This window comes from Arachis hypogaea, chromosome 11, assembly GCF_003086295.3.
Source record: "Arachis hypogaea cultivar Tifrunner chromosome 11, arahy.Tifrunner.gnm2.J5K5, whole genome shotgun sequence".
Taxonomy (NCBI): domain Eukaryota; kingdom Viridiplantae; phylum Streptophyta; class Magnoliopsida; order Fabales; family Fabaceae; genus Arachis; species Arachis hypogaea.
In genome coordinates, this window is record NC_092046.1 from 141,943,318 (window position 1) to 142,013,764 (window position 70,447).

The window sequence follows — 70,447 nt, forward strand, 5'->3', positions numbered from 1 at the left end:
AAGATGACAGTTGCGACGGCAGGGTGGCACGGCGGTGGCTGGACGGAGCAAGTGACAAAGTCATGGAAGGCCTCGAAGGCCAGATGTTGCTGTGGGTAGTGTGAGTGAGTGAGTGCTCAAGGCGGGAGAAGAGGATTAGGTTTTGGTGGAAATCTGAAAACCGGCCGGGTCCCGATTCTGTTCAATTGGCCGGTTCCCGACCGATTCGGCGGTTTGATAACGGTTTTTAAAAAGGGCAGTTATGACTTCTGTCCGAATCAAAAACTTCATCGGTTCACGGTTCGACCGGTCGGTTCGAACCAATTTTTAGAACCTTGAATTTTGATGATAAATTGATAAGATTTGTTGGTTAGAAAGTTAAGGTGAACTCTGTGAAATATTAGTAACTGAAAAGTTTGAAAATTGATTAAAAATTAAACAGAAAACTTGAAAAAAAATTAAAGAGATGTTTGATTTTGTTGGTAGAGGTGTGATCACCAACACAAAGTTTATTTCTAAGGATAAAATTGTAATTTGATAAAAGATCGAGGTTAAAAATTGTAATTATGTAAGTTTAGGGGTATTTTAGGTAATAAGTAGAAGTTTAAGGGTAAAATTGGTGTTTTATAAAAGTTCAAGGATATTTTTAAAAATATTAAAATATGTAGGATTATTTTAGTAATTTATAAAAATGTTAGGTTAAAAGTAAAAATATTTAAATATTTAAGGTTAAAATATAATTCTTAAAATCTAATTCTTAAAATCTAAGCATAAGACTTTAGTTAACAAGTTTTAAATAATAGTAAAACAATAATGATATTATTCTTTTATTATTAATATTAGTTTTCTTATATTAATATAATATATTAGTATTCTAATTAAAAATATTATTTTATATATTTATAATATTACAAGAGGATAAAACAGCTATACTCCTTAAAAGTTTTAGAAAGATAAAGTTAAGTTAAGAATCTTTGATTCTCTTTTTATAAGATACTTAGAAAAATGCAAGGAAATAGTGCAAAGATAATTTATATTGCGGAAATATAAGAAAATAAAAGAGAATGATAAGAAAGAAAAGAAAAGAAAAGAAAGAAAAGAAAAAGATTAAAAGGATCTCTGCCACAGCAAAGTAAAGAACAAAGACTAAAAGAATCTAAAGAATTTATGTCATAGAAGAGTAAGAAACAGAAAAAAATATATATTAATCAAAGGGATGTCTGCCACACGAGAGAAGATCTCTGCTATAGGAGAATAGAGGCTAAAGATAAAAAGACTCTAAAAGACTGTTTGTCACATGAGAGCAAATGAAGCATGAGTATTGTTTGGGGATTAATGTCAAATGTATAGTGGGGATGCCCACATATTGTGAACTGTTTTCCAGATGTAAGCATATTACAACACATTTAGAAGTCACATTGTATGCGGCCTGGCTGTAAGATTATATGCATACTGTATGCATTTGAAAAGCCATATCTGGGACTTGTGTCCGGGTAATGTCTGGAGCGGGTAGGCAACCGACACATGAGCTCATGGCCTGTGTAGGGCTAGACATGCATCATACTTGTTTGCACATATTTCTATATTATGTGTTTTCTGTGTATATGTGTGAGTGTTTTATATGTACTTTATGATTGTTTGACTTCTGTGTTCCTTATTTGTTAAGTTGAATGTATTATATTGCTTGTTGCTGTTGGCTAATAATAGTAAAATGAAAATAACTTCTAATTTCGATCCCACTAAGAACTTCCCAGTTCTTTCTCCATCTTTCTAACCCTTTCAACTACAGGTGTGAAGGCTTATATTAAAACTGTGGAAGCATAGAAGAGTTTGTTTGCGAGTTAAATTATTCCTAGAATTTATTTTTCCCTCGTCTTATTAGTTGAAGCTTTTATTTCAGAGAGGTAGGCTTGTATATGTTGATCATTGATTAACTATAATGTATTACTTGTAATTATGTGACTATTATTGTTTGGAAGTCTCTGTTGAACGGTTATTAATAAATAAAAACAAAATTTATTAGCTTTCTTCCGATAAAACTGAGAATGTGTTAATGTCGTAAAGACTTAATATTAAATAGATAACAAAGGAAAACAGGTTAGTAACACTTTACTTTTAGTACGATCATAATGTACTAGAAGTTGGGTAATTACATCTCATACGTGTTGAGCCTGCCCCACCTACAAAATTCATCTATCTATAATTACACTAGATAATTTCATTTCCAACAAAAGCATCTATATTTTTTCTATATAGAAAAAAAATCAGCCTCATAAACATGATATAGAAAATGAAATCACTTTAGACCCTCTCAAATGGCAAAAAAAAAAAATTAAAGATCCAATTTCAACTTTTTTTTTTTTACAAAAGGTGAGGACCAACCGTTGGAGATCTTTGGAGGAGAGTCTTTACACATGGATCGAGAAGAGAAAGTTCCTGTTTAGACCAGGGACTTGGAGTAACTAATAACAACTTGATACATGGCAAGTTATTTAAATAGATAATTAATTATATTAACTCATAATTAATTAAATTTATCCGCATAAAAAGATAAATTTAATTTTTACACATTATAAAATAATTTTTGACTAAGTTGTTTATTTTTACATGTAAAATTTAAACTACTAACAAATTTAACTATGAATGAATAAAATTAGTTTCATATTTATTTAAAAAAATATTTGTGTGTGTGATAAGCATATTCAAATATTAATTTTAATAATATTATTGTAAAAAAAATTAATTTAATAACTATTCATATCCGGGTCCATTACTTAGCCAAGTCCAAAATAAACAAGGCCCAATCAACAAACATTAGCTGGACTGACACCTACTTGACATCATAGAGGTCGGGCACGACGATGTTATACAAGCCCTACTTGTCCGAATTAGTAACTAATTTCTACAATCTCTCCTACTCATCTAGAAATGAGATCTCAACAACTTTTCTAACAAAAGAGAACGGTTATCTACCCTTAAAGTTGGAACTACTCTAAAGGTGGTTATTAACTCTACATCTACCACTATAAATACACTAACACCCCAGGGTATACTTGGAATACAATCTACTAAAAACTTGTCTAAAATCCTTACTAACTTAAGCATCGGAGTCCCTTGTAGGTACCACTCCCACCTCCTCACGAGAAACTCATATGGCGGCTACCAGTAGACGTCGAACGCTACCCCCAAAAGGAATTTGGACCTCACATTCAGGCCCAAAGCAACCCAGTTTCAGGTAACTCTTGGAACATTGGCGCCGTTGTCGGGGACCAGCAAGTCTACACCCAATCATGGCGGATGATCATCCAGAAGACGGACATACAGCATCTGAATCCGAGGTAGAATATCACAATGACGATTGTGCACTTGTACTACCCCCCACGACAAAATAGAGCGGATGACCACAATGGGGAGGAGACTTCATAAAACCCCCAACCCAGAAGAATACATTCAGAAATCCTTCCACCTAAGAACATGGTAAACCAAAACCAAGTAGAGCTTATGGGTCTAGTGCATGGACACCAGGGACGACTGGAGCAGCTTAAGCAGGAGCTAGAGCGACAACGAGAATCAGAAAGAGACCTCAGAAGAAAAGTACGACGATGAAGGAAATTAGAAGAAAACCTTTTAAAACTGGAAGTCGACCTAAAGGTCAAAGCAACCATGTAGATCGGGAAGACACCCCCTTTAGAGGAGAAGATCCATTCATCAAAGAGATCATGCGGGCTAGAGTTTCCAAAAACTTTAAAAGTCCCGACATGGACCTCTATGATGGATGGAATGACCGACCGACCCGAGACATCATCTAAGCAACTTTAAAAGCTGAATGTACTTGGCCGACGCGTCGGATGCAACTCATTGCAAAGCTTTTCTGACAAGTTAACCAAGGCGACAATAAAATAGTTTGATAGTTGATAAACCATAATTTTATGGTAAATTTTGGATTGAATTGAGTGGATTTTATCTACTTATCTCACATTTATTCATTAAAAGAGCAAGGTTTTGTGAATTTCTCCTAATTGTGCTTAATGATTAAAAATATACTTTTTAGACCTTTAATTTGCTAAATTTAATTTACTTTAATTCCATTCGATACATTGATGTGTTTGTTGAGTGATTTCAGGCTTAGAAGGCAAAGATTGGATTGAATAAGTGAAGAAAAAGCATGAAAAGTGAAGAATTCATGAAGAAATGAGGATTTGGAGTAATTCACGGTCACGCGTAGGCGCGCTTTGGGGATTTCACCATGTCACGCGTACGCATGCCTCATGCGTACGCGCGACATGAAGCACGTGACTCACTTAAGAAAAATGTGGCTGGCGATTTCCGGACCTTCTTGATAAACCCCAATTTTGTGGTTTATTTTGTGTTGAATTTAGGGGATTTTATCAACTTATCTCACATTTATTCAATGAAATAGCATGGTTTTGTGAATTTCTCCTAATTTGTACTTAAAAGTGAAAACATGCTTTTTAGGCCTTAAAATGGATAATTTTAATTCACTTTAATTTCATTCGATGCCTTGATATGTTTGTTAAGTGATTTCAGATTTAGAAGGCAAAGTTTGGGTTGAAGGAATGAAGAAAAAAGCAGGCAAAAATGGAGAATTCATGAAGAAATGAGGATTTGCTGAACTGAAGGACACGCGCACGCGTCACCCACGCGCACGCGTGAGAAGAAGATTTGCCAACGACGCGTATGCGTCACCCCACGCATATGCGTGACCAGAAAAATCGCCAGCGACGCGTACGCGTGACCCATGGGTACGCGTGACAAGCAGCACGCGACCAACTTAAAGGCAATACGCTGGGGGCAATTTCTGAGCTCAAGGAGGCCCAAATCCAACTCATTTCTGATGCTTTTGAATCAAGGATTGCAAGGGAATGGGGGGACAAGTCATAGTGTAGTTTTCACCATGTTGTAGGGTAGAATTCTAGAGAGAGAAACTCTCCCTTCTCTCTAGAATTTATGGTAGTTTAGGTTAAAATTTCTTAGATCTAACTTTTAATTCTTATTTTGATTTAGTTTTCCCTTTTAATTTCCGGTTATTACATCTTTGATCTTCTAGCTTTATTTGTCATTTCTCTTATTTTGCTTTCTTTTATGTTTATGAACCCTTGTTGGAATTCTATTTTATTTCAATGCAATTTTATGTTTCCATGTCTTTTTATGTTTATCTTAGTTGCTATTGTTGATTTCTTGCTTTTGTTAATTATGGGTTTCGTTAATTCTTGCATTTTGTGATGTTTACTTTTATTGCACTCTAGGTATTTGATAAAATGTTTTTACTAGTTTTTGAGTAGTTTCCTTTGCTCTTGGCCTAGGCTAAGGGAATTGAGTGACCATGAGTCATTGGGTCTCATTGATTTGGTGATTTGAGAACCCTTAGTGGTCAATTTGATAACCATTGACGCTAGCCTACTACTAAGTCAATTAGTAGGTAGATTAGGACTTATGGATTGATGTTGATCAAGCCTATTTGACGTACTTCAAGCTTAGGAGTAGACATTGTACGTACTTAAAGCTTAGAAGTAGACTTAATAGGTTGGTCCCTCATAATTGTCAATATATGGTTTGTAGACAAGGATGGTGATCTCAATTCCTAAGTCTTAGCCAAGAGTTCTTTTTCTTTATTTTATTAGTTAATTGTCATTTACTTTCTTGTTATTTACCTTTCTTGTCAATCATCAAATCAAACCCCTTATTTCTTCATAGCCAATAATTGACCACTTCATTGCAATTCCTTGTGAGACGACCTGAAGTTTGAATACTTCAGTTACTTTTCATTGGGGTTCGTACCTGTGACAACCAATCTTTTAAAATTTGATTTGAGGATTATTTGTTGGTTGGAAACTATACTATCAACGGGAATTATTTTGTGTGAAACTTCTAACCGACAAAAATCCTTGTATCACTTCTCAAGCCCAAATCCAACTCATTTCTGAAGTATTTGAAGCCAAATTTGAGAAGGAACAAGGGGGGAGAGCAATTAGGTTTAGCTTAGAAATATATTTTAGGATAGAATTCTAGAGAGAGAACCTCTCTCTTCTCTCTAGAATTTAGGATTCTTAGTTTAATTTCTTCTTAGATTTAGGTTTCAATACTTGTTTTGATTTAGTTTTCTTTACTATTTCTTGTTCTAGCATCTTTGTTCTCTTAGTTTTACATGTTATTTCTTTTATTTGGTCACTTTTATACTTATGAACCCTTGTTGGATTTTCATCCTTTAATGCAATTGATGCATTTTTATGTTTCTTGTTTAATTGAGTTGTTATTGTTACTTTCTTGTGATTGGTAGTTATAGATTTTACTAATTCATGTAATTTAATATGCCTTCCTTTTATCCATTCTAGGTGTTTGATAAAATGTCTCACCTAGTTTTAGCTTAGATTTTTAGCACTCTTGGCTTGAGTTCGAGGAATTAGGTTCCTTAATGTCATTGATATCCAGTGTGATTGGTAATTTAGTGTTGTTAGTTAATTTTAGGATCGACTATATCCACTTGATTTTTTCCTCCGATGTTAGAGGACGACAAAGTGCAATTAACTCTTTGTAATTACCATGTTGTGGTCAATGATCTATGATATGAAACCTTGACTCTTAATCCTTGCCAGGAGTGTCTTTTAGCATTTATATTATCCTTAGTTGTTAGCTTTACTTTCTTACAATTTACATTTCCCATTCAGCATTCCATAACCCCAAAAATATCTCATAAACAATAATATGCACACTTCCCTGTAATTTCTTTGAGAGATGAATCGAGATCTAATACTCTCGGTATTTTTATTGGATTGACTTAAGTGACAAATAAATTAAACTTTGATTGAGGGTTATTTGTCGGTTTAGAACTATACTATAAATGGAATTTTATTGAGAAATTCCAAACTGACGATTTTCCTCCATCAATAGCCTACAACCCCGGTCTATAACTTGTTTCAACGATCTTGCAAGGAATTTCTTTACCCGATTCTCCATCCAGAAAGACAAAGTCAAACACGCTCCAAGTTTTCTCGGGATCAAGCAAGAAATCGGAGAAACTCTTGAAGCTTACATGGAAATATTCAACAAAGCCTGCCTAAAAATCCAAAACTTACCTACAGAAGCGGTCATAATGGGGTTAGTTAATAGCCTCAAAAAAGGACCATTCTCCAGTCCATATAAAAAAGGCACCCGACTTCCTTGTACAAGGTACAAGAACGAGCGAAAAAATACATCAACATCGAAAAAATTCCCAACTAAGAGAACCTATCCCGAGGTAAAACTCTCACTACCAGGATCGAGATAAGGAGAAAGAAACAAAGAAAAAAGACGAATATAACTCGGACAAGCCTCGAAGATATCACAACTACACCCCCACTATGAGTTTTTCTTGTTGATATCTACAGGGAGATCCTCGGCCCATAAAAAACAAAAAAGGTGAAAGTCGGATAGAATATTATGAATACCACAAGATATACGGATATTCCACTAATAATTGTTATGACTTGAAATTGTGATAGAAAAACTGGCTAAGAAAGGTCGGTTGGAGAGATACTTGGCAGAAAGATCAGATGATCAAGAAAAAAGGAAAAGAGATGAAGAAGGCAAGAGTCAATGAGATCAGCTACCCCAAACTCCAGATAGACACGTTTACATGATAGCCGGAGGATTTGCAGGCGGTGGCATAATCAAATCCTCCCAAAAGAGACATTTAAATAAAGTATACCAAGTCGCGAAAGAAGCTCCAATTCCCGACTTGCCTACCATTGTCTTCACAAAAGAATATGCGCAAGGGATAACACCTAGACACGATGATCCTATCGTAATTACGATGATACTCACAAATGCAAACCTCCACAAAAATACTGGTGGACCAAGGAAGCTCGGCCGACATCCTATTTAAATCTGCTTTCAACAAATTGGGGGTTGGAAGAAAAGAAACTTAGGGCATACCCCGACACTCTTTTCGAGTTGGGAGATATGCCAATCTGACCTCTTGGCTTCATTCTATTATACACTACTTTTGGTAAAGGTACAAAGTCGAGAACCATGAGTATAGACTATATAGTGTTTGACATAACATCAGCCTACAATTCCCTGATAGGTCAGACAATGTTAAACTGAATTGCTACATTTGTCTCTACTCCTCATCTTTGTATGAAGTTTTCAACCTCTGAAGGAATAGCCACCGTAAGAGGAGATCAGAAATCGGCAAGAAGATGCTATAATGAAAGTCTAAACCTACGCAGATGCGCAAAAAGGAAATAGGTCACCACATCAAACTCGGCGGTGTCCGAACACGAGAGGAACTGAGGCCACAACCTGATGGAAAGACTGAAGAGGTTGAAATTGGAGATCAAGTCAAAAAAAGAACAAGTGTAGGGGCTAACCTGAAGAAACAGTTAAAAGCATATCTCGTCAAGCTTCTACGAGAAAATTTTGACCTCTTTGCGTGGAAGGCCTCTGATATACCCAGAATACACCCTGACCTCATGAGTTACAAGCTTGCCATCTACCCAGGCTCACGACACGTCCAACAAATACGACGAAAGCTCAACCCTGAAAGAGCACAAGTCGTTGAAAAATAGGTCCAAGCCTTGTTAGAAGCCAGGTTCAAAAGGGAAGTAAAGTACCCCTTGTGGCTGGCCAATGTAGTGCTCGTGAGGAAACAAAATGGGAAGTGGAGAATGTATGTCGACTACACTAAACTCAATAAAGCTTGTCTCGCGGATCCTTAACCTCTCCCCAGCATAGACGCTCTGGTAGATTCAGCTTCAGGCTACAAATACTTATCCATTATGGAAGCATATTCGAGATACAAACAAATTCCGATGTACAAGCTAGATCAAGAAAAAACTTCTTTTATCACTCCTAGAGCAAATTATCGTTACGTGATAATGCCTTTCGGATTAAAGAATGTTGGGACCACGTATCAACGATTAATGAACAAGGTGTTTTCACCACACCTCGGGAAGTTGATGGAGATCTATGTGGATGACATGCTCATCAAGACCAAAGAAGAAGCCAGTCTCTTAGCAGAAGTGTTTAACACAATAAGGAAGCACAGGATGAGACTAAATCCCTCAAAGTGAACCTTTACAGTGGAAGCCAGAAAGTTCCTAGGATTTATACTTACCCAAAGGGGCATTGAATCCAACTTGGACAAATACAAAGCAATACTTGAGATGAAAAGCCCAACTTGCCTGAAGGAAGTCCATCAACTAAACGGAAGGCAAACAGCCTTATCCAGATTCTTTGCAGGGTCGACTCTAAAATCTTTACCCCTATTCTCAATACTTAAGAAGGGATGTCAATTCGAGTGGACTCAGGAATGTGAACAAACTTCTTAAGATTTCAAAAATTTATTGAGTCAGCTATTGATCCTTACCCAACCTGAAGAAAGAGAGGAGCTCATATTATACTTGGCAATAGCAAGGAGGGCCATAGCTTCTGCTCTCGTCCAAGAAGACAAAAATGGACAACAACTTGTCTACTTTACAGCAAGGCTCTAAAGGGGCAGAAATAAACTATCAAAAAATAGAGAAGTTTGCATATGCCCTCGTCCTTGCCTCCAGAAGACTTCGACCTTATTTTCAAGCCTATACAATAAAAATCCAAACTAACCAACCCATGAAGCACATCCTCCAAAAGACAAACATAGCAGGTCAAATGTTTTAATAAGTCGTGGAGTTGTTTGAGTTGGGTCTAAAATACAAAACTCGTACAGCGATGAAATCACAATACCTAGCTGACTTATTGGCCGAGTATATAGGAGCCCAAAGAGATCTTACAGTCTGGTATTTGTATGTAGATAGATCATCAAACAAAGTCGGAAGTGAAGCAGGAATCATTCTTGAGAATGAAGAAGGAACTCAAATAGAGCTTTCACTAAAATTCGAGTATCCAGCCTCCAACAACCAAGTGGAATATGAGACCATGTTTGCTGGCTTGAGGCTAGCCAAAGAAGTCGAAGCAGTAAAGTTAATAGTGTTTAGTGACTCTCAAGAAACACTAAAAGTACATAAAAGAAACACTAGAACAATTAGCTCAATTCTAGGAAGCAGAAGTCAACCACATAACTCGGGAGTTAAACAACCAAACTAATGCCCTCTCCAAATTGGCTAGCACCAAGCCAGGGGGCAACAATAAAAGCCCAATTCAGAAAAATTTCCACACCCCATCAGTGATCAAATAAGTCAACAAGTCGGACGCACTGACAGTCACGAACCTAAATTTGGGTTGGATGACTCCTATCATCGAATACCTCAAATTTGATATCCCTCAAAGAAAAAAAAAGAGGCAAGGAGACTCATAAGGGACGCATAGAACTATACTTTAGTTCACAATGTACTCTATAGAAGAGGAATCTCCACACCCTTACTAAAGTGTGTCCCAACATCATCGATAGAAGAAGTCTTAGAAAAATTCGATAGTGGCATTTGTGGAAATCACTTGGGGGCTAGATTGTTAGCTAAGAAAGTCTTGCAAGCAAGATTCTACTGGCCGACCTTACAAAAGGAGGCAGCCAATTTTGTTAGAAGATGCCAGCTCTGCCAAAAACATGCTAATTTCCATGTGGCACCACCAGAAGAGCTTATCAGCATCACCTTACCCTGGTCATTCACAAAATGGGGACTGTATCTACTCGGACTATTTCCTCAAGCACCTAGACAGGCAAAATACCTCATATTCAGAATTGATTATTTTATTAAATGGATTGAGGTAGAACCTCTGGCGACTATTACGGCCCAAAGAAGTCGGAAATTCCTCTACAAGAATATTATTATCCGGTTTGGAGTCCCATACTCTATTACCACAGAGAATGGTACCCAGTTTACTGACTCAACATTCAGAAGTTTGGTGGCTGGCCTCAAGATTAAGCATCAGTTTACGTTAGTAAAACACCCTCAGGCCAATGGATAATCAGAAGCTACAAACAAAATCATACTAGCCGGACCATCAAGCGACGACTACAAGATGCAAAGGGTGCATGGGTTGAGGAGCTTTCCCAAGTCTTATGGACATATCGGATAACTCTCTATTCAACAACTAGGGAATCCCATTCCATCTTACATACATCATAGAAGCCATGATTCCCATAGAGGTCAACGAAGAAAGTCCAAGGGTTAGATTCTACAATCAAGTGAAAAACGACCGAGCTCAAATGGAAGAACTCGATCTCCTTCTAGAAGAGGGAAGGTCTTCATTCATCCGAGTCGGGAAGCTCTAAGATGTTTCTTCAGTTCGGATGCTCAACGTCTTTGGGTCTCCAAAAGGACTGTCATCATCCATGGGGTCGGTGATCTTCCCATTGACTACGACCTTATCAGGGTCGATAGGAGAGAGGTCCATGGTGCGGTATTTGTAACCCACTAACTTACTGGCAAGTGCACCGGGTCGTACCAAGTAATACCTTACGTGAGTAAGGGTCGATCCCACGAGGATTGATGGATTAAGTAACAATAGTGTTTGATAGGATTAGTTAGACAAACAGAAAATAGTGTTTGGAAGTTCAAAAGCATTAAAAAATAAAGAAGAGTTTGAAGACAGGCAGGTGAATAGGTGAGGAATAAAATATGAAGAAATAGTTAAGGTTTCAAAGTTATCTATTTTCCGGATTGACTTTTCTTATTATTTTATTTTAATCATATAAGATCTAATTTATGGCAACTATATGTGACTAGACCCTAATTCCTTAGACCTTTCTAGTCTCCTCTAAAATTCATCAACAGCCAATTCCTTAGTCAATTAATTCCAATTAGGGGGTGAAGTTCAATTCTAGTTATATGCCACAGAAATCCTAATTACCCAAACATAAAAGGATTATATGTCACGTATCCTATTAAATCCAGATAAATTAGAAATTTAGGAGAATATGTTTTCAAGCTGTTGTTCAAGTAAAGAGCTTTTCCAAGTTATACAAGAACGCATTTAGAAAGAGGGTCGTACTTCCGTTCCACCCAAATTCATAAAATAAAGAACGAAAACAATTCTTAAATATAAATCCATACATAAATTAAAATAAAAAAATAATAAAATCAATCCATACAAATAGAAAGAGCTCCTAACCTTAATAATGGAGGTTTAGTTGCTCATGGTAAAGAGAAAATAAGTATTCAGGTAAAATGTACTCCCTTCCTATCTAATGGATCTGAATCCCCTTTTTATAACTAATCCTAATGAATTTAAAATCTAATTTCTAAAATTAAAATTAAAATAATATCTTTTTCTGTTTAAAAATCAAATTTGAATTTAAATTCGAATTAATTAACAAGTCTTCAGCTGATGGGTGGGGACCACTTGATTTGTCCATTCTGCAGCTTCTAATCTGTGTTTTTTGGGCTAGAAACTGGGTCAAAACAGCCCAGAAATCGCCCCCAGCGTCTTTCTGCGTTTTTTTTCACGTTGTGCATGTCACGCGTACGCATCGGTCACGCGCACACGTCGATGGTCTTTTTCGCGAGTCATGCGAATGCATCGCTTTGCAAATCTTTAAATCACGCGTACGCGTCAGTCACGCGTACGCGTTGCTCCTCGCTGCCATCTCCTTTGATTCTTGTGCTGCAGAAACTCCATCAAATCCAGTCGAATGCTACCTAAAATAAACAGTATTGCACAAAACTCAAAATAGCATCCATAGTGGCTAAAATATAATTAATTCTTTATTAAATTCAACAATTTAGATGCAAATTCACTAGGAAAAGATAGGAAAGATGCTCATGCATCACAACACCAAACTTGAACTGTTGCTTGTCCTCAAGCAACCAAAACTAATATAAGCTTAGGATGTGAATTTGCATGAGAATGAGAGTTCGGTTATGCCCATGTCTCTTCTTATAGTGGGATTTACAACTGCAATCCTGAACAGTTTTGGCATCTCACTTTATCCTTTGAAGTTCAAAATGATTGGCATCCATAGGAACTCAGAATTCAGATAGTGTTATTGATTTTCCTAGTTCAGTATGTTGATTCCTGAACACAGCTAATTTATGAGTCTTGGCCGTGACCCTAAGCATTTTGTTTTCCAGTATTACCACCGGATACATAAATGCCACAGACACATAACTGGGTGAACCTTTTCAGATTGTGACTCAGCTTTGCTAGAGTCCCCAGTTAGAGGTGCCCAAAGTTCTTAAGCACACTCTTTTTTGCTTTGGATCACGATTTTAACCGTTCAGTCTCAAGCTTTTCACTTGACACCTTCACGCCACAAGCACATGGTTAGGGACAGCTTGATTTAGCCGCTTAGGCCAGGATTTTATTCCTTTGGGCCCTCCTATCCATTAATGCTCAAAGCCTTGGATCCTTTTTACCCTTTGCATTTTAGTTTAAAGGGTTATTGGCTTTTTCTGCTTGCTTTTTCTTTTTTTTTCTCTTTTTTTTCGCAAGCTTTGCGTTTTTCACTGCTTTTTCTTGCTTCAAGAATCAATTTTATGATTTTTCAGATTATCAATAACATTTCTCTTTTTTTCATCATTCTTTCAGGAGCCAACAATTTTAACATTCATAAACTTCACTATCAAAAATATGCACTGTTCATGTCATGCATTCAAAATCACAGAAAATACCATCACATTTAAGTAAATAAGACTATTCTTCAATATAGACCCACTTTCTCATGCAATATATCACTCCTGGATTTCTGCGTTTTTTTTGCACGTTGCACATGTCACGCGTACGCATCGGTCACGCGCACGCGTCGATGGTCTTTTTCGCAAGTCACGCGAACGCGTCGCTTTGCAAATCTTCAAATCACGCGTACGCGTCAGTCACACGTACGCGTCGCTCCTCGCTGTCATCTCCTTTGATTCTTGTGCTGCAGAAACTCCATCAAATCCAGCCGAATGCTACCTAAAATAAACAGTATTGCACAAAACTCAAAATAGCATCCATAGTGGCTAAAATATAATTAATTCTTTATTAAATTCAACAATTTAGATGCAAATTCACTAGGAAAAGATAGGAAAGATGCTCACGCATCAGTCCACTTCAGGAGCCAGAACACGGAACTGCGCTTTTAGGTTGTCAGTAATTTTATTCATACCTCAGGCGGCTGACTCTTCAAGATTTACATACTCCTCCTTTAATCTTTTGACCTCATCCTTTAAATCTAGCTTCTCCCCGAAGACACAAGTATAACTTTTCTCAGCCTTTTCCTTCAGATCCTCCGCCATGACACATGCAGCTTCATCGTGCTTTGCCTTATCCCGAAACTTTTAAAGGTCGGAAACAAAAGTCTCCTTTTCCTTCTCCCATTCCTGCTTGGTCTCCCGTAAAGATACCATTTCAACTTTCAGGTTAGTCAAAGTTTACTGGGTGGCACTAAGGAGAGTCTCCTCAAGCTATTTTAGTAAAGTAGAATAAACCCCAGCCATTCTGATACCACCTCGGGCTAACACTTGGAGGTAATTTTTTATAGAAACGTTATCCATACTTATAAAGCTATGAGGGAGAATGTGTTTTTCGCAAAAGGCCATAGCATTAAAACCTTGGTCATACACACTGTCGGACTCAGAAGTTTTACGCTTTTTTTGAAGTCAGCTCGTGAAAAGGGAAAACAGGAGGAGTAGTTTGAACACCAGACCCAGCAGGGAAAGTAAGAGAAGGAGGAGAAGGACCAAAAAGAGTCTTAACTGATTGAGAAGGACTCGAGCCCGACTTGGAGGAGGAGGAGGAGGAGAGGTCACCCGAGTTGTCAGCCTCTTTCAATTGGATAGCTCGGACAGCGACGTTCTTTTTGGCCTGACACAAACCCTTCAAAGTGTGCGACCCGCTAGTCATCCTTGCTACAAAACCAAACATAACATCATGTTATACAAGTATAATAAACACCAACAAGAAGATATATACAAATTGCAAAGAAGTACTACCTAACTCGGTACGGACATAGCTCGGATTTCCTAGTAAGAATTTCTTTGTGTCAAGGTTAGGACCTCTGTCCCAACACTCTTGGAATATGACTACTACACACTTCTCTACCTTGTCTAAATCTTCAAGATTGCATTTAATAATAGTGGGGAACTCCTCCCAGTATAGACTAAAAACATGATCATCTTTTTCGTCAAGAAAGAAAGGTCGGGCACCCTCCAAAGATCGGATTTTGAAAAAATAATTTTTGAAATCATGAAAAGAGTCATTAAAAATGGAGAAAACTTTCCTTCCCTGAATAGCTCAGAAAAAAATTCAACCTTTTTTTGGAGCTAAAAGGCTTGGTAAGTTGAAAAAGATAAAAGAAGACTTTTGAGGATAATGAAAGATCAAGCTCTCGGCTTATTAATTGATAAATTTTCATAAAACCCCAAGAATTGGGGTGGAGTTGAGATAGGACAACTTTGCAGAGATGAAGAATTTCATATTCAAAATCAGAAAAAGGAAGACCCACTCCCAACTTAGTAAAAAAGCACTTATACACATACATGAAATGAGGCTTCAACTTATCAAGTCGGGAAAAACAAATTCTCTCCTCTCGATCAGCAACCACAATCTCATACTTATGTTCATCCCCGATCTTTACATAGCCTATGTTGTTTACGAAAATTTTTGACATACTCATTATCGATTACGGGGACAGTAGAAAGAACGGTAATATCTACCTAATCTAAGTCGAATGAGACCTTAAACGACATGTTGAGTATTATTGAGCGAGTCAGAGAAAGCTATACCTACAAAATAACAAAAAAAAATCATCACTACAAGTCAGACTAGGCAATATACACATTTAGACAAGTCTGCAAGAGATCGAGTAATCTTCAACAAAAGAAATTCATAGTTCTAAAACCCTCTTGCAAACACAACAATCAAACCACATTACTAAAGCAAGAAATGGCACCATTTTCAAAAGTAACAATGGCACCATTTGGGACACAAAGTAAAGTCTCACATTCAACATACAAATCCATAGCAGATGAATAATTTTCAAAGAAAGAAAAGAACACAGAAGATGCATTTTCAATGGAACATTGATAACTACCACTAAGAAACTATTTTTTTCACACAAACATCAACAACGATAACATCAAAAACACATTATCCAGCAAAAAAAAACAGGAGTCCAAAAATCAAAATAAGAAAGGCGAGACCAACCTTGATGAAGGCAAAAATGAAGGAATGCACGTAACGGCAAAATACGAACGTTCCGGAAGCCTTCGAGCAAACACAAACGAAAATTCAAAGTAGAAATATAAAATAGAAAAAATCTTGAATAGAAACTGGGAATGGGGTTACATTGAAATGAAAAGCTTTGAGAAAGAATGAAGAAAGAAGTTTCGTAAGAAGAAGCAAAAAGAAGAAAGAGAAAATGGGTTGAGTATTTATAAGACTTTAGAGGCAGAATGGTAAATTTATCCATCCCCATTGATGATGTTCACGGTTACCAAAGTAATCGTAAAACACATGCGAAGGATTATGAAAAGACGCAATGTTTTAGATTCGCGAACACGTCGAGAACCCGACCTAATTCCTCGAAAGACGGTTTACCCGACATGATAACCGACACCGCAATAAGGCAACCCGACTTGGTAATGCTTGAGTCCGATCTAATGGAGTTTGGTCTCAAGCAGGGGCACTATTCATACCCGGACTTACTACTTCGCCAAGCCCAAAATAAACAAAGCTCAATCAACAGGCATCAGCTGGATCAACACCTACCCGACCTCATAGAAGTTGAACGCGATGATGTTATACAAGCCCTACTTGCCCGAATCGTTAACTAACTCCTACAATCTCTCCTACTCATCTAGAATGGAGATCTCAACAACTTTCCTAACAAAAGAGAATGGTTATCCACCATTAAAGGTGGAGCTACTCTAAAAAGTGGTTATCAACTCTATATCTATCACTATAAATACACTGACACCCACAGGTATACTTGGAATCCAATCTACTAAAAACCTGCTTAAAACTTTTGCTAACTTAAGCATCGAAATTCTTTATAAGTATCACCCCCACCTCCTCACGAGGACCTCAAATGGCGACACATCGATACCAGTAGACGTCAGACGCTGTCTCAAGAAATTTGTACCTCACGTTCAGGCCCAAAATAATCCAATTTTAGATAACTCTTAAAACAATAACTATATTAATTTATTTTTATTTTATTTAATTAAATCGGTAAAATTACGATAGAAATTAAAGTGAATTCTTTTTATTGAAAAAAAATCTTTATTTATTATTTATAACATAGAAATTAATGTAAAATTATTTTTTATAAGAAGCAAACCATAAACAATAGAGTTCTCTACTAGAATTGCTCTTATTATAATGAGTCCTGATCCATGTGAATACACCAATCAGTCAGCAACCTGTCACTCTGTCAGCTTGTAACAAAGCACCATGCTTTGGCGATCTATCATCATGTCATAGGATATACTTATTATTAATTTACATCTGTATCGATTTTATCCATTTGTCAAATAATCCAATTCCAAACGTCTCTCTTTTCTCCAAAAGCAATTTAATCAACAACCAAACAAGGCACACGTCATTTACACGTAAGACCCTCTTTTGACGATGCTCACCCGGATATCTCACAGGAAGCTTTGGACCTCCGCCCGCCGGGTTCTCCGCCCATCTCTCTGCCGGACCTCCTCTGCTCGGCTGCCCTCACCTCTCTCTCACTCTCACACCTTCTCTTCTTCTGCATTTGCTCTTCGTTCTACAACTTATGCTTATTTTGATGTGAGTTCCACCATTCTATTTATCAATGAGCTTCATCACTTGACCTTGGGCTTATTTAAATCGTCATGCCAACTTGTTTTATTTCATAAAGTTCTCTGCTTTCGTAGATGCTCACTTGCTTCAACTTTTATTTGATCAAGAATCACATTAATTTTTGTTAATTCTTACTGCCATTACTTTTACTAGCTAGGTTGATCAGTTGTTTCCCCTTCTATTTCGCACTTTATAGTCACACCGATTTCATTCTTAGACTTTGATACAGTTAATTTATGAGGTGCTGTTGTGATGTTTCCCATTACTTATAGTTATAATTGGTGGCTGCATAATGATTAAAAGTAATGACAAGTTTGATATATTTTTGGAAGCCTTTCTATGTGGATCGGAGTGAGTTTGAGTGTTTATTTCACCATATTCATTGAATTTCCATGTTGTAGTTCAATTTTCTGCATTGGAAGAGGCATTGCTTTTCTACTCAACCTGCACTAGAACTTCCTGCCGGCAAGATCGTGGATGTGCCGTTGGCACAAACTGGTGAAGGTATTGCAGAATGTGAACTTCTCAAATGGCATGTCCAAGAGGTGAGTGAATTCCTAGCATTGCTCTATTGTCAATTGAAAACTGGCTCTATGGTCCATAAATCTGATAAACATTCAAAGTTTTGCTTTGCCAAATGTAATTTTTTGTTCAAAATTTGGTTGTGGGTTGCCATTCTGTGTTAAATTTGACATAACCATTATTTTCAAATAGAATTTTTAAACAATTCATTATGTCATCTTTGCAGGGGGACTATATTGAAGACTTTCAACCACTTTGTGAAGTTCAAAGTGATAAAGCTACTATAGAAATCACAAGTCGTTACAAAGGAAAAGTTGCACATGTTCTCCATGTTCCTGGAGATATTGTAAAGGTGAGATTTGAAATCTCAAAAATCTTATATTATTTTGTTTTGTTAGAACTAATTACAACTATATTTAAGCTTTTGTTGGGTACAATTGTAGGTTGGAGAAACTCTTTTGAAGATATTAGTTGATGAGACTGCATTCCCTTCCGCGACTGTCGGTGATTCAGAAATTACAAAGTCACTTCATTCTGATCAAGTATTAGTCAATGAGTCTGCATCTGCTATAGCGGCTCTTGGTAATTCAAATAATGCAGAATTACTAGATTCTGATCTTGAAAAAAGGAAACGTGCTGCAGTATTATCAACACCTGCTGTAAGGAGTCTGGCAAAGCAACATGGTATAGACATAAATGAAGTATGTGGAACTGGAAAAGATGGAAGGGTACTGAAAGAAGATGTGCTCAATTTTGCTGCTAAGAAGGGAATCATTGTAAGTGTATCTGCTGTTTTGGATGCTGATAATGTAGAGAAGCCTCGAGGAGCAGAAGGATATACTGTGACACCTGAGTATAAATCACCATCAGAGGATAGGATACTTCCCCTAAGGTAAAAGCATCCATAACCCCTTTTCTCCTGTGTCTTTTTTATGAGACAATGATGTATGTCAACCTGGAAAGAAAACTGTGACGAACTTGAATGTTGCAATAGTCTGGAAGTTAATTATTTTCTTCTCTATTCTCTTTTAGGGGATACCAAAGAGCAATGGTAAAATCAATGTCTCTGGCTGCCAAGGTCCCACATTTCCATTATGTAGACGAGATAAACTGCAATGCTCTAGTGGAGCTTAAAACAGCGTTTCAGAAAAACAATCCTTATCCAGATGTCAAGCACACTTTTCTGCCAATATTAGTCAAATCACTGTCAATGGCCCTCACCAAGTACCCCGCTTTGAATAGTTGCTTCAAAGAGGATTCAATGGAGGTCATACTCAAAGGTCTGTCTCTTAAACATTACAGGCTGAACTCTCGATATGTCTTGCTAGCCTTATTTGAAGGTTGAATGTGTTTGAATTTCGGTAGATTGAATGCTTTTCTGGTTAGAGTTGGTTAATATGTGGTGTCTGTTAATTCAATGGTTTATTTGAGGCATTAGCCATCGATTTGGATCTGACAAGATAGGTTTACTTGCTATAGGTTCACACAACATTGGAGTTGCCATGGCTACTCCAAATGGTCTAGTTGTACCAAACATAAAGAATGTTCAGTCTCTTTCAATATTGGAGGTCAGTTTTCAATATTATGATTGTTTTATGCACACATTGTTATTTTTTATCAAAGTGCATATCCGTTACTACTGATCAGTTAGAGAGGTCTGGAAGATAAATATGTGTCATAATTTGAACTGCTTGAACATCATATACTTCAGTTCTTGACTTAACTTTTTTTGCTTTTTCTTGGTCAAATGTAACTGCCTGACATGAGGCTATAATGTGGTTGGGTTCAGTTGCCATCAAGTATAGTGCAAACCTTTGCGTGCCTATTAGACATTCTTGTGCCTTCTCATGCTAATCTTATTTTCTTTATTTACTAAGATAACCAAAGAACTGGCAAGGCTGCAACAATTGGCTTCAGAGAACAAGTTAACTTCTGAGGATATATCTGGTGGGACGATTACTTTAAGCAACATTGGAGCAATTGGTGGAAAGTTTGGTTCCCCTCTTCTCAACCTGCCTGAAGTCTCCATTATTGCCATTGGTCGAATTCAGAAAATTCCACAGTTTGATGGCAATGGAAATGTGTATCCAGTATCACTCATGACGGTAAGTCTTCCATATCTAAGGTGGCAAATTATATGGACGTTTTCGGAATAAAAACAAAAAAAAAGTAGATACATGGTTAGAAAGGAAAGGAAAGATTGTGATTAATGAATCCCTTAATTTTGTAGTTAGTGCTTTGGAGTTTTCTAGTTTCATGGTTAGTTGTTAGAAATATGTCCTTTTATAGAGAACTTGGTCCTTTATTCCATCCCTTGGAAGATAGTTCTTCGATTTAGAGAATATATTTTATGGTCCAGCAATAGCTAGACTTGGATAACTTAGATGTAATAACCAACAATAATATTTACTTCTTCTTTTTGTTGTTTTGGCTTTAAAATATAAGCACAATTGAACTATGACTACAATATTTCTCAACTATCCTATATTTTCAATCAAATGTTGTTACTCTTTATGCACTCTGATGTGTTTTTTTGCTTCCAGGTTAATGTTGGTGCAGATCATAGAGTCTTGGATGGAGCAACCGTTTCAAGATTTTGCAATGAGTGGAAACAATTAATTGAAAATCCAGAGCTCCTAATGTTGCATTTGAAATGAAATATTTTTTTACTTTAGAGGAACAAAAGCTGGAATTGTTGTATACAATGTTGATCTTTATATTAATCATAATAATAAGGTGGATACTACAATGAAGATGGCAAAAATATCTTCTCATGAAGATGCTCTTGTTAAAAGTGTGGTTTATTTATTTAGCCACACTTTAAACAAAAACAACACTTTTATAAATATCAAAATCTAACCATACAATCCATCATCCAAGGATCAAAAAGAAATATATTTACATGAAGACAATTATAAAATCTTCATGGTAGTATCCACCAGTAATAATAAATACATGAATGAGAACATTTAAAATTTGAGTATAGAGGTTATGGAAATGCTCCATTGAGTAACTTTTCCATATATCGAAAATACAAATGAGGAATGCATTGAGCTTTATATATTTAGAAAAAGCAAATAATTCGCACTCTACTTAGGATGTAATATTTGCATGTTCTTTTTCTTTGGGGATATGGAGGCTTCTGATATTTTCTTAAAAATTTAAGTGGTGCGGTTAAATAAAAATATACGAATTATTTCAGAGAAATAATATATTTATTATTTAGTTTTGATATTAAAAATAATTGATAAAAAATAAAAATAACATATCTGTCTTTTTTTTTCATCATAAAAAGATACAAAAGAAATATATATATATATATATATATATATATATATATATATATATATATATTCTTTATTTTAGATTAATATATTAATAGGTATTAACATGTTTATTAATTTGTTTCTTATAAATTAAATATTTATAATAATATCAAATATAAGTTAGTCAAAATAATAAATATCTAGTATTCTAACGAAGAGATTTATTATTATATATAATATTATTATATATAATAAAGTATAGTTCTAAAGAAAAAGTAATACACTAAAATTGTCTTATATTCTTCTGTCAATTAAATTATATATATATATTAAAATACAAAAATACATATTAAAAATAAATTAACTAAAATATACATTATACATAAATATATAATAATAAATTTAGTCGTTAAGTTTTAGCATTTTTTTTATAACACTTTGTTTGGATGCAAAATGGAAAATGTGAGGAAAGAAAATAGAAAGAAAAAAATGAGAGGAAAAAAATAAAAAGAAAAGTTGATTTTTTTTTATATTGTTTAGATGAAAAGAAAATGGATGGAAAGAAAGTAAGAAGAAATTTTTTTTTTTTTTTTGTCTAAATAGAAAGAAAAGTAGGAAGAAAGAAAATTATAACCAAGTAAAATTACATTAATATCCTTATTTATATTATATATAAATTATAATATATTAATTATTTAAATTATTTTTTAATAAAAAAAGTGTTCTTAATTGTATTTTAGAATTTTAATGTATTATCATTATAAACAATAATATTTTTTTAAATTTATTCTTTTTTATTTTCTATTAAATATTATAAATTTTGCTTAATTTCAATAATGGACATATTAGTAATTTTATCTTTATTTTGGAACTTTTAGCAGTTTTAACCCAAGTTTGGAGACTAAAACCTCAAAGTGGTCCTTGAGATTGGGCGAGTTACCCATAATCGTCCTTGACTTTCAAAATTCCCTAAAAGTATCCCTCACATTCAGCTCTGAGACCTATAGTTGCCCTTCGACCCTTTCCAACGCACAGTCAGCAAACGGAGTAATGATCTGGCACCTCCCATGCCATGCTGGAGCCAGCAACGGCTAGCTGACGTGGCAAATCTTAATTTTCTACCCAATGTGGTCCTGGTCCCATTAAAACCCTAAAAGCTAAGAGTGATTATTATATGGAGTATCTCTTCTTCCCTTCTCCTTCGTCCCATAATTGTGGTTCACTATAGTGATCTTTAACGGAGATTCTATTGATGCTCTGAAGCAATATTTAGAGGTGAAGGGCAAGCCAGTGGGAGCTCGATACGGTCAACAAGCAATGGAGGCAGGGCGAAGACCCAAAATCGAAGCAGGGCTACGCGTGTACCAGAATGGTGTGGTTGCGGCTGCCGACCTGTGCTCCGGTGGTCTAGGACAAATTCCAACCCAAATAAGCCCTTTTTTGGGTGCCCAAATTATAATGTTACCTGTAATTATTGATTTTTCCTAATTTTTATTTGTTCCCCAACTTCTAATTTGGTTATTAAAACATTCGTTGATTGCAGACAATTGGTAAAAGATGGTGTAGTTTATTTGTTTGGACAGATGTTGGGCAAGAGGCTATGCCTGCAAAATCAGAAAGTGTTAACTACAATGATGACCAGAAGATGACAGAAGGTTGGAGGCTGAAAAAATTAAAATCTGATGTTAGGAGTCAAAAGTTTATGATTAAATTATTGTTTCTACTTGTTTCTGTAATGTTGTTGTTCTTACTAGTGGTATTTTGCAAACTTTGAACTCAATGTTGAGTAATGATGCGATTGAGATCATATGTGTAATATTGGCATGAATGGAAAAAAGTTGCTCAACATCTAACTGTGTTAGCCAACCTTTTGGAGATGTTAACTGTTTTTGTACTACTAAAGGTAATCTAGATATATAGCAATAGCAAAATATATTAATCATTTTAAATCAACAAAGTCATGAGTCATAAGTTTTGACTGTCTTACAAAGCCATAAGCAAGGTGCTGCTAACAAAATAAACATAACCAAATGTCTGGTAACAAAGTAGTCATAAACACAAAGTGAACCTAACCGAACAAGCATGTTATACAAAATTACTTGCAAATTGTCTTATACAAAATAACTCCCAACACAACAAGCATGTTATACAAAAGTCTTCAAATCTTCTTTCTAGGTGCCTTGAATCTCGGTGTGGGAATAAACTTGAGGATACTGCCAAGTCTTGCAGTTGTTCTAGAGCTAGCACCTTGCATGGGATTAACGGGCGCATGGGCAAAAGTTGGCGAGTTAGATGATTTTCTCTTTGGTGGCAGCTTATCCGGTCTTGACTTAGTGATGGTACATACTTCAGCAGCCTACAAGAATTATAGCATATCAGAAGATGCGCTTATAATTACATAACACTAAATAGTTTACAAGTTATCATTAGATGAAAAATAAATTGATTACCTATTGTGACTCCTCTAGTTCAGAGTAAATTGGTTGAGAAAGCTCAACTTCAACTGGTTGGACATTAGTGTTTGTTGAGTCAGGTGGAGCATCTTTACCAACATTGGTGTCATCAGCAGCATTCGAATCAGGTTCAGCAGCATTTGGGCCATGTTCAACAACATTAGCTTCAGCTCCACCTGTATTTTTAGTAGCAGCTTTTGCTTTTGTAGCAGCAGCAGCAGCAACAACATCTGCTAATTTTTTCTCTTTACAACCCCTCTTTGTGTGGCCCTTCTCTCCACAGTAGCTGCATGTGAATGGTGCAAGATGTCTCTTTAGGTTTGTGTTGTCCTTGGTGGAAGTGGGTTTGGATTTCTTGTGGCCACCTTTAGCTTCATCTGTGTTCATCCACCTTTTTTGTTGGAACTTACCTGGCCCCCTTTTAATCTTTGGAGGTTAGGGCTTAAGAGATTCTGAAACCTCCCAGAAGGTCTGCCCAGGAATAGGATTGATATGATGCCGATATGTCTCTCTATAGGATTCCATTGTAACTAGTTTGTGGCAAAAATCCTCTGGATTTTTGTTCACTCTAGCTAGTGCAGCACAGGCATGCACACAGGGTATTCCTACATCCAAAACAGCAATGAATCAAGTTAGTACTTAGTGGATGGTAGTAACGTATGAATAAATGTTACTTTCCACATAATAAAATCAACCTGTCAGCATCCGAAATTGACACGTGCAAAGGTGCTTTCCTAGATCAACAACATGGTTGGCTAGGTAACCATGTACCTCAAATTTCTCATAACTAGTATCACTTGTCCATATTGGGTGCCAATGTTTTGACTCTTTTCTTACTTTCTCCAAACGACTGTGAATTACCGGCGGCAACTTATCCACATAATTAGCTAATTTAACCTTGTTCTTCATTATTGTTCTCATGACAAATATTCTCACACCTTCAAGTAAAGTAATGATTGGCTTGGCCCTCGCCTCTTTAATTTTTGAGTTGAATACCTCACACGCATTATTACATATGCTATCTAATTTAGGCCTGTGGTGCGCAGAAATCGTGACGGTTCCATTCCTTGGTAACGGCGCTAAAAACTTTATACGCACGTTCATAATCTTAATTCTTTGTCACAACTTCGCACAACTAACCAGCAAGTGCACTGGGTCGTCCAAGTAATAAACCTTACGTGAGTAAGGGTCGATCCCACAGAGATTGTCGACTTGAAGCAAGCTATGGTCACCTTGTAAATCTCAGTCAGGCGGATTCAAATGGATATAGAGTTTTAATAATTAAAAGATAAATAAAATATAAACTAGGATAGAGATACTTGTGTAATTCATTGGTGAGAGTTTCAGATAAGCGTGCAGAGATGCTTTCGTTCCTCTGAACCTCTGCTTTCCTGCTGTCTTCATCCAACCATTCCTACTCCTTTCCATGGCAAGCTTTATGTAGGGCATCACCGTTGTCAATGGCTACATCCCATCCTCTCTGTGAAAATGGTCCAATGCGCTGTCACTGCATGGCTAATCATCTGGCGGTTCTTGATCATACTGGAATAGGATTTACTATCATTTTGCGTCTGTCACTACGCCTAGCACTCGCGAGTTTGAAGCTCGTCACAGCCATCCCTTCCCAGATCCTACTCGGAATACCACAGACAAGGTTTAGACTTTCCGGATCTCAAGAATGGCCATCCATGGGTTCTAACTTATACCACGAAGATTCTAATATCTCAGACTCGGTCCTCTGTATTAGATATCTAAGAGATACTCATTCTAGCTTGTTTGCATGTAGAACGGAAGTGTTTGTCAGGCACACGTTCATAGGTGAGAATGATGATGAACGTCACATAATCATCACATTCATCATGTTCTTGGGTGCGAATGGATATCTTAGAGAAGGAATAAGCTTGAATTGAATAGAAAAATAGTAGTACTTTGTATTAATTCATGAGGAACAGCAGAGCTCCACACCTTAATCTATGGAGTGTAGAAACTCTACCGTTAAAAATACATAAGTGATAAGGTCCAGGCATGGCCGAATGTCCAGCCCCCCCCCCCCATGATCTAAGAACTAAACGTCCAGAGATGTAAATACAATAGTAAAAAGTCCTATTTATGCTAAACTAGTTACTAGGGTTTACAGAAATGAGTAAATGATGCAGAAATCCACTTCCGGGGCCCACTTGGTGTGTGCTTGGGCTGAGCATTGAGCTTTACACATGTAGAGGCTTCTCTTGGAGTTGAACGCCAGTTTGTAACCTGTTTCTGGCGTTTAACTCCACTTTGCAACCTGTTTCTGCCGTTTGACTCCAGAATGCAGCATGGAAATGGCGTTCAACGCCAGTTTACGTCATCTATCCTTAATCAAAGTATGGACTATTATATATTGCTGGAAAGCCCTGGATGTTTACTTTCCAACGCAATTGGGAGTGTACCATTTGGAGTTCTATAGCTCCAAAAAATCCACTTTAAGTGCAGGGAGGTCAGAATCCAACAGCATCTGCAGTCCTTCTTCAACCTCTGAATCTGATTTTTGATCAAGTCCCTCAATTTCAGCCAGAAAAATACTTGAAATCACAGAAAAATACACAAACTCATAGTAAAGTCCAGAAATGTGATTTTTATTTAAAAACTAATAAAAATATACTAAAAACTAATTAAATTATACTGAAAACTATATAAAAACAATGCTAAAAAGCGTATAAATTATCCGCTCATCAACCTGTGACTGAACTGACTTCTGGTCCAATGTTCTCCTCCCCACTGTGATAGATATGCCCATGCATCCTGGTTGATGCGCTTGATCTTGTCCATATTGTCTCTAAACTCTTGATACGTGGTGGCTCGTGCACACTCCCACAGCAAAGATCTTAGTTGTAAATCCTTCCATTATTTGTTAAAATTCCTCCACAAGTGCCAAACACAAAAGCGGTGATGAACCCATGGCATCACCTCTTCCATTTCTGGCAACAAACCCTGGGTACAAAACCATATACCATATTAGCATAATAGTCCCTAACTCTCATTCACGCTCACCATAATAGTCCCTGACTTTTGATAATTTACACATAATAGTCCCTGATTTTGATAAACGATACTCATATAGGTCCATCATATCTATCGTTCATTATCCTAAGTATTAAAATTCAGCATAGACATGAATAACAATTCATGCAGTTCCCTGGTGAATAAACAGCATAGATGTTCAATACATGGAAGAGATAACAATGCATACAATTTTCAGCTCTACTCATGGATAACAATGCACCTTTTTCTTACATACTCATGAATAAAAAAATACATTCTGCATGTCAGATATAAAGCACCACCTATGTTGCCTATAGTCTCCAAGGTCTTGGTGTAGCAACTCAAGAAACCACTTCCAATTCTCCTTGTTTTCTACGCCAACAATTGCCCATGCTATGATGTAGATATGGTGATTAGCATCCTTCCCCACTACCGACAGAATTTGCCCACCAAATTGAGTTTTCAGGAAAGCACTGTCCAGTCCAATCAACGGTCGGCATCCGGATTTGAAACTATTCTTGCATCTATTCAAGCACACATACATTTTCTCAAACACTGGATCAGATTGAGGTTGGGGAGTGCAACAAATTTCAACTGTTGATCCAGGATTAGTCTTAAGAAGTGTAAGACTATAATCCCTCAGCATTTTGTATTGTTTCTTTTCATCCCCGAACACCACATTTCTTGCATCAAAGAGGGCCCTTGATATTGAGTTCTTGTTCAAGGACAAGTCAAACCTTGACTTGAAGTAAGTGGCAGCATCACAATGCTTGAAATTTGGGTACTTCCTAACCTTCTTGACTAGTTTGCTCGCCACCCAATTTCTGTTAGCTGCCCTGTTCTTATCCTCCCTTGGGCATGTATGATCATTAACGAAGGTCTTTATTTTCCAACAAGTATCTTCATGATCCCTTGATGCATACACCACCCATGGACATCCTTTCACTTTACAAGTAGCCATCATCCTCACATTGACATCCTTCCTGAACCTAATCCGTCTGCCCTCTTAGATTGTGAACTCCCTAACAGCCTCCTTAAAGTCCCATTTTGTGTTGAATTTCATGACAACTTCCAGTTGCAGTTCTCCAAACCTTATACCTTCTTTAAACACAGGACAAACATCTTCAGACTCCTCATCTGTCCCCTCATCCTCTGAATTCGGGGGAGTCTTCATTTCTTCAGAATGCCATGAATTTGTCCCGTCCGAGTCAGCCCCTGGATCATATGCATTATATGCATCATCCCCTGTTCCTCCCACAAAGCATAGGTCCACATCCCCATCTGAGACCTCCTCAACAAATGCATCATCCTCAACAGTAACTTGGTCTTTATCCTTAGCAAACGCAGCAGCATGAGCATGTTTAAATATAATATCTTTTTTAACAGTCTTAGCCTTACAAACATCATTATCATAAGCATCATCATCAGAAGAACTATCTTCGATCATTGGCTTATACAAACTATCTTCGTCACTATCATATGAATCAGAGGATAGTGCATCACCTCCCTCTTGTCGTGCTTGCATCACAGCCTTTCCCTTAGCAACACTCCTCGTACAAGGCCTAAAATTATGGGTGGTTGTTGGTGTTTTCTTCTTGAGGGTGGATTTGGGTGTGGAGTTGGGTGTTGCTGTTGACACACTTTTAGGAAGAATAGGCTTGGTAGGAGGCTTCAGCTTTGAAGTAGTAGGAGGTTTTGGCTTTTGATTAGTAGCAGGCTTTGGCTTTGGATTAGTGGGAGGTTTTGGCTTTTGATTATTAGGAGGCTTTGCCTGAGATTGATCATTTAGATTGGCAAGAGGCTTCTACTGAATTGGAGGTTTTGAATTCGTGAGAGATTCTGGCTTAGTTGGAGGTGTTGGATTAGTAGGAGGTATTGGATTAATAGGAGGGTTCAGAATGTCAATGGTTTTGACAGGCGTTGGCTTGTTTTGGGGATTGATTGCTGGGGTTTCTCGTTTTGTCATTAGGAGTGACTGTAGCACCTTCTTCTTCTGCAACATCCACTCCTGTATTGTCCATGCCTACCGTTTCCTCCTGATCTTGTAAATAATCTGGAGATGACACCCCATGCTCAAAATACACATCCACCAATCCATTATTCTTGTGAGCAAGGAAACACATCTCCCTAAGCTCGTTGTCACTGTTTAGATTCCTTAATCCAGTTTCTAACGTCCTCCCAGGGACTAGCCCCAACAATGAAGGATCTTATCATAGCTTAACTCCTTGTAATAATTTCTTATGAAGAAAACGTCCAATGTATCCTCATTCAGATCACCTAGGCAGGTTAAGTTATCAGGGATATACCTTAATTTTCCTTCATCATCTTTCTCAAAGTTTCCTCCATGATGAAACATTATATCCAATAACACATCCATCTGCACCAACAACTCAAAACTATTAAATCACACACAATCGTAACAGAGGACTTCAACATCATATTAAAAACCTATAAATTAATATCACAGTTACCACCATGCATTAACCCAATATTGAAAAAATCTCTGTTTCATTGCTTGAAAACAGAGCATATACATACCAAATCCTTTGCCCTAACAAAAATCCTTAAATACAATCCTTTAGGTAATGCAGCCATAAAACTCTAGGACAATTCAACACACTAACAACGCAATGATACACCTTCATCATATATTGATTTAGGAAATAAATTCGAAAATTATTTCAACCAACACATACCTTCAACGACGCAGAAGACAGAGAAACCACTTGCCTCCAAAGGAACACCAAACTCTTCAAACGAAGTGTGATGGTGGAGGAGACGGGGAAGACGAAGCTAACTCGGTGCCATCGATGAGAGAATGGGAAGACGAAGACTGAGCATGGAGGAGAGGAGACGAAGTGTGAGAGTGTTCAAACAAATATGGTGAAGGCAAACCGTTTTCAAGGGCTCCAAGGGTATGAACGACGTCGTTTATTTTTTCATTGGGCGCCAAATCGATACTGTGTCATTTCACTTAGCTCCAGCATGGCATGGGAGGTGCCAGATCATTACTCTGTTTGCTGACTGTGCACCGGAAAGGGTCGAAGGGCAACTATGGATCCCGGAGTTGAATGTGAAGGATACTGTTAGGAAATTTTAAAAGTCAAGGACGATTATGGATAACTCGCCCAATCTCAGGGACCACTTTGCGGTTTTAGTCCAAGTTTGGAAAGAAAACTTGGATGTGGGTCCCACGTCATTATTTTTCCTTTCCATCCAATTTTTATGCTGATCCAATCAAGAGAAAATTTCATTTTCCATCAATTTTCCTTTCTTACGTTTTCTTTCCTTCTAATTTCTATTGATCCAAACATAGTGTAAATATCTAGAGTTAAGCCCCACTTTGGTCCCTGAGATTGACGAGTTGCATTGATTTAGTCCTCCAGATCCCGATTGCACTAAATTAGTGCCCCAGATTCAAAAAATTGCACCACGTTAGTCCTTACCCTATTTTTCGTCACCAGAGGACTGACGCCGTTAGTGACTTGGCAAATATTGCCACGCTGGATACTAGGAAACGGCGTCGTTTCTAAATTGGCGCTAAACCCCCCCTCCCTTTGAGCGACGTCGTTTCTATGCGATGGAAAACAAAACGTTGGCCTCTCCCTCTTTTGTCTCCACTCTTCGTCTTTAACCCCTCCATGAGTGACGCAGAGGAAAAATGTCTCTCTTCCGTTACTGAAAATAGGAACGAGTAAGCAATAGGATTCCGGAGACTGCTTGATCACGAGTGAACACTGTACAGTTGTCTGAGGAGGTACTTTGCTGCAACAAGGAGCTTCTGTTCCGTCACCGAGGTTAGTGAAGATTTTAAAATTTTATTTTTTCAAATTTTAGGGAATGCGTTGATGGTTGTTGATCATAGTTTATTGCTTTGTATATTGTTTTTGCCTAAGGTTTGTAGTGGAATTTGGGCTAGGGTTTTATTTTGATGTTGTCTGCAACTGTTTTTTTGGGGTTTGTCTTCATGCTCTGTTCCGATGGTGGATAAATGTGTTTTATTTTGATATATGTTTCTGTAATGTATGAATGTAGTTGATGAAAACTATCTTAAAGGGATCATTGTGTGGAACTGGTGCTGAAAAGAAATTTTTTTGAATCATGCAGATGGATGTGCACTTAGATATTATGTTCCACCATGGGGGAAAGTTTCAGAAAGATGAAAACGGGATGACTATATATTCTCCTGATAAGAAGGCATGCATTGGTGACATTGATGTAGATACTTTAGATGTTTTTTGGGTGAGAAATTATTATAAAGAATTAGGATATGATAGGATAGGAGAATGTTGGTGGCATGTTCCCGGGAGGAGTTTAGACATTGGGTTAAGAGCTCAGAATTATGATGATGAGTTGAGAGAGATGTGTTTCATGGGTGAAAAGAATGATGGGCTAGTTGATGTTTACTTTGAGCATGCAATTTCAACACCAGAAATTCTTGAGGGAAATGAGATTGTGGAGTATGTTGAGGGTGAGCATGATGATTTGAGAGAGGTTAGTGATGAAGCTGACAATGAACCTCTACAAGAGGAAACCCTAAACCAAGCTAATATACCCACTGCCCCTGCTAATCAGACTCCATTCACCAACAACAATGAACCAATGCATAATACCTCACCACCCAAGACCACAAAACCAACAGATCCTGGTGCTAATAACCCAACACCCCAAAACAATAATCCCACTACCTCACCTAACTCTAATCCTAGCCAAGCTACTACTGCAAAGCCTGTTACCACTACTTCTCCAGTTCCCCCAAAAATGAAACCCAATACAAATGTCAACCCAAATCTAAAATCCAATACTACATCATCACATAAGGCCACTGCCAACCCGAAGAATGCCTCTAAGCCCAAGCCCAATCCCAACCGAAATTCTGTGTCCAAGCTCAAACCAAAGCCAAAGCCCAAAATTAGAACTAAAGCCTATTGCACAAGGTCTGCTTCACAAGTGAGGACAAGGCAGCAACATGAGAAGAAAAAACAAGTGCTGAGGTTGTCTTCTTCTGAAGATGAACACACCACAGAGGACAGTGCATATGATCCTAGGAGAGATGATAGCTCAAGTGATGATGATGTTGTTAAAAAATGTGAGACCAAGAGGAGAGAGCCTGGTTCGAAGCATGCACCTGTTGACGGACTAGCAAAGTCTAAGAGGAAGTTTCTTAACGATGATGATGCATTGGTGGTGGATGATGAGGAGTGTGATGTGGACTTAAGTTTCTTAGAAGTCCCTGTGACAGGAGATGAAAACCTGGATAACTCATATGATCCTGGAGCAGAGTCTGATGGTGCCAACTCTTGGCACTCGGAGGAAATGAAGACTCCTCTTCCTTCGGAAGATGAATTTTCTGAAGAAGAGCCAGATGATGTATTCCCGGTATTTGGAGATGGTATTCGGTTCGGTGATTTAAAACTTGAGGTGGGGATGAAGTTTAATACAAAGTCTGAGTTCAGAGAGGTAGTGTGAGAGTTTATAATTCAAGAAGGTAGGAGGATTTAGTTTATTAAGAACGATGTTGTGAGATGCAGGGCTGTCTGTAAGGCTGAGGAGTGCAAGTGGGTGGTATATGCCTCACGAGATCACAAGGAGACATGTTGACAGATAAAAACCTTCAATGACGACTACACATGTGCTAGAGAGGCCACCAACCGAGCTGCAAATAGGAACTGGTTGACTAGCGAATTAGTGAAGAAGGTTAGGAAATATCCTAACTTCAGACAATGTGAGGCAGCTGTCTACTTCAAGTCCAAGTGTGATCTGGTGCTAAATAGGAATTCAATTTCTAGAGCCTTGGCAGATGCTAGAGCTGTGGTGAGATGAGAAGGCCCAGTATGCAATGGTAAGGGACTATGGAGAAACCCTATTGAAGTGTATCCGGGTTCAACAGTTAGAATAGGAACCATCCCCCAACCAGATGGAGAGTTGATCTTTCAGAGGATGTATGTATGTCTTAGTGGGTGCAAGAATGGTTTTAAGGCAGGGTGCAGGCGACTGATTGGTTTAGATGGTGCGTTCCTTAAAACTCAAACTGGAGGCCAGATTCTATCCGCTGTGGGTCAGGACGCAAATCATCACATCTATGTTATAGCATGGGCAATTGTGGATGTCGAGAACACGGAGAACTGGAGGTGGTTTCTGGAGCTACTCCATGAGGACCTCGGAGACTATAAAGAAAACAAATGGTGCTTCATGAGCGACATGCAGAAGGTAAGTATAAATTGCTAGTTAATGCCCTTTCATAGTAGGTTGTATTATTAGAACAGTTCTTATGGTATAGCCTATTGCTAGTTAATGTAAGTTCTTTGAGTATTATGTGTCCACATGATGGTCTGAATAGCTGTGAACTGACTGATTATACTGTTTGTGTATAGTATGCTGGTAACATGACTTAGGGACTATTATGTATCACGTATTGTAACTCAGGGACTATTATGTGTCACGAATTGTATCTCAGGGACTATTATGTATCACGATTTGTAACTAAAGGACTATTATATATCACGTATTGTATCAGATTCACATGCAGGGCCTGCTTTCTGCAGTCCAGGAGGTAATGCCTCATGTCCACCATAGGTTCTGCATGTGACACTTATGGAGAAATTTTAACAAGCAGTGGAAGGATTTAGAGTTAATGGGTTTACTTTGGGAATGCGCACGATCAACAACTTATCAAGATTTCTCTGACAATATGAAGAAGATTAAGAAAATTAATGAAGAAGCGTGGAATTACCTGAACAAGTGGCCTATGGAGTCCTGGACAAAGTCAGCATTTAGTCATGCTCCTAAACTGGATAATATCTGCAATAACACTTGCGAGGTCTTTAATGCAAGAATTAAGGAAGCAAGGGCCAAGCCAATCATCACGCTACTTGAGGAGGTCAGAATGTTTGTCATGAGAACAATCACGAAAAACAAAGTTAAGTTAGCCAACCATGTGGGAAAGCTACCACCAGTGGTTCAAAGTAGGTTGGACAAGATCAGGAAGGAGTCTAAAAGTTGGATGCCAATCTGGACAGGGGATGATGAGTATGAGAAGTTTGAAGTTCATGGTCATCCAACTAACATGGTAGTGGACTTGGGCAAGCGACTCTGCACATGTCAATTCTGGATGCTAACAGGTAATTAAATACTTTATTAACTAAGAGACCTGTGTTAAATACTTTAATGACACATTACTTTGTTAATTCCTTCAGGAATGCCCTGTGTGCATGCGTGTGCAGCCCTCGCAAGGGTGAATAAGAGACCTGAAGATTTCTGTCATAAGTGGCTCACCATGGACGCATATAGAGACACTTATGCACATTATATAAATTCATTGTCTGGACAATCTCTTTGGAAAAAATCTTACCAGAATAGACCACAAGCTCCAAAGAAAAAGAAGAAGCCAGGACCAATAACAAAGAAAAGGAGAAAGAATGCAGATGAGGGTAATGAGGGAAGCAAGAAATCTAAGGTAACTGGGACTCTAAAGAGACAACTAAAACCGTTTACTTGCAAATACTGTCTACAAAAGGGACACACAAAGAGGGGTTGTCCAAAAAAGAGAGCAGCTGATGTTGCTCAAGCTCTTGCTGATGCAGCTACTGCTAAGACAAAGCCCACTGAACAAGCACCTACTCAAGCTTCTCCAGATGCACCTGCTCAGGCTCCTCCAGAAGCACCTTCTCAAGCTGCTCCAGAAGCCCCTGCTCAGCCACCTGCACCAGTTGAGATCGACCTCTCCCAGCCAAACTACTCCGATGCACAATAGTCCCAACATAGTCAAGAGGTAGTTGCATTTAGTTTCACAACTCATACTCAAAATTGTGGTCCATGTTCAACTGAATTTATGTCCTACTGAAACAGGATCCACCTGCGAGGCCATCCAAGTTGCAGACCAGAAGGAGGTCCTCCACACCACCATCAGGATCGATAACTGTGGATCCACTACAAGGAGCAAGCTCAGCCACATCTTCAAGACTGGACAACTTCCTGAAATTTGTCCCAACACCTGGTTTCAAGCCACCAAGGAAGAAGAAATAAAGATGTACCTAATCCTATTTTTCCCTATTTTGGATGAAACTTTGAATCTTTTTGTAAATCATGCTTTTTGTTTTGTGGGCTGAATTTATGGCAGTAGACTTTTAATATATTTAAATACAATATGACAATGATGGCACTCTGTGTCCTTTGGCTAAGGTGTATTTTGGAATTAGACCTACTCTTTACTTGTCTTAAGAGTTGTCATTAATATGGCAGGATTATTGTTACTTTTGTTAAAACTTATTGATATGGATATTATTATTGTGACAATTTCTTCTAGCTTCAATTATGCTACTTCAGATGCATTTTTTTGCAATTTCTTTCAGCAATTTCATTGAATGACAGAAAACAACTATGGCATTTGAGAAGGAGAATTTTTCTTTCTTCTAATACACTTCCACCCTGAACACAGTAACACAAAGTCATCTTCAAGCTTTAACTACCAACATAAAACCAACAACAAAAACTATAAACAAAGCCAAAACTAAAATGTACATTTTTTGGGTTCTAACTTCAGCTTCTATCTTCCCAATTCTCCAAGCCAAATCCACCCTAACTTGGTCACCATCCACAGTAGATATTACCCTTCCTCTCAGGTCTTCTTCTCCAATGTCAGCCCAGACAAAAAAATCACACCACCTCTTACCATTAATATTGTAGTTAGGACACCCAAAGAATGGCTTGTTAGGGTTAGCCTCTGTTGTGGACCATCGAAGAACAGGGCAGCACCCACACCCACACCACTGCGGAACACCCGATGCTCTACTTCGACTGGAACTCCTTGTGTTGGACCGTATGAAACTCTGGCTCCCACTTGCAATCATGCTGGTAAACTCGGAAGGGAGCAGGAGACGAAGAACCAGAGAAAAACGGGAAGAAGAAGAAGATGATGGGGTCACAGGATGAACTTAGGTTTTAAAAGGGGGATAAGGACTAAATTGGAGCAAATCAAACTTTAGGCCATGTCATATAACCATTAGTGTGTCCAGCGTGGCAATATTTGCCAAGTCACTAACGGCGTCAGTCCTCCGGTGACGGAAAATAGGGTAAAGACTAACGTGGTGCAATTTTTCGAATCTGGGGGACTAATTTAGTGTAATCAGGATCTGGAAGACTAAATCAGTGCAGCTCGTCAATCTCAGAGACCAAAGTGGGGCTTAACTCAAATATCTAGTATGTCACTTTTACATTTTTACTATGAATTCTTAGATAATACCATATTAAAGACTTTTAACCACTTACCGTGAAACGACATGCCGTGTAAGGGATAGTCATTGGCATTAACTAGTTAGAAAATAAAGCAGCCAAGAAGAAGAGTTGTTTGGCCGAAAATGGCAGCAGCCTGTGAGAAGCTTCTGCAACTGAGCACCAAGATCGTCGCCGTTGGCAGAAACTACGCTGCCCATGCTAAAGAATTAGGCAACGCCGTTCCCAAGGTCTCTTTCTCTCTCTTCTAATTTCTCTTCCCAATCAATCGCTTCAATTCCCTCCTAAATCTTAATCATCTCATCCATCTTCCACCAAATTCATTCCTAAAAGATTGCAACTTTAATCCAACCAGCTATTGGATATGTTAAATTTGCCAGTGTTTTTCAGGAGCCGGTGTTGTTTCTGAAGCCAACTTCGTCTTACTTGCCAAATGGCGGAACAATTCAAATCCCACACAATGAGGGATCTCTGCATCATGAGGTCGAGCTGGCTGTCGTCATCGCCAAAAAAGCTCGTGATGTCCCCCAATCATCTGCCATGGATTATGTTGCTGGTAAATGATCTTCTCTTAAGGTTCTGTGAAACTTATTTCGTGCTTATAGGATATATTCATGTGATGCCTGAGGTTACTCAGCTCTTAGGACAATGGATTAGTAAAGATGCTTTTTTTTCTCTATATCAGGTTATGCACTTGCACTGGATATGACTGCCAGGGATCTGCAAGCTACTGCAAAGGTAACTTTTTCCCAATCCATGTGTAACTCTCAATGATATTATGGACATCATCTTCTAGGTAGTTTCTTGACTTATGAAGTTGTATGACTTAATGGTGAACTTAGAAAGATGATGGAGGGAGTAGTTAGATAAATAGATGAAGCATAAGGATTAAGGATTTACTTACATGATATATATATTCAGGGTGGAATTTAGATAAACAGGTAAGAAATGATCTGTGTTAATACTTAATTCCCTTTGCTCTTTATATGTGTTCTCCTAAAATAATCATTCAAAACGGATATTTTCATAACCTAATAATTGTTGTGGTTTTCTTTTTCCCCACTTTTTACTGTTAGTCTGCAGGTCTTCCATGGACTTTGGCAAAAGGCCAGGACACTTTCACACCAATTAGTTCAATTGTAAGAAACTGTATCCCATTATGCTTATTTTGCTCGGAAACTAATTTTTTTAATGCAATAATAGAGAAATAAGTTAACTAGGATAGGATTATGGAATTAAGAGCTACAAATTGCAATTTTCAGTTTTTAGTCAATGATAATAAAGTTTTCATGAGTAATGGTTACCCACACATATCTTGTTTTGCTCATGCTCTTGTAATATAAGCGATATTCTTAAAGTATACTATTTTTTATTTTCAAATTTTATGCAGTTGCCAAAGAATCTGGTGCCGAACCCGGATGATCTAGAATTGTGGTTAAAGGTTTGGGATCTTCTCTCTTTAACACCTTATCATGATATTGTGGTTGTTTAATGTCAATGGCATATTGGAAATTCGGAAACCTTAGAATGATGACCGACAATGGATTTGTTTTGATGTAGGTAGATGAGGAGATTCGGCAAAAGGGCTCAACCAAGGACATGATCTTTAAGATCCCATTTATAATTAGTCACATAAGTTCTGTCATGACATTGTTTGAAGGAGATGTGATACTAACTGGTATTGCGTTAATACTTAAACAGCATATTATACTTGAGCCATATCTTGCTTGATCAGAAAATGTCTTTAATAACCTTGGGTTATCTGCTGTTGAAAATATTCTTTGTGATGCTCAAAATACATAAACATATCTTTTGGGATGGATTAAGAACTTACGATTTCTTTCTAATTCAAAACAAATGTCAACGAAAATGTTGCATGAGTTAGCTCCAGAGTTAGATGCATTGAATTGGGAATTTGTTTAGACCTTTGCTCTTGTAACATAGATTAGATGATGTGCAGGCACTCCTCCAGGTGTTGGCCCTGTGAAAGAAGGTCAAACAATAACCGCCGGCATTACAGGCCTTGTCGACGTGCAATTCAATGTTGAAAAAAGAAAAAAGCCTTCAAGCTCTTGATATGTTGTGCTTTTGATTACCCCAGGAGGTGCTTCAATTCTGCAGCAACCAGCATGGCATCCCTTGCCAACAAGGAGTAACAAAGCGGGGAACATCATAAAAAGTCTGCAAATTTGATTTTTATTTTATGACCATTCTCGGTGGCAGTGCAAGCCGTTTCAGAAATCTCACTTGAAAATGGAGATAACTCTCTTTACAGTGGAAAATAATTATCACTCTATAGACATAGCCAGGTCTTGTTTGGCCTAAATGTGTATCTTCATAAATAATGCATTATTGCATAGCATAATACTGTGGATATAACTGACAATTGGTGATTTGGTGCATAATATGAAGTCTCCGATATTATTTTTAGAAATAAAATCATTTGCTCCCTATACCCAACCATTTCAATTTCCGGAAGAAATGATTCATGATATAATGTCATATAGCTGACATGTTTGAATTTCGACATAAGATGGGATGAGTTTGTGTATTGTTAATGTCTAGGTTTCAAGTTCAAAAATAATTTGTCTCTCTCTTAAGTCTTACCCTTTATTTGATAGCTCAAGCACATAAAGATGGTAGGTATTTTGGGACCAAATATATCTGAGTAACGAAATCAAGCACGAAATACATTTGTCATCATCATATTGAATCACAGTTATTTTTATAAAACATGCGCATCCAGAGTTGTTAATGGACAATAGAGTCACATACACATTCCAGAATCCAGACTATGAGAATACACGAGAGAAGAAACGGATGATAAAGGAACACAGGTGGCAGGAACGGAAGAAGAGAAGGCAAGCGGAGGAGGAGGAGGAGGAGGAGTTGTGCAGATGATCATGAGAAGTTACGAAAAAAGTCATAGATGTGTTTGTTGATTTCATGAGGCCTTTCTTGGTGGAGGAAGTGGCCTGCACCTTCAAGAACAACCACCTCCTCCAGAAGCGGCACATCTCTTTTGAAGCCTCCTTTGTGAATGTAGTCCTTGGCGCCCGGCGCGTTGTATGTCAGGTCAACATCCCCCACCACAAACTTCACCGGAACTTTGATTTGAGCACCAGTCCACGGTGCAGTCAGCTCCCAGTTTCTACACATATAGCAATAACAAAATCAAATAAAATAGAAAAAAAGAAAGAAAGGTAGTAGTAGTAGTAGGTGATATATATATAAATTAAGGAACATACAGATCCAAACTCCTATAGTAGTTGAATCCCCCAGTGAAGCCAGTCTTTTGATATTTAGAGGCATAGTATTTGCATTCTTGTTCAGAAAGCCATGATGGCAACAGAATGGGAGATTCAGTTGGATGGCCAAAGCCTTTACCCTTAGGCAGATAAAGCGGACCAGGGTTCCTATATGTCAGGAATTCCTTCAACACTCTTTCAGTTCCAATCTCCGCAAACTCCTCCTCTATAACTCCACTCTCCTGTTTTCACCATCAAACCACATCAACTTTCAATGAATCAATAATCAGATCCAAGGAATACAATGAATTGAACAAGTACCTGAAACCTGCAGATGTAGTAGTCGTTGCCATAAACAGCTCTCAAGGTTTGAAGGGGCTTTCGCATGGGGTGTCTGGGAGTGAAGGCAACGCTCAAGTTAACAAGAGCCTTCACTCTCTCAGGCCGATACATGCAGAGGCTCCAAGCAGTCAAGGCTCCCCAGTCATGTCCAACCACAAACACCTTCTCCTCCTCTCCGGCTACTGCATCCAGCAGCCCGATGAGGTCTCCCACGATGTGGAGGCTCGTGTAGGCGCTCGGGCTGCTGGGTGCATCGCTGTCACCGAAGCCGCGGAGGTCGGGGGCCACGCAGCGGTACCCTCGGGATGCAAAGAAGGCTATCTGGTGGCGCCACGAGTACCATAGGTCTGGGAAGCCATGGATGAATAGGATGAGAGGCCCTTCACCCTTCTCAGCTATGTGCATGTTTATGCCATTCACATTCACCGTACGGTGCTCTATCCCATCCTCCATTATTGTTGACTGTCTCTTTCTTTCTTTATGATTGTATGCGTGTGGTTTTAAGCTTGTAATAAGAAGATATGTAATATACTTTGCGTCATGACTATACAGTGCAAGATACTAGATTCTTTACTTTAGAAATTAGATAAGAGATGCACGTTAGAGGAACAGAATAAAATAAATAAAGGTAAAAGGCTAAGGATGTTGATGCTTTGATCTGCTTTGTATGTCTGGTAAATATTTTTTGAGTTTGCTTGACCTTCCTTGTTATTATAACTGATTATAATATCAATTTCTAGCGTGTCGCTTCTGCTTTGTGGCTTTTTAATTTAATTTATACGTTGGATGTTATGTGATTGCGTGAAGCACGTTTCCATTTTGTTTTTTCTGCCCCTTAGCATTTGACTCGCATTGCTTTCTAGACTCAGAATTTTTTTGTGCAAATTAGTATTGTTTTGTTTTTTCTCAAAATTTTGAGTAGGCTGGAAGTTCAATGACTAATTCTTTGGGTATTGCAGAGGCAAGGTGGTGAGTATCGAACCCAAAAAGATGGTTAAGAGACACAGACCCTCATCCATCTGTGCCAACTTGCAGTGATTCTAGACTCAGATTTTTAATTATATACTTATTCACTTTCATCGCTGCTGCAATGACTATATAAATCATCACAAGAGGAAATGCAATACCAGGAGCGGCCCAGTTAAGTTAAGCCTGTAGTGCCCAGCCCAGATGCCCACCAAAATTTGTTGTTTCTGCTTGGCCCTGTGCTCGTATTGCATTGCCTCTTTTAGGAAGCCCAGCCCCAAAACATAAAAGAAAGCAAAAATGATACAATCTCCAAGGAAGGTAACAGTGTTTTGCAAGGCACATGGAGAGCCCTTTCTTGATTTCAAAAGAAAAATGACTGTTATTGTACAATCCTCTTCTAATCGCTAATCTGAATATCATCACCACTGTCTAATATTTGTCTTTTGCATGGTACTATTCATTCATCTGTAAGGTCCACTTTTTTTTAAAAAAATTACCTTACTACTGGTTGTTTTTGGAGTTCTACTACACATAAAATAAGAGTAAATCACACAAACATATTAAATAGAAATTAATATTACATAAATATCTTAAAATAAATTAGCTTATATACATATTCTAAAGTAATTCTATGTAAATCGAATTAATTAATTTCGATTAATGCTTTTTCAATGTAAATCAAATCAACTCGATTCGATATACTATTGAACAACACATATATAGTAAATAAAATGCTTTATTCGATTTATTATTGATACAGATCATGACATTTTCTACTTCTAAGTTAATGTTTACTTATTCTATATTAACTTTAAAATATAATTATCAAGTTGATTTGATTTACATGTAAGTAGCATAAATTAAATCAAATTAATTCGATTTATATAGATATGTAAATAGGACAATCGTGTAATTAAATTGTATTTAGGACATCTGCATAATTTTAAATCTCAAACGATTTATTAATGTAAAAATTACCCTAAAATTAAGGTAGATATTTACATAATAATAATTTTATATAAAAATAATATTACAAATCATTAAATAATTTGACATATTTAATTAATTCATCTAACGATTTAAAATATTATCTTTATATAAAAATATTTATATGAAAGTATCTTCATAAATTCAAAAGATTTTGAATAAACTCTTCACAATAAAAAAAGATTTATAAATTAATATTTTAATTATTTTAAAATTAAGATAATAAAATTCAAAAACAATGAATACAATAAATTCAAAAGTGATTAAAATATTACTTACCTACTTTATCAAGATTTTCACTTTTAGAAAAAAAATTTCCAAAGGTTTTGTTAAGAAATTTTGTTTCCCTCCTTGTTTCAGTTGCCAGCTTTTGTCCCCACAGGCACAGCCCACAAATATATATTGCTTTATTGCTTCACATGAATGCTATTTACCACCTTGACAGAATGACAGTGGCACTGCCCACTACCATTGTCACTTGATGCTTTATTTTTGCAGAGTTTTGACCGGTCCTTAATATTAATACTCTTCGGCTATTGCTACCATGCAGATATACTGATTATGTGCTCAACAGATTCTGATTTATTGATTATTTCTTACTAATGCAGAAATACTCCTATATTCAAACAACACAAGAAGAAATTTCTCTTATTATTGCAAAGAAAGACACCTAAACATTTCTGGCTTTAAACCGCACGCATGATCCCTTTTTCAAGTTCCCAAGAGAAAAAGGAAATAGTGATAGATAATTCAGATAACCAAAAAAAGAAAAAAAGACATTCACGACAAATTAAAAATCCAAACTTTGCCATGTTTATTCAAGTGACCAAGTAAACTGGCAAGGCAGAGGTAGACATCCTCTGCTGCTCCATGTTAAGCTCCCTGAGACCCGGATAGGGTACACCAACGTGACCCACACCCTTGGCCGTCGGCGTCAAGGTTCCGGCGCCGGCGAGTGGACCAGAACATGGACGTGCGGTGGTTCGGTAGGGGGAGGTGGTGGGTCCGGTTCTGGTGTGGGTGAAGTAGACGGGGCCAGAGATGGAGGCCCTGGAAGGTTGATGAGGTTGCTGCTGAAGGCCTTGGTGGTGACGGTGACGGTGACGGTGGGTCCACTTCCATTTGAACAAGTTCTTCCACCATGGCTTCTTCGTGGTAGAAATGGAATGGAGTTCGTTTGGAATGTCAGGCTTGTGAAGCTTGAAGCGTATGGAGTCTATGGATCTTTCTGGGTGCCTCTTGTGCTTCATGGCTTCTTCCAATACCTGCTTTTAGTAATATTAATAAATAAAAATAATAATAGAAAATGGAAACAAAAAGAATAAAGAGACCTGAAAATAGTTGAGTTGAGGGTCGAAGCCGTAGTCACTAAAGTGCTGGGGGTCTGGCATGGGAAAAATTGGGGATTTAGTGGTCATTGTGAAGGGTTTGTGGTAGGTTTGTAATTAGAGGCAGAAATTGAAGGAAAAAAGTTAGGTTGAAATCACTTGTTCTTCATTCGTGTGTAGTAGTGACTAGTGAGAAAGGGAGAAAATTGTGTTTGTTGTTTTATTTTGGGTTTCGGTTTCGATTTGGGGCTCAAGGGTGGAAAGGCAGTTGGGGTTGTTGCCTTCTTGGTCAATCCACTAAATGCGTTTCGTGTTTCATATCTTTTATATTCCCAATGTCATTGCTAACCCAAAAGAGATATTAAAATTAGTTAACAATGTAAAATATATATTAAAATATAAAAAAAGTATGGAGAGCTAATAAATATAATGTACAATGTGTATAATATGGAAAAAATTAAAATTAACATCAAATCATAATTAAGTTAATTAATTATTAATAATTTTTAATTTAAAATTCAAAACAAATAAGGATTTGCAGTTACATATACCGCAAAAACGACTTTCCTCTTCCTCATGTGATGTGATTTTTTTCTCGTCCATTCTCTTCCCTTTTCACCAGTGAAAGTTCTGACAACAAAATCTGTCACCGCGCCAGAGCATCGGACCACACCGCTCTGCGACCCGCCAACGTACGAACAGCACCGTCGCGCACTTTGCTTCACTCACTAGAAGCATCTCAACGCGCCGGCCGTGCGGCCCCCTTCCGCAGCATTCATGTTTCACCATCACTTCGTTTTTATCCGCCACAAACAAGGGATAGAAGCAGTTGGCCGTATCATACGTGGATCACTCCTCACAACCACGTTAATGGAAAATAGTACTAATTAGGATTAGTAATTAAACATTTCACTTTCTTTGCATAAAAGCTTCTATATTACAGAATAAAATTAGAAAAATATGTTTGAGTGGCTATATTATTTATAAATCACTATTAGGATTTCTATAACTTTAAATGTTTTTCAGACTCCTGAGAAGTTTAATCTTTCTCATAACTTTTAATAACTAAAATAACCATCTCACTACTTAATGAAATGAACATCCAACATTTATTAATTATATATACTTAAACTAACCATCCTCGTAAGAAACACAATAACCATCTGTCAACCTATTGAACTGAACATATATCAATGGACACGTAAAGGGAACGCATGGGTGGAAAAGGCATGGGTGCGACTAGGGGTGTGCAAAAAAACTGGTTTCACCGAACTGAATTGAAACTGAACTGAAACTGTTTTAAATAAACCAGTTTTTTAAATAAAAAACTGAACTGAAACCATAGTTTTTATGAAAACCAGTTTATTAAAAACCAGTTTTTATGGTTCAGTTTAGTTTTAAACCAAATTAAAACTGGTTTTATTTAAACTCTAAAATTAGTTTTTACATACTCTTTTTCTCTCTCTCCCTCTCTCACTTCCCTTCCTCTCTCTCTCTCTCCTCTTTCTCCCCATCCTCTCTCTCTTTTCCCTTTCTTCCTTCTCTCCCTCCTCTCTCTCTCTTCCCCTCCTCGTTGTCTCCATCCTTCTCTCTCCCCCTCCCCTCCTCTCTCTCTCTCTCTCTCTCTCTCTCTCTCTCCTTTCCCTCTCTCTCTCTCCCTCTCCCTTCCCGTCTCTCTTCCTCTTAATTTCTCCCTCTCATCTCTCTCTCTCTCTTCCTCCTTTCCATATCTCTTCCCCTTTCTTTTTCTCTCTCCTCTCTCCCCCTCCTATCTTTCTTCATCTTTCTCTCTCTCTATCTCCTTTCCCTCCTCTCCCTCTCTCTCTCCTCCCTTCCCTCTTCCTATCTCTTTCTCTCCCTCCTTTTCCTTACTCTCTCATTTTCTTTCTCTCTCTCTCCTTCTCCTCTTTCTTCCCATTCCCTCTCTCTCCTTTTCCTCTCACCCTCTCTCCTTCTCTTTCCTTTTTCTCCCCTCTCCCTTGCTCCCCCTCCCTTCCCCTTTCTCTCTCTCTCTCTCCCTCCCTTCCCCCTTCTCTCTCTCTCTCTTCCCTTTTGTTTCTCCCTCTCCTCTCCCTCCTCTCTCTCTCCCACCCTTCTCTCTTCCTGTTTCTCTCTCTCGTCCCTTCTTTTTCTCTCCTCTTCTCTCTTTTTCTTCTCCCTCCTCTCTCTCTTTCTCCTCTTTTTTCCCTTTCCTTCTCTCTTTTCTCTTTCTCTCTCAACCTTCTCTCACTCTATATCCCTCTTCTCTATCTCTCTCCTACTCCTTCTCCAAAACAAGAGAGGAAGGATGGAGAGAGAAAGAGGAAAAAAGGGAGAAGGAGAGATAGAAAAAAGAGAGGAGGAGGAGTTGAGAGAGAAAGAGAGAGAAGGGAGGGGAGAAAGAGCGTAAGAGAGAGAGGAAGAGAAAGTGAGAGAGACAGAGAGAAGGAGAGAGAGAGGAGGAGAAGAGGGAAGGAGAAAGAGGGAGAGAGAGATAGAGAGGAAGAGGGATAGGGGAGAGAGAATGAGAGAAAGGGAGAGAGAAAGAAAGGGGAGGGGGAGAAAGAGGGACAGAGAAGAGAGAGAGAGGAGGGGAAGAGAGAGGAAGATAAGAAGAGAAAGGGGGAGAGAGAGAGAGGAAGACAAAGAGAGGGAAAAGGGAGAAAGAGGGGAAGAGAGAAGAGGAAGAGTGAGAGGAAAAGGAGAGAGAGAAAGGGAGAGAATGAGAGAGAGAGAGAAAGGATGGAGAGAGAGAGGGAGAGAAGATGAGGAAGAGGGGAAGAAAAGAGAAAAAAGGGAGAGAAGGGAGAGAGAGAGAAAGAGAGAGAGAGAGAAGAGGGAGAGAGGTGGAGAGAAGGAGAGAGAGGGAGGAAAAGAAAGAGAATGTAAAGTCTAATTTTATATATGTTAAGAGAGAGAGAGAGCGAAAGAGAGAGCGAGAGAAAGATAGAGAGGAGGGGGAAAGGAAAGGAGAAGAGGGATAGGGGAGAGAGAGAGAGAATGAGAGAAAGGGATAGAGAGGGAGAAAAGGGAGAGAGAGAGAGAGAGAGAGAGAGAGAGAAAGAGAGAGGAGGGGAGAAAGAGGGGAAGGGGGAGAGAGAGAAAAGAAAAAGAGAGAGGAGAGAGAGAGAAAGCAGGGGAAAAGAGAGAGAGAAGAAGAGAGAGAAGAAGAGGGGAAGGAGAGAGAGGGAGATAGAGAGAGGAGGAAGAGAGAGAGAGTGGGAGAGAGAGAGAAAGGAGGGGGAGAGAGGGAGAGAAAAAGAGAGAGAGAGGGAGAGAAGGGAGAGAAAAAGAGAGAGAGAGGGAGAGAAGGGAGACAGAGAGAGAGCAGGGAGAGGGGGAGAGAGAGAGAGAGAGAGAGGGAGAGAAGGAGAGAGAGAATGGGAGAGAGAAAATGTAAAAACTAATTTTATATATGTTAAAAGTTAAAATAGTTTTAGCCTATAAATCAGTTTAAACTGGTTTTTTCAATTAAAACTGGTTTTATATTTATGAATTGGTTTAAACTGGTGCACTGTATTGTAAACTAGTTTAAAACCAGTTTCTTATTTGACAAAGTAGTTTAGTTCGGTTTCTAAACCATTTAAAATGGTTTAGTGCAGTTTCAGTTCAGTTTATGAAAAAACTGAACCATGAACACCCCTAAGTGCGACTGAGGGGCTGCATGGTGTCACATTGCTAAAATTTAAAATTTAAAATTGGGAGATTTAAAATTTAAAATTTGATGGTTATTTTGTCATATATTTTGGGAGATTTGGTAGTGGATAGGAAATTGTTAAAATTTGAAAGTGGGAGTAAAAGTTTTTAGTTATTAGAGTTTAGGAGGTGTTTTTTTCTTTTTTAATCCATCGTGGACCAATAAATTAGCCCATTGTACACATTGTTAAGATTTCTTATTGTCTCCCTAGTGGACTTCAAATATAAAATATATATTAAACATAAATTAAAATAAATACCAAAAAAAAAACATAAATTAAAATATGTATATATTTATATATAAATATAAATATATAAAAATTAATTTTAATAATTATTTTTAGTGTATAAATAACATTTAAAAAATTATAAATGACACATATTATTTATTCAAATTGATAATTAATGATAAAAAATAAAAGTTTCATGAAAAAAATAAGAATTGATTAAATTACTAAAAGATAATAGAAGTTGTATTAAATTTGACAAGTTAAAATTGATCAAATTACAAAAAAATATAGTCAAAATTTATGACTAAAATTTATCACAATTATATTATTATATATTGGTATCTATATTAAAGTTTCTGATTTACAATTGAATCGGTTCAACTAACTTATCTGATTTAGTTTTTAAAACCATGAGTAAAGTAAGTTGTTAACTTCTTGTGCTATAATCTTGTTGAGATATTAGATGGAGTTGTTAAAAATGACTATTAGTGATTAAGAAAATTAGTATATTCAAATTTATAAATAAATATCATATGTAATGATATCATTCAAGTGAAGTTTCTAAGTTAACATGAATTTAGATTGAGAATATTCATTTTTTTCTATTAGGAGAGTTAATAAAGAGTAGAGATATATATTATTATTGTAGTTTTATTCCTCTTTTAGTATATTATTATGTTATTTTTAAGAGAAAATTATATTAGGATTATATTATATTGTGTATGGAAGGGGTGTTGACGAACAAGAATTTTACTTTTGCGTTGTGCTGGTTGAGTTTTATCTATGGCTTGTGTCAAGTCCCTATTTGCTACATGGGTGACTTTAATGAGGTTGTGCAAGTGGAAGAAAAGAAATGAGCTAGTATGTTTACAGTATCAGCAGTAGTTTTTAAAATATGGATACAAGATATGGAGCTGGTGGTTCTAGAGCTGATTGATCGGAAGTTTACGTGGTTCTGGGGTCAATCGTGCAGTCGCTTTGATTGGGTATTGGTTAGCGTGGGATGGATTGAAGAGTTTTTCGAGACGATGCTGAAAGGCGGGCAAAGAGGTTTATCTGATCATTGTCCCTTGATTGTGGAGAATAGTAGATTGCTAGGGAGTCCGAGGTTGTTTCGGAGTTTAAATTCTTGGATCATTCATGAGGGTTTCTCAAAATGGTAAAAGAGGACTGGTAGGGGCTAGGAAATTTCTCAGGTGTTGTGGATTTTTTCAACAAATCAATTAGGAGCTACAAGAGTGGACTGAGTTTGATCTTTTAGTTGTTGACGGCATTGCTAGATATGACTATGGAGGGATGTCTGTTTATTTGATTAGCATTTATTTTTTGTTTATTTGTTTTGTTTAGTTGCTCCACCTTGTTGTGTTGAGCTCTTTCCTTCAAAAAAAAAAGTAAGAAATCCCAGGTGAATTAGATCGTGGGCGTTCATATTTTCGTTTGGTATCAGAACTTGTTTAATTCAAGCCAATTATTTTAGAATTTGTGAGTTGTGGAAGAGTTCTTTTGCGGTTATTTATTTATTGAATCAGTTCAATTTAGCATCAATTAATAAAAAGTTGGAGAATTTTGTAAGAATAGCTTTCTCACTTAAAGTGTTTGTGAAAATAAGAGTATTTTTGTTAGAGAAGTTGTCAAGTAAACGAGTTCTTTCTTGAGAGGTGATGAGAATCAAGAGTATTATATTCTCATGTTGATTTATTATAGTCATTATAATGATCTTTTCAAATCAATAGAAAATCAAAGTAATTGGATGATAATATCTATCCACTAAAAACCTTATAATTTTAAAGTCTTGTTGACATACAACTTTATGAAAAGGAGCTAATGTTGCAACTTAAAAAAATGTTCAATTGAGGCTGTATAAAAATGATAGGGGACAGAGTTCTTCACATGATGCCAATGAGATATGTAACACTCTACCATTTATTGTCTTATGCTTAAACCATAATTCAATTATAGGTTGGTACTACGACACAAGGTTAATATATAAATACGTATATATAGAAAGTAATATTATACTAGAAGCCTGTAAAAGGATTTAAAACTCGAGAAAAAAAATTTATCGATTGCTCACACTCGATAATGTATATATATAAGCGCGTCGGAAGAAAGGTAGATAATTAAAAGCTCAAAGGAAGAATACGAGTAAAGAGACATAACCTACCTCTCCAAAATATATCATAAGCTTCTAAAGGCAAGTCTTCAAAACTAGTGTATAAAGGAGAGAGTATAAAATTAAAACAGAATAAAAGGTCTTCTTCGCTGTCCTTCTAGATAAACCTCTCGCTCACTGAGAAGCGTCGGGACCAACATCTGAAAAGTAATAATTCCCGAAACGGGTGAGAACATCATCCCTTACAGGGTTCTCAGCAGGGCAATAATTTTAAATAGAGACTATGTAAAACCACATGAACCTGCTAGGTAATCCTAATCTCCAATCACACAAAGTTCAAACCTAGGGTTCTTACTAATCCGATTAAGGTAGATAAACTAAATCTCAACTATATTAGTGATCTTTAAATTTCAATTTTCTCTTATACAAGTCATCATCTTCTCTCAATATCATAGATTCCCAACTCATTTAATAATCTAATATTAAAATTTAATTTTAATATTATCAATTCATTCTCAGTTTTTTCACAAACCTCAATCACCACCTCTCATAAAAAACAACCCTCAGCGTTACTAGAACTCTCAGTTGTGCAAACACATACAAGACAATACAAAGAATATACAAATAGAGAGAACATGTAAAGTAACTAGTTCAATTAGCATATAGATACAATTATTCAAAAAGGCAAGCCAAATATAAGATGCACACCCAAACAATATACACAAATGCAAATGACGTATGCCTGTCCTATGGCCAATTAGCTCATCTGTCGGTTATACAGCCAAACTCGACATGTCCGGTAGCTAACCCTTGACAGTCTCTCGGTGTGTGTATCCCCAAGATCAAACTCATATTCATTGATCAATGTCCATGGGGAAAGCATCCGGAAAAGTATAAGTGCCCAGTCACATCTTGCGACGGAAGATCAACAAAGTCTCAATTTTGACCAGAGCAAGCGAAACAAAACTACAATCATTGCATATTACCCCCCAGAAACTCAATACTGACTAGGTACAAGCGGGATAAAATCACAATCCTTGCATCTACCCTAGAAGCTCAAATACCGACCGGGAGCAAGCGGGATAAAACCACAATTTTTGCATCTACTCTAGAAGCTCAAATACTGACTGGGAGCAAGCGGGATAAAATCACAATCCTTACATCTATCCTAGAAGCTCAAATACTAATCAAGCTCATTCTCATTATCCTCTCGAATCAACTCAATCTCATCATTCAATTATATAATCTCATTCTCATTGTCCTCTCGAATCAACTCAATCTCATCATTCAATCATTCAATCATTCAAACATATCATCTCATTCTCATTATCCTCTCGAATTAACTCAATCTCATTATTCAATCATATCATCTCATTCTCATTCTCATTATCCTCTGTACTCGTTATAGGATTTACGGAAGTTTGAAATGTTAAAAAAACAGTTTAGAGGCATAAGATTCGTTCCAAATCATAGAAAATAGTTATCGGATCTCAAATAGGAGTTACAAAAGTGAAACAGCAGATTGGATAGACAAAAATAGTTAAAAATAATTATCTTTAAAAAATAGGACAGTTGTGCGTACGCATGCCTCGTACGTACGCACAAGTCCCCCTTTGCGCGTACATGCGGAACGTGCATGAAAAGCATTCAATTATGGAAAGGCGAGTTGTGCGTACGCATGCCTCGTGTGTACACGCAACTCCATTTTTGTGCGTGCGCATGAAACTCGCATGAAAGCATTTCCCTTATGTTACCCCCTCATGCGTACACATGACCTTAGTTTTTTACAACTTCTGCAAAATTCAGTTTTGAAACCAGATTTTTAAATGTTCATAACTTTTTCATTAAAAATTATTTTTTGTCCGTTCTTCAAACGTCATAAAATAGACAAATCCAATTTTTATCTAAAATATGTTTCACAGAATTTAGAGGTCCGAGGGCCAAGCTGTGGCCCATCGAATTTCGTCAAATATCCGTTTTTACCCAAAGATTTTTGCATAATAATTTTCACCAATTCCAATTCCAATTCAGTTCAAAAACCATTCCAATATCACTTTTAAGCTCCCTCAACATACATTTATTAATTTTCTACCCTTTCTAATTGTTCAATAACCATTTAATCAATTTCTCAAGACAACCTCAACATACACACTCCTACAAACAAAATCCACAAACATACATCATCAAATATCTCATTCTCATACAATATTTCATACTACTTACCTTAACCTACCTCATAGGAAATTTTTCACTCTATCATAGTCTTCGGTCCAATTTACACACATTACAATTCATACACCCAATTCTCAATCAAAGCTTCAACATACATAGTCATTTTCATGCAACATAGCACCAACATACCTCACAATATCCAATTGCAATAATATCACATAGCACCTCTCAATTCATCAAAAACTCATTATTTTTACTCTCATTTTCATGTCAAAAACACATCAACCAACATGATACTCATACTAGCCATTATTCAAATACATCAACAATCAATTCCATTCAACTTATCCTAGGGGAAAGTAACCTAGGTTTTCACATAATCTTACATAATGCCTATTCAAAACTACCATCCATACCTTAATATCGCAATTCCAAGCTTCCAAGCTTTCTTTGCCAAAATTCTACCAATTCAAGCTTTCAATTACTCAATCTAACACCATATTATACATTTTGGCATAAAATCAAAACTAGAGTTTGTATAAATTGATGAACCAAGAGAGAAAAAGGGTTTCTTACCTTTATCCTCTAAAATTAGTGATAGATATCACCAAAAACATAAGTTAGAAAATCCCTATAACATCAAAATCACCAAAAATCCTTAATATCCATGCCAAAAATACGAATTCAGAATTCATAGAAAAATTGGGACTGGGATTTTGAGTTACTCACCAAAATATTCGAATAAAATTGAAGAGGAGAAGACAAGGCGCAAACGGTGCGACGATCAGAGCTCTGTAGCAAAAGTTATGATGGATTGAAGGTGAGGGTAGCTAGGATTTTCTCTCCTCTCTTTTCTCTTCTCTCAATTTTGAATCTCTCATAAAATGGAGAAGGAAGTGCTGAAATGTGTGTTAAGTATGGATGTATATATGAGAGCTTAGGCCCACCTGAGTCCGGTTCATTTGTTTTAGTCCGTCGGCTCAATTTTGAGCCAAAATATCTAAGATAAACATTTTGATTTGTACCCTAAATATTTTTATTTTTCCAAATTAAAAATATTGATTTTCTAATCCTTTTTCGCTCTCATTTAATTTATTCATTAGTTGTTAATTATTTGTTTAGTATTTTGTAAAATTTTACAAGGTACAATCATATTGTGACTACAATATCAGAATCTCATGTTAGAAATATAAAGATACTTTATACAGAGTTGCATGCAAAAGAAGATGGCCTAAAATTTATTGAAGAGAAAAGAAATTATTGTCAATCGCAACAATCTCATAGAGTCAAAAAAATTTGACATGATGTTGAATTAAGCCATGATTGTTGAAAAGAGATTATGGCAATATATACAATCAAATAGAATAAAAAATAAGTTTTGAAAAGATACTGTAAGAACCGAGATTTAAATAATCGTTTAATTAAAATAAAATAAAATAATAATTTAAATTTGTCCGAAATAGGTTCAAAAATTAGAAATCTTAATTTAAAAATTTAGAGGGGAGATTTGAATTCAGTAAATTTTTCCGAGTGAAAAAATATTATTTTCTGTGAAAAATTACGTAAAGACGCGTACCAATAAATTAGCCAGTAGTACCGGATTAAGTTTGTCTGGTACTATATGAGAGTAATAAAAATAGTAGAAAAACTTAAGAAAATATTTAACTTTGAAAATCGAACACTAATTCTAAAGATTTGGCCCAAAGTTGAGTCAAACGAGTCAAAAATACTAACAGGTTGGACCAGGCTAAAGTTGGACCCAAGCCCAACATATAAATACCCAAAAACAAAGCCAATTCAGCCCATAACTCGTCAAACACACTAACCTAGCAGCTGCTAAGCGAGAAGAGAGGAGAGCCACCAAATACTATTCACATCCATCTTAAACCGATCATAACTCGAGCTACAATGCTCCGATTCGCGTGCTGTTTGCGACCACGCGAAGCTCTTGCCGAGCTTGTCAGTTCTAACTAAGCTTTGCTAGTATATTTTCGAGTTTTATACTCCTTTTTCTGCCCTAAGTGAATTTCGAATTTTAGATTTGGTTTTTGAGTAAATTTTTGTGATTTGGTTGTTTAGGTGCCAACCATTAGTGAAGAATGATTGGATTTCATCTCCAATTTCTGTGGTTAAAGTAAGGTTTCTCAAAAATCCTTGTGGCTTGGTATATTGTGAATTCTAGGTATTGATGTTGGTGGTATTGGTATGTATAGCTTGATATTTGGTGACTTTTGGAAGTAGTGTTGGTAATTGAAAGCTTGTTGGATTCAAATCTTGGTGTTTTAGACATATTGGGAATTGCTCAAGGTACGATTTTGGTTTTTTTATGTAATATGTAATATTTCGTGAACCTTAGGCTAGTGGACTTTAGGATAAGTTTGAATTGTTGATGATGTATGATGATTATTGTTAATATTTGATGATAAATGTTGATGATGATATTGGGTATTCAACCTTCTGGTTGATATTGATATTAAATGGTGGTGAATGGTGAGTTTTGATGATTGATTAGATTGATGAATAAGAATAATTACGGATTTGGATTGTAGTGATGATGATTTATGATGATGAGGTTGATAGGAATTTAAGTAGATTAGTAAGAACTAACTGGTTTTGATAGTGAATAAATGAAAGATGGATTGAGAGTGCCTATTATGGATACTTGGGCGGTTTTGAATGGTTTTGGTTTGGTGTGGTTTGAAGTTTCGGAAAAACTAGAGAATTTGTCACATCTCGTAAAACTTTATTTTTGACAAAATCTGGCGAGGCATAACTTGGCCTTCGGACCCCCATTTTTTATGAAACTTAATTTACATGAGAGTTGGGTCCGAGAGCTTTAAGACGTTCGAAGAATGGATGAAAAATATTTTGCAACGAAAAAGTTATGCACGTTTAAAGTTTGGTATAAAAATCTAATTTCTGCAACTTTACAAAAATTTTCTAAGTCTGGGAGTGCTTGCGTACGCAGAGCAGTGCACGCGACGCGAATGTTGGCCTCTGCCAAGTGATCTCATGTACGCAGGCACTAGCGTGCGTATGCGAGAGCTCATTTTTAACTCTTGCGTACGTGACTTGTAACACGCGACACGGACATTCTCCACTGTCTAGGAATCTCGTGTATGCGAACAAAGTGTTGTGTATGCGGCCCCCAAATTTGACCTTGTGCATACGCGGGACAGGGGCATGCGTACACATGACCCCTGTTTTGCTGAAAAATAATTTTTTCTTTATTTTCAAGGGTTTTTTACCTTTCCAAACTTCTTTAACTTCTATTTAAGGCTCTTAGCTAGTAATTAGACTCTAAGACTAGTAAAGATGAGTTAGTGAATGATTTTCTGTTATGAGTTTAGAAGACAGAGACTTAGGCTTCTGAAATATTGAGGACGGACTAGTTGGATATTGTGACGGAGTACTATATTGAGGATGAACTTGAGGACTTGAGAACTGATAATGTTTAAGTAGAGTTTAGAACTCGGGGTTGAATGAGAAATTTATTGAGTACTGAAAGTGATCACCGAGAACTATTGATATATATACTGCTTTATACTGAGACTGTTAAGTCGCTATGCGTCTGACAAGGACGGTGGTTAATCCCGCTTGTCAAGGTCGCGGCGCCGGCGTAAGGACGGTGGTTAATCCCACTTATGCTGAGATGTGAGGTCTGTGGCAGAGTATCCCACTTATATCCTTTTGAGTCACAAGAGTAAGTCGAGCACTATATCCCTGGGAAAGTGAGCCGGATACTATATCCCTGGGGGTATCCATTTTTATTCGTGACTGAAAGACGATATTTCCATGGGAATATGTCAGGTTTGCAGTTGAACCGACAATGTGATATCACAGCCAATAGGACAGGCATTCATCATGTGCATTTTTTATGTGTTTGATTGCTTTGTTACTTGCATCCTATGCCTAACTGTATAACATGCTTAATTGCTTCTTGATTTACTTGCTATATATGAATACTACTTGTGTATTACTTGTATGCAATTACTTGTGTTTTCTATTGGGATTAAGAAAGATCGGTAAGCGGTGGCGATGGAATCGCATGGAAATTTTTGGTGAAGGCTGTGGGACAACTGTGTAAATGTTAGCTTAGAAATTCCATAAGATAGATGGTCTGTTTAAGGATTTTATTAAATTGTTTTATAAGCTTGAATCTTATGTTTGATGTGAAGTTTTAGGATTATCTTTGGCGTCCCGAAATCTTATATCTTACATTACTGGGCACTGTTAATATACCACACTGAGAACCTCTGGTTCTCATACCATATGTTGTTGTTTTTCATATGCATGTCGTAACCCACCTCGGTGAGTTGCGGGGTGGTGACAGAGCGAAGGATCTTTTGTTATCTCTTTGTATTTTGGCTATTTTGTTGTAGTTCTCTCTCTCTCTTTTGTATCTTATACTTTGTTGCCTTAAAGGCTTGTTTGAGAGACATATGTTGTTGTTTAACATTCCAAAAACTCTGTTATGTCCGTATTTAACTAGTCGGCCAAAATTCTGCGAGCTGCGGCTAGTATTCTTTTGGCTATCAAACTTATATATATCGATCTATTTTGAAATCTTGTATCATTATCATGTTATATCTTGTTCCTTTAAGCTTGTAGTTATCGTGTGAACATTTCGCGCTTTTGTGTTAATTTTGAGCTTTATTAATTTTTTCACCGGGCTTCTCATATTACTATTTTTTTCTATATATACTACTGTATGAGCGCTAGAACTGTTGTGACATTTTGTTATCCTTCGTTTTACGGCTAGAGGTAAGGCTTAGGATGATAGCAGATACTATGTAACAATAATTCAAGAGAAAAAAAAAAGAAATTGGCTACAATAAATTATAATAGAAGCAAAATAAAAAAGAGATGATGAATTTTATTATTGAAGTAGAGGATGAAGAGATTTTAAACGAAGATATTACAAGAACATTCGCAAAGAAGAACTAAAGATTGGAAGATGTTTTAATATCCAAAAGACTTTGCACATAAAAATTGAAGGATCAACATATGAGAAGAAAGAAATAATTAGTATTGTCACATTGAAAATCAAGACGAAGGAGAAAGAAGAAGTTTTTGTCAAATTTAATTTAAGAGAGTGTTAGAAATTAAACTAAACTTATTAATTGTCAATAACCAAATTGAAAGGATTCAAGTTGAATTAAAATTCTTAGAGATTGCTAGAATGTTCATGAATAACAAAGTTATTTATTCAATTTGATAACCAATGATGAAGAATCGAAATTTTATGAAAGAATGGATAAAAGTTGATCAAATTGCTAGAAGATTTTAAAAGTTTTATCAATTACGTATACACAAAAGATAATCAAAATTTGTTGTTAGAATTTATCACAATTATGTCATCATATGTTGGCATGCTTATCATGTAGTAAAATAAACTGTCAATTTGTTGTGTTAGAATCTTATACAGATATAGTTGTTGTTGTTAGGAATGACTTAGTAATTAAGATAATTAGCATATTCGAGTATATAAATAGGCATCATATATAATGATATCATTCAAGTGAAGTTTATAAATTAATATAGATTTAGATTGAGAGTCTTTATTTTTTATTTATTAGAAGAGTTAATAGAGAGTAGAGATATATATTATTATTATTGTAATTTTATTTATCTTTTTAGTATATTATTATGTTATTGTTGAGAGAAAATTATATATAAAAATTATATTGTATTATTATTAGGATGTTCATGCGAATAAACAATCTTAAATAAATTAAATTATAGATGTTCATACTTTTATAGAAAAAGTAAAGAAGAGAAAGTGAAAGAGAATAAGAAGAAAAAAGAGAAAAGTAGAAAAAGAAAAAAGAAGAAAAAAACAGTGAAAATATTTTTTTTTAGAGAAAAAAAGAAAATGATTGTCAATAATATTATTTATATATTTATTTAAAAGTAGTACTTAGTAGTTAAAAAATTTTTTTGATATAAAACTATTGCACACATTTACTGACTCATGCTGCAAAATAAAAATGAAAATTTTATGGTGTTTTTTTTTTTTTTCAGTTGAGGAGAGAGGAGATGGTTGTCATGAGCTTCTGTTGCTTGATTGAAGTATAAGGTTGGTGGTTGTAATGCTAAAACTGCAAATAAAATAAAGCTCTTGTGGACTTGTGGTGTATTTTTTTCTCCTTTGTAGTGTTTAGTTTTTTTCTTTTTTATGGGTGGTATTGTTATGGTTTGGTTATAAAAAAATACATCAAGAATAATATTTTGTTTATTAAAATATTTTTTGTTAAAAAAAGAATTTATAATTATTTAAAAAAAAGGTATCTCACAATTTTACAGTATATTTCGAATGATTTTAAAAACAAAATAGATAAAGAATTATTTCTATTTGTATATGTTAAGATTCTATGTAATCGAATTTCAGACTCATCTTTTAATTTTAAGTCAACATAAAAATTATTTGATTTTTTTTAGATTTAAATTTAATGTTTTTTTTGTCATCTGTAAGGGTGTATTTGGTTGGTGTCTATGTAAACTAAATATAAGGACATTGTGGTACATGTCTATCATTTATTTGTTAAGACACAATATTTTGATAGAAATGGGAGTATATAGAAGCACATAAAATATATGTATCTAGTATATCTCTTCAAAATTATAACACTAAGACATAACTAATGAGACGCATATTTTTTCAATTTTGTCCCTAATCACTTTAAAAAAAATTCCAGCTTTGTCCCCCATTTAACCCTATTCCTCATAAATCCCCTTTCCACCTCTCCTTCCTTCTAACCCTCCTCTTGTCCTCTTTTCTTCTAGCACATTTTTTCGTCCGCTATTGACACTGCTATTCCTCTTTCCTCCGGCGGAGGTTCCTCTCTCTCTCTCTCTCTCTCTCTTCCCTTTTGCTTCTCTTTCGCTTCCATGCCCACCTCTCTTCTTCTTAGCATCGTCTACCGCCGTCGTGGTTCTCATATCTCCACTGCCTTCACCTTGCTGCATGCACGTTGTCTCTCTTCTTTTCCATGTCGCTCACTGTCATTGTGTTTCTTCGACTTTCGCTAGCATAAGTTTTTCTGATATTTGTGTAATATGGTAAAAAGCAATGGTACGGTAGTGATGATAATAGTAATAGTAATGATTGATGAATTAGTAATTATAATGTAGAAGGTAAAATTAACATTTAATTTATACTAATGTGTCTTGTGCATTATTACTAAATACACTCTAATATTTGTGTATTTGTATGTTTATATTTCTTTATGTATTTGTGTCTTATGTCTATGTATCTAAAGAACATTAATTAAACACAATTAAAGAGTATGTTTGGTTTACGTTTTTTTTTTTATTTAATATTTTTTATTTTCTAAATTTTGTGAAAAAAATAAAAAAATAAAATAAAAATATAAAACAAAATTTTATCATTTTTAATATTTTTAGTATTTCTTTCACAAAATTTAGAAAATAAAAAATATTAAAAATAAAAACAGAAAATAAAAACGTAAATTAAATGCTTTTCAAAAAAATAAAATAAAATAAAGGTCTTTCATACAAAAGATAAAAGAGAAAGCAAATCGAGGTGTGGAGGTTTAAAAAATTGGGCCTTGTCTATTTTGTTGAAGTTGCGGCGCTCAAGACTGACTCAGCCCAAGAGCATATGATACTCAACATTCCATATTAATGGGATTTTACTAGTCTCTAACACATTTCTACCAGCAGTGACCAAAAACAATTCTACCAGCTTATTGACCCAAAAAATAAAAATAAAAGGTTATATCCTTAATTAAATGAAATAAAATTATGGAAAAAAATCGTTTCATTACAAATTTGATATATACATATAGTTACATATTTACATATGTTTCTGTGTGAATAAATATCTCCGAGATATAGCTCGTTCTGTTGGTGCTCGAACTTGCTTTTCTTGGAGTGGTAGTGAGGAACGTCGTCTCCTTGTGAGGACGGCGGCGTTGGGCACCTGCAAAGGGATTCCAACGCTCAAATAAGTAGGAGTATGAGTGTATTTAGAGTAGAATTGAATGAATTGCATACCTGTGACTGAGTGAGTCATTAGTATATATTATTTTTTGAAGTGGTTATTCGTATCCTTGTTGCTGGTTTTACGGAGTCTTTTGTTAGTGCTCCGATATTTGAAATTCTAGTGGTTTAGTTGGAGAGATTTTCGAGGGTTATCTCTTTTAATAGTTTTCGATTCCGAGCTTTGCTGGGTTAAGCCGGTTTTGGTGGTAACGGATCATAGCCCCCAAGCTAAACTTGTTTTGAGGAACCAAGCTATAACAGGTTGAGTTTCAGAGGTATAGCTCGGAATCGAAAATAGTCAAAGCCCCCAAGCTCAACTTGGTTATTGCGAATTTTGAAAAATAGGGGGAGGTTGATGGGTTTTTGGCGGTTAATGTGGATACGAAAAGTTTTTCAAGGAGAGAGAAAGTGTTTTGAAAAGAAACTCGTAGTTAATGCGTCTGGGAAAATGGAGCGGTTATCATCAGAGTTTGTTTGATTTGTGACGTGATTTTTTATCAACGGCTGTGTTTTGTTTGAAATTTTGTTAGTGGTTTGCTGAAGGTATGTGAAGTGGGTTAGTGGGTGGGGTTTTGTATTGTTGGTTTATCGTATCCGTGCATGTGTTCTTCGATTATTTCTGAAGATGGACAGGAAAGGTTAGTGGCTTCTTTGATTTTAGTTGTTTTACTATGCTCTGTGTTTCTGTATTTGTCGCGGTGATGGAGAAAGGAAAAGGATTGTCGAAGAAGAGTGTTAGGGGTCGAAATGTTGAAAAGGTAGATAAGGATGGTGACAAGATAGTGGAAGAGGTTTTTGTCTGGGATCCTCATGATCCCTTTTCCTGGGTTGCTGATTCGGTTAAGAAATGGGCATACGTTTTTAATGACGAACGTAGTGTGTCCCAGTTGGGTTCTCCTTCCTCGTGGGTTAGGGTAGGGTCGGGTATTAGTATTAAATTTTTGGTTTGTTCTGCTAATGATCGTGTTTATCATCGTGGGGGATAGCTTTGAGTTCTTTTTCATGTACAATTATGTATTTGTAGAATTGGGCGTTAGGTTTCCGTTTTTAGAATTTCAATGTGGAGTTTTGATGCAATTGAAATGTACTCCTTCGCAGTTGCACCTGAATTCCTGGGCATTTGGTAGGGTGTTTGAGGTGTTGATGGATTGCCTTGAAGTGGAGCCGTCACTTGAGGTGTTTTTTGCCTTGTTTAAATGTAAAGGTGTTAAAAGGGGGTGTTGGTTAAACTTGGTTAGTGTTCCTGGACGTGCTATTTTTAGCCTATATAAGTCTTCTTATAAGGGCTTTAAATCAATGTTTATAAAGATTAATATTGCTGAAAATAATTTTTCTTGGTATGTTGATGAGTGTCTATTAGAGAAGTTTCCACTATTTTGGGTTTCGAGGCCTAGGCAAATTCTAGGAATGGAAACGATGGAGTATGTGAATGAGATGGTTGTTGAGTTTTTAGTGAATCACATATCCTCCTCTGATTTGTTATCTATTGTTGAAATTCTTGATTTGGAATCTGATAAGGACGTGCTGTCAAGGTATATAGGTATTAGTTTGATGTTTACTCTTTTTATTTGTTCTGTTGTTGTAGTATTTGATTCATGGCTTTACTGTTGCAGTCGAGAAAGCTCCCAAGGTAACGTTTAACAGTATGCGAACTTTTTTCGTAGTAAGAATATTGAGAGGTAGGGTTCAAGTAGCCGTACCGTGGCAAAAAAGGGGGGGGGGAGGTTAATCAGCACTCCCCAATGAAAAAGGTTAATTATAAGTGCAAGAGTGGTGAAGGTAAGAAGGAGAAGGTTGTGAATGTTGCCGATGATAAGATTGGTTCGAAAGATATTGATTTGGAGTAAGTGAAGAAATTTATAGAGAACCAAAAGGTGCTGCATGGGTATAAGGGTGATGAGGACTTGACATCATTGTGGAGTGAACATTTTCCATTGACTATGGTGGCTGATGAGTATGGTCAGAGTCCTTCAGATATTAAGCTATTCATGATGTTGGGGATGCTAGCGTGTTCCAGTATTTGCAGGTATTTTACATTTGATGTATTTGACATTTTGTTGATAGTCTTGGCTTTGGTTTGTGTGTTTGATTTGGGTTGTTGTATGACCAGGTGATGGGAGCTCGGTTGATGTGTATTGGCCGAACTCAGGAACTGGTCATCAAACCGCTCTAGTCACTGTTTTACTGGTTTATTGGGCTAACCGGTTTAACTGGTGGTTCAACTGGAAAAATCGTTTTAGAATAAAATAATATATAAATTATAAATAAACATCCTAAAATAACTTCCAAATTTAAAACACTACACAAAAAATTATCAATCAAAAAGGATTTCAGATTAGCCAGATTAACTTTGTGATAAAGTACCAGAAATTTATTGGATTTCAAACTAATAACATATATTTTTTCATCTTTACAGATGATATTAAATTCCGTATACATATACTATATATGGGTTTATTTTTTATTTTTTGGACCGAGTATTAGAAGCATTAATTATCACACATTGCACTCTTTCCCGCTACTGTTTATTGAGCTTAGCCAATAGCACTTTCAAGTTTCAATTCATCTACCAATTAGCAGTGATTTTCTAATAACAAAGTAAGAAACCAATTAGTTGTTTTTGGTCTTTCATCATGTATGTAAGTATGTTAATTAACAGGGACAAAGCAAGGTTCTGAATAACAAAATTGTTAGCACAAAAATTAATAAAGATTAATAAAGATAAACATAAGACTGATTATAATGAACAAGTAATAGTTTCACAATTTTAACATGGCCTGAAGTGATCTTAGTGGATGATCATGAACAAACTCTGCTAAAAAACAGGATGAAAAACCAAAAAGAAAGGAAAACTTGGAAGTTGGAATGCTAGAACACTGTAATTGCTATTTAGAAAATCAATATAGTAACAATGTTATTGAGTTTGCACATATATGTTCAAGACTCATCCCAAGACTCCTTTTTAACAAAACTAATCTCAATTGATATACCAGATATATATTTCCGATAACTAACAGAACTTAATTTTACTAAGTGATTTCACTATCTTGTGTACCCTTTGTCAAGTATAAATTAACTAATTTAGTTAATACACAGCTCCAAATACAGCAAGTAATGCTTCATACACTCCTCAATAACAGTGAACTATGCTTCATAAACAACTCAAATTGTCAAAATCAGATTTCAAGAAATACATAATTTATCAAGCATGGCAAAGCTAAGTTCTCAAACAAAATTTTAATTGAACACAGAATCACAACATAACAGAGCATAAAATACAGCAGAGTATATCACAACAGCATTGAGCAAAGCTAATCAATAATCAATTAAACATTCAATAATTAATCAATAATTCAATAATCAATATAATATCTGAACAAAAAATAAAAACAAAAATAAAAACAAGCATTAGCAGTGAGTAGAGAAGCCATTGCCTTCTTCGATCTGAGCAGTCTGGGCAGAGTATGAAGAAAAGTGGTTGAGCACGATGGACGACGGTGACCAGGTGACAAGCACGATGACGGACGGCGGTAGAAGCGTGGCTGAGCAGAGGTAGACCAGACGCCGGACGCGGAGAATAAGGAAGAAGCTGTGATTGGTGAATGAGGAGAGGAGTTGGAGACTTGGATCACGACGACGACGACCAGACAAGGACAGAAGCTCCTGAGCGCGACGGACGGCGGCGGAAGCTATTGTAAGCTAGGGTTTCTTTTTGGGGGAAGATAGCTTCGTTTAAGAGAGTGAGAGTTGAGAGGAGTTGGAGTGAACAGAGGTTGGAGAGCTCAAGAACGACGATGGCGCGACGAACGGCGGCAGTGTCTCCATCCTTGCAGCAGCGGTGGAGGCTACTGCTAGGGTTTTGTTTTTTGTTTGAGAGTGAGTTTGAGAGGAGGAGAAGACTGAACGCCGAATGCTTTCCTTTGTTGTTTTTATCTGAAACCCAAAACGGCACCGTTTCAACAAAACCGGCCGGGTTCTGGTTCGGTCTGACCGGCTGATTCTCGACTGGTTCAACAGTTTTTAGGCGGTTTTTAAATTAGCGGTTTTATAAGTTAAACCAAATCGTAAGGAGTCCCAGTTTACGGTTCAACCAGTCGAACCGGTCGGTTCAGTTCAGTTTTCAGAACCTTGGCTATGAGTGCTTCATATTCTACTTGGTTATTACTTGCAAGGAAAGTAAATTTTAGGGATTGATCTAAAGCTGTCCCATGTTCATCCTTAAGCAAGATTCCTGCTCTAGATCCCTTACTGTTTAAAGCTCCATCGACGTATAGTGTCCATTTGTTATCTATGGAACTGGATTCTTCTATGGTGAGTTCTGCAATGAAGTCGGCTAGCACTTGAGATTTTATGGCTCCTCGGGATTGGTACTGAATATCATATTCAGATAGCTCGATCGACCATTTAATTAGCCTTCCTATCAGCTCAGGTTTTGTCAGAATTTGCCGTAGGGGCTGTTGACTATGGTATGGCTTTGGAAGTAGTGCCGCAACCATCTGGCCGTTGTTACCAAGCCCAAGGCGAGTTTTTCTAGTTTTAGGTATCTGATTTCAGCATTCTAGAGGGACTTGCTAACAAAGTATACGGGGTGTTGTTGTTTTCTTGTCTCTGTTACCAAGACAGAACTAATAGCATGATTAGTAACAGATAAATAGAGGTATAGTGGTTTACCTACTTCTGGTGTTTGAAGTATTGGTGGTTCTGATAGTATAGTCTTAAGCTCAGCGAAGGCTGCTTCACATTTCTCGGTCCATTCGAATTTTTCTTGTTTTCTTAGAGTCTTGAAGAAATGATGTGATCGGTGAGATATGTAGGGTAAATCTGGCCAATGCTGCTAGCCGACCAGTTAATTGTTGAACCTCTTTGATCGTTTTTGGGCTTCTCATATTTAGAATCGCTTGGCATTTTTTAGGATTGGTTTCAATACCTCGGCAGGTGAGCATGAAACCGAGGAATTTCCCCCCTTGTACTCCAAAGGCGCATTTCTCAGGGTTGAGTTTCATGTTGTACATTCGAAATTGTTGAAATATTTCCTTTAAGTCTTTGATGTGATTTGCTACATGCAGTGTCTTTGCCACCATGTCGTCAACATAGACTTCTATGTTCCGGCCAATTTGGTTTGCAAAAATTTTATCCATTAGTCTTTGATATGTTGCAGCTGCATTTTTAAATCCGAACGGCATAACCTTATAATAGAAATTTTTATTGTCAGTAATAAAAGCAGTCTTATCTTGGTCATCCGAATACATTAGTATTTGGTTGTACCCAGAATAGGCATCCATAAAACTTAAACATTGAAAACCGGAGGAACTGTCAACTAGTTTATCAATGCATGAGAGGGGGTCTGTGTCCTTCGGACAGGCCTTATTAAGGTCTGTGTAGTCCACACACATCCTCCACTTACCGTTATTCTTTCTTACCATTACCACATTGGCTAACCAAGTGGAGTATCTGAGTTCTCTGATGTAGCCAGCATTGATGAGCTTTTGGGTTTCCTCTAGGGAAGCTGCCCTTTTATCTGCGCTGAGATGTCTTTTCTTCTGGGCTATAGGTTGGATCGATGGATTGATTGTCAACTTGTGATAGATGACGTTGGGATCTATCCCTGACATATCTGTTGGAGTCCACGCAAATAGATCAACATTTTGTCTTAATAGCTCGGCCAGTTGTTCTCGTTTTTCATTTTTCAGCGCATTGTCGAGGTACGCATATTTGCCTTCCTTGGTTGCTAGTTGAACTTTCGTGAGGTCGTCTATTGGCATCGGTCATTCTTGATGGTTGGTCCGAGGATCTAAGTCAGCCAACGGAGGTAATTGTTCCGAGTTGTATACTGCTTGAACATACTGTTGCTCGGGCTGTTTTGAGTATTCGTTCTTTAGGCTGGCGTTATAGCATTGCTTGGCTTCTCTCTGGTCTCTATGAATTGTTACGACTTTGTTATCTTACGAGAGAAACTTGACACACAAATGCACAGTAGAAATGATAGCATTGAATTCATTTAAGGAAGGTCTACCAAGAATTATATTGTAAGGACTTCTGCAATCAACAACCAGATGTTGTATGTCTACAGTTTTATAGTCAAGATAGTTTCCAAGTGTTGTTTGTAACCAGATATAACCTCGGATAGGAACTTGCTCACCTGCAAAACCTACCAGTTCCCTGGATGATAGTTGGATGGCTTTGTCACTTAACTTTATTTTCTGAAATGTTGAGTAGAATAGCACGTCTACGCTACTCCCTGGATCCATCAGGACTTTCTTAACCAGTGGCTCTTCGACCTGTGCAGAGATGACTACAGGGTTGTCGAGGTTGCAGTCGGTTGCCTTATAGTCCTTGGGGAGAAACGAGATCTCCGGTTTGTCTGGGTTGATGGGTTGGGGCGAGGCTGATCCCGTCACTGTCATCATAGCTCGGTAGGATCTTTTTCTAGCCGAGTTTGTGCATCCTCCTCCTATAAAACCACCATAAATATAATTTATTACTCGACGGGGAGGATTAACATCTTCGTCTACCTTTTTCCTTTTATCTCAGGGATTATCGGTTGTTTTTTAATGTTGGCCGAGGTCTTCTGGATTCCGCTTTCTTCTTCGAGTATCAATGTATTTGTCTAGTAGGTCTTGTCGAGCCATTTTTTCAAGAAGATCTTTTACTATAACGCAGTCATCCGTCGTATGTCCATATTTCTAATGGAAGGTGCAGTATTTGGACTTGTCTACGTATTGCTGGTCTTGGTATGTGCCCGCTTTCTTCTTCGGCATAGGATTGGATCGTGTTCTTTGTTTATAAACATCATCATAGAACTTTGTGACATGGATGTTTGGATCACCTATTCCTACATAGGGTTTTAGAGTCGTCGGTAGGGTGAAGTTTTTGGGCATCTCAAAGCTCATAATCTCCTTTGTGAAAGGGTTGGTTCTTTTGATGGTTGTTTTCGAGGGATTGGGTATAGTATGCTTTGCCTCTGATGTGTGTTCATCATTGTCGTCTTTGTTTTCAGCATTCTTGTGCTCCCCTCCTTCGCTTTGACTGTTCTGCTTCTGACGTAAGAGTTCGGCCATTTTTAGATTCTCTGCCCTGAGGGCTTCATTGATGGCCAAGAGCTCGACCGAATTAGGATTTGAAGGGGCGTGGCTGTGAGCGTCTGCCATTTGTCGAGACCTGCAAGAAAAAGAAAAGAGGAGAGCACAGAAGGTATAAAGAGTTGTGTGGTTAGAAAATTCCGGCCCCACGGTGGTCGCCAAATGTTCCTGTGTGAATAAATATCTCTGAGGTATAGCTCGTTCTGTTGGTGCTCGAACTTGCTTTCCTTGGAGTGGTAGTGAGGAACGTTGTCTCCTTGTGAGGGCGGCGGCGTTGGACACCTGCAAAGGGACTCCAATACTCAAGTAAGTAAAAGTATGAGTGTATTCAGAATAGAATGGAATGAATTGCGTATCTGTGACTGAGTGAATCATTAGTATATATTATTCTGAAGTGGTTATTCGTATCCTTGTTGTTGGTTTTACAGAATCTTTTGTTAGTGCTCCGAAATTTGAAATTCGAGTGGTTTAGTTGGAAAGATTTTCGGGAGTTATCTCTTTTAATGGTTTTCGATTCCAAATTTTTTTGGATTAGGCCGATTTTGGTGGTAACGGATCAACATATAATTTATTTATGGAAATATTAACTTTTTTTTTTTCTCGATAATGAAAAAAATATGAATTCTTTTATATACTAAATTATCTAAATATATAAATTATATCTATATGTGCATTATTTTTTTATTTTATTTAGGCTAAGAAAGTTGCCCTTGAGTTTTTATGCGTATATTTTGTTCTTTTTCTTTACACGAAAAAATAATAAATTTTTTTGTTTATTTATGTTTAATAATTTCTCAAATCAGTAAGTATGTAATTCATATAATTGTATTTAACCATATTAGGTGTATTAAAATCAACAGTAAAAATTAGCCATTCAAATAAAATACATATTAGAATATAAAATATATGTTAAAAATTAGTTAAATTATATATATACAAATATATAATAATTAATTTTGATAGTTAATTTTAGTGTGTAAATAATATTTTTATTTTAATTTTATTTACATAATACATTTTTAACCGTGTATAATAATACAGTACTATCTTCAAAAGAAAGAAGTTACTAATTTGATTGTAACTTATACGCGTCTTTAGCCATGTAAAGGACACACCTATATCCGGAAAGCATTTCAATATTTCATTACATAGCTGTTAATGCTTGTCTCTTAGCTTGTCTTCGCAAGTAATATACTCACTTAAACGATTAAGGAAAATCAAGGAAATCGTACGTCTCAAATGGAACAGTCGCCAAATTAAAGCGAAGATATTCATGTTAAGATATGATTTTAGCTAATTTTACAATAAGCGCCGAAGCCCCAACAATGCATTCAGACGTAAACGTATAGCGCGGGATAAAGGTCAAGGCGTTGGAGTTGTATTATCTTGTACTATTTAAAGACAACTAAGTGTTTAATTTATACTTAATATTTAAGAATAAAAAAATTAGTAGCTTAAATATTTTTTTTATAAATAGTTTTTATTTGTTCATCAACAATAATAGGGCATAGCTAGTATGAGAAAAGGTAGTTGTTAAAAACAAATCTTTATAATAAGCATGATTGCTACTGATCAAAATTTTAGAAGAAAAACTTCACTTCAAAAGAAACATTTGTGTGCTCCTAAAATAATATACTCAACATGTACTTTTAAAATGTTTATAATTATTTATTTTTATTTATAGTATTTGAAACATATAAATAAAATAAAATAAGTAATGCTAAATACAATATAAGAACATAGAAGTATTTCAACGCTAAGGAAACTATAGGTCTAACCGACTAACTTATTCGAAACTGCAAAACAATTTTCCCATTTGATAAACTAATATTATTGAAAAAGTATAAGAAGTTAATGGAGTACTTATATAATATGTATAATAAAGATTTTTAGAGATATTTAATTCAGTAGAATATCATATATTTATTATTTTTAGTACTTTGATAATTATTTTAAATAGTATAGATATATTGTGTTTAAAAAATTAGTAATATTTTATTCTAAATATTTATTTTTTAATTTATATTAAACTAAATAAATAATTTATTGTATACATAAATACATTCTACAAATATTCTATTAACTCCGCAAGATTCAATATTATATTTTCATAATCATGAATATCATTAGTAGTTAGTACTATGATAGAGGGCAGATATGTCATTTAACAATTCCGCGTTAACAGAGACAGATTGCATCAGTTGCACAAAAATACACAGGACTATCAAGTGAATAAAGACAGTACGTAACAGCAACAGCACCAGATGCAAAGAATAAATAGCGTAAACGTCACTGAACATGACCAATGACACTCAACACCAACAAGATTCAACGAAGAAACATTCCAACTCCCGAATTACTCTCTCTCTCCATCTCTTTTTATTTCTTTGCCAAGGCACAGTTACACAGAAAGATGGACAATGGCGGCAATGCCAATAAGAGCAGCTACGACGACATAAACGGCAAGATAATGCTGATATCAATCATCATTGTCTCCCTCGTTCTCACCATAATGATATGCTTCCACATCTACGCCCGCTTGTATCTCCGACACTCTCGCCAACTCCGCCGCAATAATCATAGCATCCGCCGGAACGCGCACCACCACCCTCACTTCGTATTCTACGTGAACCCCGCCGTCATGTTGGCCTCCCGCGGCCTCGATGCCTCCGTGATTGCCTCCCTTCCCGTCTTCACCTTCTCCCGCAAGACCCACCCTCACACCGTCGACTGTCCCGTTTGCCTCTCGGAGTTCGAGGAAGGGGAAACGGGTCGGGTCTTGCCCACGTGCAACCACACCTTCCACACTGAATGCATCGATATGTGGTTCCACTCCCACTCCACCTGCCCACTTTGCAGGGCACCCGTGGAGACTCCGAAACGACCCGATTTGGTTATAACTGTGGGCCATTCTGAACCAGGTTCGAGTTTTCAAGGTGATGGACTGAACCAAACCGGACCCGTGGTTTCTCCTAGTTTGGTCCCAAAGGATTCTTCGTCGATTGTGAATGTGAGCGTTGAGGTGCCCGCAAGAAACGAAGATTATGGTTGTCAGTCGCCGTCGTCTTCATCGTCGTTTCGGTCACCGGTGGGTCGCATGAAGAGGATTCTGAGCAGAGAGCAAAAAGCGAGCACAGTTGGGTGCAGCTCCACGGCAGAGGAAGGTGTACGATCGGAGACTCAGTAAGTTGGTGAGGTGACGTGGCGTTATTGGAATCTAGGTGGTAGATTCATATCCAAAACGATAACACGCTAGAATCGTAGATACTAGTATTATACTACCGTACTACCAATGTATTTTTTCATTTCATATATATTCTTTTTATTATTTTTACATTATTTTCTCATTGTATCATAATTCATAAGAGCGAAATTCCTATTTTCTCATTGTATCATAAGAGCAACATTAGGAATTTTGTATTGAGAAAGTTTAGGATCAATATTTTTATTAAAAGTTAGTCAATATTTAATTATAAAAAAATAAATAATTTTATATTATTATTAAATATTATTTTATATTATTAAAAATATTGATAACAATTAATTGATAATTAAATATCACAAATTCTTTTGATGTTTAGTACTCCTCTTTTGTATTTACTGACCGTTTGGTACTCCTCTTTTGTATTTACCGAGTTAGGGATAGAACAGCATATTCATTCTTTAGTTTTCTTCATTAAAAGTACATGATATTCAGCAGTATGTATACTATTTCATTTAATTTTGTTATATTAAAAATTGTCTTTGTTTTAAATTATTACTACTGGTTAGTATATTTTTTTATTTCAATCTGGTACGTGAAGAACTTATCCATTATAAATATGAATTTTATTTAAAAATTTATTGTTAACGAAATTTAAATTTTTAATACTTACTTAAATAGATTAATGAGATTAATCCAAGTATGTTTATTAGTTGATATATTGATAAATCTGTTCAATTAATTAAGCTCTCAAAATACTATGGGCTAATGTGCTACACCATAAGATTTTACATTAAAATATTATTTTATTACCTCTTTAAATAGAGATTAATAATATTATTTTAATTTTTTATAATATTATTTTTTACATATTTTTTATATTATATTTTGTATAAATTTATAAAAAAAAATTGTATTATTAAAATAGGAATTGG

The 70,447-nt window shown here is 36.6% G+C and overlaps 9 protein-coding genes across 9 annotated transcripts; 4 read left to right on the forward strand and 5 right to left on the reverse strand.

The window, feature by feature from the left end:
• Window positions 1–17,192: 17,192 nt before the first annotated feature.
• LOC112723101 (lipoamide acyltransferase component of branched-chain alpha-keto acid dehydrogenase complex, mitochondrial) lies at window positions 17,193–21,270 on the forward strand. Its single transcript, XM_025774340.3, has 8 exons — window positions 17,193–17,634; window positions 18,069–18,212; window positions 18,416–18,541; window positions 18,633–19,081; window positions 19,222–19,469; window positions 19,669–19,757; window positions 20,067–20,294; window positions 20,733–21,270. Exons 1-8 carry the CDS (start codon window positions 17,467–17,469, stop codon window positions 20,844–20,846), a joined length of 1,566 nt encoding a protein of 521 aa, XP_025630125.1. The 5' UTR covers window positions 17,193–17,466; the 3' UTR covers window positions 20,847–21,270.
• A 3,073-nt stretch (window positions 21,271–24,343) lies between these two features.
• Window positions 24,344–24,817, reverse strand: LOC112722051 (uncharacterized). Its single transcript, XM_025773031.1, has 2 exons — window positions 24,604–24,817; window positions 24,344–24,513 (listed from the first exon to the last, which is right to left on the reverse strand). Exons 1-2 carry the CDS (start codon window positions 24,815–24,817, stop codon window positions 24,344–24,346), a joined length of 384 nt encoding a protein of 127 aa, XP_025628816.1.
• A 2,254-nt stretch (window positions 24,818–27,071) lies between these two features.
• LOC112722052 (uncharacterized) lies at window positions 27,072–27,890 on the reverse strand. Its single transcript, XM_025773032.1, has 2 exons — window positions 27,204–27,890; window positions 27,072–27,083 (listed from the first exon to the last, which is right to left on the reverse strand). Exons 1-2 carry the CDS (start codon window positions 27,888–27,890, stop codon window positions 27,072–27,074), a joined length of 699 nt encoding a protein of 232 aa, XP_025628817.1.
• Window positions 27,891–33,620: 5,730 nt separating this feature from the next.
• On the forward strand, window positions 33,621–34,682 carry LOC112722053 (uncharacterized). Its single transcript, XM_025773033.1, has 2 exons — window positions 33,621–34,050; window positions 34,126–34,682. The coding sequence occupies exons 1-2, from the start codon at window positions 33,621–33,623 to the stop codon at window positions 34,680–34,682; spliced, it is 987 nt and encodes a 328-aa protein (XP_025628818.1).
• Window positions 34,683–36,151: 1,469 nt separating this feature from the next.
• LOC112723104 (oxaloacetate tautomerase FAHD1, mitochondrial) lies at window positions 36,152–38,613 on the forward strand. Its single transcript, XM_025774342.3, has 7 exons — window positions 36,152–36,390; window positions 36,551–36,716; window positions 36,846–36,898; window positions 37,237–37,299; window positions 37,551–37,601; window positions 37,721–37,838; window positions 38,121–38,613. Exons 1-7 carry the CDS (start codon window positions 36,286–36,288, stop codon window positions 38,234–38,236), a joined length of 672 nt encoding a protein of 223 aa, XP_025630127.1. The 5' UTR covers window positions 36,152–36,285; the 3' UTR covers window positions 38,237–38,613.
• Window positions 38,614–38,866: 253 nt separating this feature from the next.
• LOC112723102 (epoxide hydrolase 2) lies at window positions 38,867–40,413 on the reverse strand. The gene is made up of 3 exons (XM_025774341.3): window positions 39,730–40,413; window positions 39,409–39,650; window positions 38,867–39,311 (listed from the first exon to the last, which is right to left on the reverse strand). Exons 1-3 carry the CDS (start codon window positions 40,201–40,203, stop codon window positions 39,062–39,064), a joined length of 966 nt encoding a protein of 321 aa, XP_025630126.1. The 5' UTR covers window positions 40,204–40,413; the 3' UTR covers window positions 38,867–39,061.
• A 1,914-nt stretch (window positions 40,414–42,327) lies between these two features.
• On the reverse strand, window positions 42,328–43,282 carry LOC112723105 (uncharacterized). The gene is made up of 2 exons (XM_025774343.3): window positions 43,038–43,282; window positions 42,328–42,971 (listed from the first exon to the last, which is right to left on the reverse strand). Exons 1-2 carry the CDS (start codon window positions 43,122–43,124, stop codon window positions 42,525–42,527), a joined length of 534 nt encoding a protein of 177 aa, XP_025630128.1. The 5' UTR covers window positions 43,125–43,282; the 3' UTR covers window positions 42,328–42,524.
• A 21,891-nt stretch (window positions 43,283–65,173) lies between these two features.
• LOC140176258 (uncharacterized) lies at window positions 65,174–65,635 on the reverse strand. The gene has a single exon (XM_072206198.1). The coding sequence runs from the start codon at window positions 65,633–65,635 to the stop codon at window positions 65,174–65,176; it is 462 nt and encodes a 153-aa protein (XP_072062299.1).
• A 2,959-nt stretch (window positions 65,636–68,594) lies between these two features.
• LOC112723106 (RING-H2 finger protein ATL2-like) lies at window positions 68,595–69,768 on the forward strand. The gene has a single exon (XM_025774344.3). It carries the CDS (start codon window positions 68,616–68,618, stop codon window positions 69,495–69,497), a length of 882 nt encoding a protein of 293 aa, XP_025630129.1. The 5' UTR covers window positions 68,595–68,615; the 3' UTR covers window positions 69,498–69,768.
• Window positions 69,769–70,447: the final 679 nt, after the last annotated feature.

Excerpts from the sequence above, each read along its gene's own strand:
- LOC140176258 (XM_072206198.1), bottom strand. The coding sequence starts at position 65,635 with ATGACAGTGACGGGATCAGCCTCGCCCCAACCCATCAACCCAGACAAA.
- LOC112723106 (XM_025774344.3), top strand. The coding sequence starts at position 68,616 with ATGACACTCAACACCAACAAGATTCAACGAAGAAACATTCCAACTCCC.
- LOC112722052 (XM_025773032.1), bottom strand. The coding sequence starts at position 27,890 with ATGGCTACTTGTAAAGTGAAAGGATGTCCATGGGTGGTGTATGCATCA.
- LOC112722051 (XM_025773031.1), bottom strand. The coding sequence starts at position 24,817 with ATGAAGAACAAGGTTAAATTAGCTAATTATGTGGATAAGTTGCCGCCG. Across the intron at positions 24,514-24,603 it reads TCAATTTCGGATGCTGACAG|GAATACCCTGTGTGCATGCC; the intron begins GTTGATTTTATT and ends TTTTGGATGTAG.
- LOC112723101 (XM_025774340.3), top strand. The coding sequence starts at position 17,467 with ATGCTCACCCGGATATCTCACAGGAAGCTTTGGACCTCCGCCCGCCGG. Across the intron at positions 19,470-19,668 it reads AATGGAGGTCATACTCAAAG|GTTCACACAACATTGGAGTT; the intron begins GTCTGTCTCTTA and ends TACTTGCTATAG. Across the intron at positions 20,295-20,732 it reads ATCCAGTATCACTCATGACG|GTTAATGTTGGTGCAGATCA; the intron begins GTAAGTCTTCCA and ends TTTTGCTTCCAG.
- LOC112722053 (XM_025773033.1), top strand. The coding sequence starts at position 33,621 with ATGAAGAAGATTAAGAAAATTAATGAAGAAGCGTGGAATTACCTGAAC. Across the intron at positions 34,051-34,125 it reads TCAATTCTGGATGCTAACAG|GAATGCCCTGTGTGCATGCG; the intron begins GTAATTAAATAC and ends TAATTCCTTCAG.
- LOC112723105 (XM_025774343.3), bottom strand. The coding sequence starts at position 43,124 with ATGACCACTAAATCCCCAATTTTTCCCATGCCAGACCCCCAGCACTTT. Across the intron at positions 42,972-43,037 it reads CTCAACTCAACTATTTTCAG|GTATTGGAAGAAGCCATGAA; the intron begins GTCTCTTTATTC and ends TACTAAAAGCAG.
- LOC112723104 (XM_025774342.3), top strand. The coding sequence starts at position 36,286 with ATGGCAGCAGCCTGTGAGAAGCTTCTGCAACTGAGCACCAAGATCGTC. Across the intron at positions 36,717-36,845 it reads TGCCATGGATTATGTTGCTG|GTTATGCACTTGCACTGGAT; the intron begins GTAAATGATCTT and ends TCTCTATATCAG. Across the intron at positions 36,899-37,236 it reads ATCTGCAAGCTACTGCAAAG|TCTGCAGGTCTTCCATGGAC; the intron begins GTAACTTTTTCC and ends TTTTACTGTTAG.
- LOC112723102 (XM_025774341.3), bottom strand. The coding sequence starts at position 40,203 with ATGGAGGATGGGATAGAGCACCGTACGGTGAATGTGAATGGCATAAAC. Across the intron at positions 39,651-39,729 it reads ACTACATCTGCAGGTTTCAG|GAGAGTGGAGTTATAGAGGA; the intron begins GTACTTGTTCAA and ends TGGTGAAAACAG. Across the intron at positions 39,312-39,408 it reads TACTATAGGAGTTTGGATCT|AAACTGGGAGCTGACTGCAC; the intron begins GTATGTTCCTTA and ends CTATATGTGTAG.